Genomic DNA, 72,089 nt, shown 5'->3' with positions numbered 1-72,089 from the left:
TCTGGCTTCTCAGCTAGCTCCCAGGCCAATACCACTTTTTGTACCGTCTTGAGGGTTAGACCCGGTCTGGCCAGCACCTTTTGTCTCAATTTTCGATCTCTGAGCCCACAAATGATTCGGTCCCGCAATCTCCTCTCTAAATCATTGAAGTTGTATAGGCGAGCCGCCTGCCTGCCTGCAGCCATGAATGCAGACCCTGACTCCCCTGGCTGCTGGTTCCTTTTTTTGAATTCAAATGTCCATGCCACTTCTGACAAGTGTGGGTTAAAATACTGATTTAATTTCTCCATAAGGTCATCATACTTCACCGCCCTGATGGCTGTGGGCATGCACAGGCCCACGGCTAATTGATAAATGTCCTTCCCACATGTACTGAGCAGGGTGGCTGCCTTGATCCTGTCCTCAGTAATATTATTGGTGATGAAGTAAAATTCTAGCTGCCCCACAAATGCCTCCCACTCTTTGGGGTGAGCGCTATTAAAAGTGGGGGCTACACTGACCGGCACCATGGGGGCTTGACTGACCTGGACCATGGGAGCTGGACCCACCTGAGCCATTTGATCCTGACCGTCCTGGGAAATATCGTGCGTTCCTTCCATTCTGTTCCGAAGCAAGAGGTGATTTTCCAGTCAGATGGGATTCCTACCACCCTTCAGAACAAAATCCCATCCTCATCGCCATTTTTTGTGTTGGGTTCCAGAATCAGAGGTGACACAGTTTCAGGAGCTAAGTTGTTTTATTGAGGAACATGGCCGAACTGGGGAAGGAAGGATTTCAGCCCTCACTTATACCTGGTCAGGTAACTGCCTGGCCAATGGGTTAAAATCCAAGCATCCTGCCGGCTGGTCAGCCAATCCCTTTAAATCCTGCTCTCCAGCCAAATGCTGTCCCCTTGTTCTGGCTTCCTGCTGAACGCTGTTCCTGCTTGCTGTTCCTGCGTGGAGCTGTCCAGCTCCACACCTCCTTAATTCACTGACCCACACATGTATGCAAAACCTGCATACACTACAGGTAGAAATAAAAAAGTGGTGAACTGACTGTAGCCTAATTTCTTTGATAAACATTTATCTACATCATTCAAAAATAGGAAAAGTGAGTCTCTGGAAACTTGTAGTTTCTCAGGTAAAAGGAAAAAAATCCTTTCTGTCATCTTACATAATTTAGACGGAATGGAATGAGTCCCTGGTTTCAGATTCAGATGAAAAATATTGCAGTGATGGTTAACCATCCATGTTCTGGTTGGATAAAAGCTTTTCAATTCTTGATGTACTTCAAAAACATTAATTTTCAGTATACTGCATAAAGTCTCAATTTAAATGTCATGTCACTGATGTTCGAAGTGACCGTTACTTTTTGTTAGAGCAGTAACCTATTTCTCCTTCCCTCTAGCTTAATTCATTTTTGAGACAAGTCCACTTTAACAATAACGTTGGAGATGAAATATTTCTCGATGAAGATAGGGACTTAGCGATAGGCTATGACCTCATCAATTTGGTGACATTTCCCAATGAATCTTTCCAGAGAGTCCACGTTGGAAGAATCGATCCCAGTTTACAACTTGATAAACAATTCATCATTAATGCAAGTGCCATTATGTGGAATCCCACATTTCATCAGGTTGGAACTATTATATTTTCTTAATATCAGTATCATTTGAGTGATATTTAAGACACACAATCTGGAGAATGACAAGGAAATTTGTTGAGAGAGCTGAATTCAGAAAATATATTGGGGGGGGGAATGCAGAAAGAGTTACCAACATCAGACAGTTGTGATATTAGGAATCTTTCTAAGATATTAATAACTTGTTTCATAATTTCTAAAATCTATCTGTTCCAAACGTATGTAATTCAGAATTACATATAGAGGAGGAGAAAACTATTTCTTGTTCTACAGACTCTTTCTTTCTGGACAATATTAACAGATGGTGCCAAAATCTACTTGTGTTGAAAGCTGCCATCCTGGACAGAGCAAACTAATTCAGCAGGGGAAACAAATCTGTTGTTATGATTGCATTCAGTGTCCTTCAGGGAGGATCTCAACACAAATGGGTAAACATCTATCTTGGAAAACATCCAGAAATTTTCTATTTTGTGCTTGTGGAATATCTGTTTCTCCCTTCCATACATCTAATGACTTTATTATGATTTATGTTTTTCAGTAGTGTATTCAAAGGCTTTTTTTTACATTTATTTGTGTTTTTAAATCAGGGGCCCCAACCCCCAAGTTGTGGCCCATTCAGAACTGGGCCATGCAAGTAGGATGCAAGCATGTGTTTGAACATGTGAAGCTCCATTTGTGTGAGCTTCGTGCACTTGCTTCATGCAAATGGAGCTGTGTGCGCTCACACATTGCTTGTGCAAAACTATTCCCCCTCCCCCCACTGCTGGTGCTGTTACCAGTCCAGAAAGCTGAAAAGATTTGGAATGAACATTTTAAAAGACTTTTGTAGAGCTCAGTACTAACTTTTTTACATCAGATAATATATAAAGATCAGGAAGTATGAAAAATATTAGTTCAAAGTTCAAATACTGAATTTATGCTTGTGATCTTCAGATGCAGATGAATGTGAGTCTTGCCAAGAAGAACAGTATCCTAATACAAGTCAGCAAGAATGCATTCCCAAAGTAATGACTTACCTGTCCTATAAAGATGGCCTGGGAACAGCTCTGACATCTTTGGCACTTTTTCTTTCTCTGACCACACTTATTGTGATGGCGATCTTCAGGTTACACTCGAACACTCCCATTGTGAAAGCCAACAATTGGAGCATCACATGTATCCTGCTTATCTTTCTGCTTCTATGTTTTCTCTGCTCCCTCTTCTTCATAGGAAGACCTAGCAAGGGAACCTGCCTTTTAAGGCAGGCTGTGTTTGGTATCACCTTCTCTGTTGCTGTTTCCTGTGTACTGGCCAAAACGATCACTGTGGTTCTGGCTTTTGTGGCTACAAAACCAGGGAACAAGATAAGGAAATGGATGGGAAAGAGGCTAGCAATCTTGGTCATTGTGCCTTGTTCTTTAATTCAGATTGCCATCTGTGCTGTTTGGTTGGTCAACAAGCCCCCTTTTCCAGAATTAGAGAAGCATTCCCAAATGGGTGAGATCTTAGTGAAGTGCAATGAAGGCTCAGAGATGATGTTTTACATTGTGTTGGGCTACATGGGTCTTCTGGCCATTGTGAGCTTCACAGTGGCTTTCCTTGCCAGGAAACTGCCTGACAGTTTCAATGAAGCCAAGTTCATCACTTTCAGCATGTTGGTGTTTTGCAGTGTTTGGATTTCCTTCATCCCCACTTACATGAGCACCAAGGGCAAATTTATGGTAGCTGTGGAGATTTTCTCTATATTAGCCTCTGCTTTTGGTTTATTGAGTTGTATTTTCCTTCCCAAATGCTATATTATTATTATACATCCTGAATTAAATAAAAAGGAGCAAATGATAAGGAAAAGGAGTGATTGACACTGCATAAGAAGAAGCTAAGGTTTGTAGCTTCATAATAAAGGCACAATGCGAGGGTAGACATAATGCAGACCATCTCTGAAATATTCTATGGTGAGATTGGTTCATTTGTTAGCTGAAAAATTGAGAGTGGTTGAAGGCTTATTGTGTGCTTTTTGCTAAATAAAGGTATATTCTTCATTTTGTTTAATATAAAGGTAAAGGTAAAGGTTCCCCCGCACATGCATGCTAGTCGTTTCCGACTCTAGGGGCCGGTGCTCATCTCCGTTTCAAAGCCGAAGAGCCAGCGCTTGTCCGAGGACGTCTCCGTGGTCATGTGGCCGGCATGACTAGATGCCAAAGGCGCACGGAATGCTGTTACCTTCCCACTGCAGTGGTCCCTATTTTTCTACTTGCATTTTTACGTGCTTTCGAACTGCTAGGTTGGCAGAAGCTGGGACGAGTAACAGGCGCTCACTCTGCTACACGGCACTCAGGATTCGACCCGCCAAACTGCCGAACTTCAGATCGACAAGCTCAGCGTCCTAACCCACTGAGCCACCGCGTCCATTGTTTAATATATATATTATTAAAAGCCTTAAACTAACATAAAAACTAACATTAAGGGAAAAAAAAGAAAATACAATACTGCAGAAATAAAGAATAATTTTTTTAAAAAAGAAGCTTCAAGTTTTTTTTTGTTTCAATGATTAAATGAAAATTATTGATCAAATTAAGAATAATGGAAATAGGCCAAGATTCTTTGCGAAGCAGATAGTTGGTGGCTCTATTAAAAAAAATTAAGTTCAGTCTTGTGTCCAAGAAATTTATTGATATTTGCGTTCTGTTGACACTAGGAGGTGTTTGCTATTAAATCTAATCCCACAAAAGTAAAAGAAAATCCAGAAAGATAAGCGGCTGTTGCTTATATGGTTCAGGTCTTCTTTTTTGAGAAAAAGTCGGGTGGGACAGGAGAGTTTTGCATAAAATTTTCTAGTGTGCCATTTATACTTATTGCTGCTTTGCGATCCAATGTTTATTATCAGTTAGTCTATTGCAATGGGTTTACTTGGAACTGCCCTTCAAAAGCATTTGGAAGCTGTTTCTGGTTTGCAGCGCAATTGTGTTTGTCCTTTTTTACTATGAGTACACTGGCCCACATTAAAACTGAAATTCTGTTGCCTGCTCTCAAAAGAAAGTATAGATCTATCCATACACGTGTATAACACACATATACATATGATATATATAGTGGAAAGAGGAAGCTTGAGAGTCACAAGGTTGATACTGTATGGAAAAAACTGACTGAATCTGGATGTTATGTTTCGGATACTACAAAGCCTCCTCCCAGAAGATAACAAGGAAAACAGGTTGTGAAGAGGATGTGTAGTGTTTCAGACAATATTGCGGACCCTGCTCAAGCAACACTTATATGCTATGTCCTGGACTGAAGGGAGGGAACTATCAATAATCTTTTCTGCCATCCTCATCACTCTGCACTGCCTTTCTGTCTGCAGCAGTAATGCTTCCAAACTAGACTGTTATACAATATGACAGGATGCTCTTGATCAAATGTTGGTTGTCATTTTTAAACTGCTACATGATACAGAGTAATGTGCGGGGCTGCCTGTTTTTAGTGGTGTCACAGTTCTGGCAGGTTGGGAGATTCTGGATCCATTTTGTGAAAGAATGATACCAAGTGGGATCCTGGACATATGCCTTCTGTACTGTGAAGCTTCTTTCTAAAATTTAGGTGGTCCCAACCATGTGGACTTTCTAGAAGATCTTGAAGACTGGGTTCCTTCTTCAGTCTTTGGGGCTAGAATATTGGTGGAGTCCTTTAATGGAGGTGGAAGTTGCTTAATTCTTACACATCTTGTAAGAGACTCAATTGATTTTTAAATGATGTTTCCACTGGTGTTTATATTTTGCTTTTATCTATACTTTATTAGCTGCTCAGATATATTTGTGTATGGATGGGAAGCTATATAAGTTTAAGTTGAGTGGCCTTATAAATCTAATAAACAAATACATCAAGAAAGAAAATATGCTGCTAGGATCCAGATGAATACAGATTTAAATACTAACAGGATTAGACACCTTGTTCTATTCATGTGACAAAGCATTAAGAATTATATTGAGACTTTGGTTACTACTTTTCAAGGGAAGACTCCTAAGGTTGGGCAAAGATTCTTTAGAGCAGGATGGGACAACCTGGAGAACGATGGATATTTTGGTACAAAGTTCAAGATCCCTGTTTGCATGCAGTGCTGACAGCATCCTAGAATGCTCCTTGAAAGTGTTCTCCTCCCATCTCTGCACCTGCATACCTTTCCCCCAGTATGGAGGAGGACACAAGTAAATCCATGCTGTCTAAACAATGGACAGGCATGGTACTACTGGGATTATACAAGCCAGGTCTTTCTGTCCTGCATTGTCATATGCACCTTCCTTCTCACAAGTCCTCTGCTGGTGGAACTGCTTTTGAATATAGGCTTAACACATTTCTTGAATTGGAGATTGACTCAGAGGCCTGGGGTTTGAAAGAATCATTTAGTCAAGTAGCCAAGAAGTGCCAGGCAGCTTCCATTCCTCTGGAGTCACCTGATAGGATGAGTGATGAAGCATGTCAGTTTTTTCCTTTAATAAAACTGCCAGTGTCCTCTGAAGAACTTTGGAGTGCATTTTTGTTTTCCTTAAGACTTTCTCTTTCCTTGGTCACAAATGAAATAGTATTTAGTATTAGTATTTATTATATTTGTATACCGCCCTTCTCCCGAAGGACTCAGGGCGGTGAACAGGGCACATATAAAAATACAGAATACAAAAATTAAAAAAGAACTAAATAGGAGCCCGAGCTAAAACAATAGATGGTAATAAAAAATCCACAATAAAAACCCCAACACATCAGGCCAGGCCGGCTTGTTCAAATAGATAGGTCTTCAGACCGCGTCAGAAGGAGCGAAGGTCCTTCCAGAGCTCAACCGGCAGCTGATTCCATAAAGCTGGGGCACCCACAGAGAAGGCCCTCCCCCTGGGGGCCACCAGCCGACATTCTCTGACTGGTGGCACCCTGAGGAGGCCCTCTCTGTGGGAACGCACAGGGCGGAGGGAAGTTGACGCCGGCAGCAGGTGATCCCCGAGGTACTCCGGACCCATGCCATGTAGGGCTTTGAAAACCATTACCAAAATAGGTAGGTAGAAAACTATTTTAGTCTTCATGATCTGTTCATTCCTTCATCAACAATTGTGCTTTGAAGAGCCAACTTGTACTTTTTTCCACATCTGATATCCATGCTCTGATAGCTAGCTCATGAGACCATGTAAAAGATGTCTCAGGGATCATTATGCTGGGATGAGGTGTCTAATTGGCATCATCAATGTCATGGTGGCTTTCTTGGCATGGACATTGCCTGATTGTTAAATTATGCCAATCTGTGAATGAAAAACCCTGCCCTCTTCCATTATATAGTTAACAATAGATTTATATATCCTTTTCTTTTCACTGAGGTTAGCACATAATCAATTGTGTACATTTCAGAACCTCATTTATTTTGGGCATCTGAAATCTACCTTTGTAACTTTCTGTGCTATGTAGGGTTATTAGAGAGAAATCACAGTTGGCCTTATCCCTCATTCACGCGCCTCAAGACGAGATGTGCAGATGGTGTATTTTTGTTTTAATTATCACTTTTTTCCTCATCAAGCATATTGCACTTTTGATTCTCAATATCTATTTTTATATTGAATTGAAAGAAAGCCACATCCTCTGTGAGGATCCTATCAGCAACTTTTATTTGTTGACGTATTTGTTTATTAGATTTATAAGGACACCCAACTCAAACAATGTAACATCAGGAGGAATATAATAAAAAAAGAATAAGCAATAAACATAACTCCTTCATGACATGGGGCCAGGCGATTTTATGGACCAACTCTCCCTGATTACATCAGGTGATGTCATTAGATAAGGACATGCAATTAGTGGTTCCTATGAAATGTAACTTCTGTGCTGTGTTATCTGGCTTATGGAACATTCTTTGTCCCTAAAATTAGATGAGCACTATTCTGTTTAATTCCTGAAAGCCCTCAATAGTTGATTATGTCATCAGACCTGGGGAGACATGTGTAGATGGCTCTATTGCTGAGATTGCTAGTTTACTCTCCCTTCACCAAGGATTTGCATATCTGTTTTTATATTTATTGTTCATATGATTTGTGTATATATTTATACCTGTGGTTTTTATCTGTGGTTTTTACCTCTTTGTTGTGTATCACTGAGATTTCCCTTCGATGTGTGGTGGGTAGCTTTATAAATTCAATAAAAATAAAATAACGTAAGGGACAAGGTGGCAAAGAAAGTGTGTTGACAGTAAAATAAAATTGCATAAATATTTTAAGTTGAAGTAACATTGCTAATAACAAATCACTATTTTGTTGAAATATCCAGGCAGAAAATGTTTCCACAAGTAGAGAAATAATTTGGATAGTCTGACCCATCATCTTTTATAGCAGAGTGTAACATTCTGAGGCATTTGCATTTTCCAAAATTTTGAATCTGATCCCCATCCCCTGAAATTTAAAATATATTAAAACAAAAATATGTTGGAAAGAGGACACCAATAAATACATCACTACAAATCATATTAGCATTTTATTGTAATTCAATATAAAGAAGACAAAATCTTATTTAATAAATAAGATTAGTTGTGGACATTCTAGCCACTATATTTCTGAATGTAGTTTCCAGTTTATTGATCAAAGACAAAGACGTCTTCATCCAGAAAAAGTAGTGCACCTATTTTTCCTTGTTATCATGTGTATGTGAAGTTTCTTACATTAAGAGCCCTGGTGGCATAGTGTTAGAAGACAGTACTGCATACAAAGTCTGCCTACAGCCTTGAGTTCAATCCTGACGAGGCTCAAGGTTCGCTCAGCCTTCCAGCCATCTGAGGTTGGTAAATGAGACCCAGATTGTTGGGTGCAATATGCAAGTAATGCTTACATGGTAAACTGTGCAGAGAGTGAGGAAATTGCTATGGAGCTGTATACAAGTCTAAATGTTATTGCTTTAAAAAAAATATAAGAAGACATCTATTCCTGAATAAAATTCTTTGGCCAATCACGTGTTATGTTGTCTACAGCCAAATTAGGAATTAGGGTAGCATTTACACTGCACTTGAAATCACACTAGTCTTTTTCCTAACTAGCTGCTCTCTGGTATTCAGCTCTGGCCTCAGCATGATAATGTAGCACTTGGGCAGAAAAATGCAACCTAATAAGCCACCACTTGAGGTCAAGATAGAGAAGACCTCCACAGCCACCATGGATTTCCCTTTTGTGTTCAAGTAGGTGGGCACAAAGGAGACCCAAACACTGCAAAAGACCAGCATGCTGAAGGTGATGAGTTTGGCTTCATTGAAACTGTCAGGCAACTTCCGGGCAAAGAAGGCCACCATGAAGCTGATGAGGGCCAAAAGCCACATGTAGCCCAGCACAACATAAAACATGGCCTCTGAGCCTTCGTTGCATTGCACTAAGATCTCATCCAACTGGGAATGCAAGTCCAACTCTGGGAAAGGAGGAGAAATGGTCAACCAAACAACACAGATGCTTGTTTGAATAAGGGAGCAAAAAACAATGACTGAGACGGACAGCCTTTTGCCTACCCACCACCTCATGCGGTTCCCTGGCTTTGTGGCCATGAAGGCCAGAACCACAGTGATGGTTTTGGCTAAGACACAAGACACTGCAATGGAGAACACAATTCCAAAAACTGCTTGCCGGAGTAGACATGTGACTGTCCCTGGGCATCCGAGGAAGAGAAAGGAGGACAGAAAACATAGCAGAAGTGAGAAAAGCAAAGTGCAGGTGATATCCCAATTGTTGGCTTTGACGATGGGAGTGTTCTGGTGATGGATAAATGTCCCCATCACCACAATTGTGATTACAGCAAAAGAAACAGCAAAGGTACTCAGGACTTCTCCCAGGGATTCTTTGTAGGATAAGTAGGTGATAATTTTGGGAAGACATTGATGGTGCTTCTCATTTGGATATTGTTCTTCTGGGCACCTCTCACATTGATTGGAATCTAAAAACCATAAAAATTCTACACATTGATTTGATATTAAGTTTTAACAATTATTCCTTGTTGAAACATTTTGGAATCTTCTCACATAAAATATATATTTGTATTCTAAGCAGGTTTCCATGCCACCTCTTGAATCTGATAAGTAGAATTGGCTTCATATAAATGGAATAAATCTCTTTTAAAAATTGTGCTTTAGGAAAATCTTTTTTAAAATTTATTTTTTTATTCAGTAACCATGTTTCCTGAAGAAGAGATTACACACCTAAATAAAAAAAGTTTCTACTTAAAAAAGAAGAAAGAGAACAAGACAGGTGAGAGATCCAAATCAATCTATTATTTTCTTTAAAACTATACTCAGGAACTGAACTTGATTAGAAAATAATATATTTTTAAAGAAATATACTATAGATCTCTTTTTCTTACCAACCATGGTGGAAATGCTTCCTTCTGAACATTGGACACAGTCATAGCAGCAAATCTGTTTCCCCTCCTTAATTAATTTCCGGTACCCAGGATGGCAACTTTCTACACAGGTGGCAGAAGGTGGTGTCTAATAGGAATGGCAAAAGTAAATAATTAAAATGGATTATAATCTACCTTTTACTCAATCAGTCAGCAGTCATTCTCTGTAAATAAAACCTGAGCAATCATATTCTTGTAATTTCTATTAATGCAAAATTTTGAATTCCTAGAACTGATTGCTAGATTCAGTCAGAGAACAGGTGAACATCTTCTAAGTGTTGTTGAAAATTTGGATAGAACTCCCTTCACAACTCCTACATGATACATAAAGGAATTTGAAATGTCCTGAAGAGGGTCATAAAAGAATCTCTCACAAATTTGCAGATGACACCAAGCTGGCAGGAATAGCCAATAATCCATAGATTAGGATTCATAGCTGGCTGACAGGCCGTACTCAGCGTGTGGTCGTCAATGGAACTGCATCTACATGGAAGGAAGTGTGTAGTGGGGTGCCCCAGGGCTCTGTTCTGGGCCCAGTGCTCTTCAACATCTTCATCAACGATTTGGATGAGGGGATAGATGGGGAACTCATCAAATTTGCAGATGAAACCAAGCTGGCAGGAATAGCAATACTCCAGAAGATAGGCTTAAGATACAGGAGGATCTGGACAGACTCGAACACTGGGCACTATCTAACAAAATGAAATTGTGAAAAAAGTAAGGTTCTGCATTTAGACAGGAAAAATCGAATGCACAGGTATAGTATAGGTGGTACCTTGCTCGATAGTAGTAACTGTGAGAGGGATCTCGGAGTCCTAGTGGACAATCACTTAAATATGAGCCAGCAGTGTGCTGCAGCTGCCAAAAAAGCCAACACAGTGCTAGGCTGCATTAACAGAGGAATAGAATCAAAATTACGTGAAGTACTAATACCACTTTACAATGCCTTGGTAAGGCCACACCTGGAATACTGCATCCACTTTTGGTCACCACAATGTAAAAAAAATGTCGAGACTCTAGAAAGAGTACAGAGAAGAGCAACAAAGATGATTGGCGGACTGGAGGCTAAAACATATAGGGAATGGTTGCTGGAATTGGGTATGTGTAGTTTAATGAAGAGAAGGGTGAGGGGTGACATGATAGCAGTGTTCCAATATCTCAGGGGCCACCACAAAGAAGAGGGAGCCAAGCTATTCTCCAAAGCACCTGAAAGCAGGACAAGAAGCAATGGATGGAAACTAGTCAAGGAGATAAGCAACCTAGAACTAAGGAGAAACTTCCTGACAGTTAGAACAACTAACCAGTGGAACAACCTGCCTCCAGAAGTGGTGAATGCTCCAACACTGGAAGTTTTTAAGAAGAGACTGGACAGCCATTTGTCTGAAATGGTATAGGGTTTCCTGCCTTAGCAGGTGGTTGAACTAGATGACCTCCAAGGTCCCTTCCAACTTATTATTATTATTATTTAGTGAGCCATTTTAATTTGAATAATAATAAGAAATAAAGTTATATGGGAAATGTTGAATTTCTGAGAATTTTGGTTGGTAATGACATCCTTATTTAGTCTTCCTCCCTTCCTTGAGCTGATGGCAAATATATTCCTGGCTAGCATTTGCTAACGCTTTTCAATTATCTGTGTTGCATTTCCATTCAAGAGTGATGTCCTGATTCCCCATGTATAGTAAATTTACTCATGAATGAAGGCCAATATATGTGCCCCAGAATCATGTTGCTGGATCCAATCTTGGTTGGTCACTGGGACCTGAGGTTTTATATTCTGAGATTTCAGACTTATGCTGGAGCCCATCTACAGGGATCTTCTCTCTAGCATAGTATGTGCTGTTCTGTATGTGGCAATTATAGTGCCTGTGGTAAGTGGCTTTTTAGATGTTGATGGCTGACTTTTAAGACATTAGCTGTCATTTGCTTGTGCTGCCCAGCCCTCACCTTCTAACTACCAGGCTAGATGTAAATCACCACTCCTACTGACTGACCAGGGGCCTGTTTCCCAGGTTTCAATCACTTCCCTGGCTGTGAGGCTACCAATGAGTTCTGGTCTTCTTGTCTGATCAATATCAGGAGTCTGTCAGCACTGCGACTGACCAAGGTTGCAGCCATTTTCTTGTTCATAGTGGGTTGCCACATAGAATGAAGGGAGGAGGGGGTTGCCCAGGTGCTTCTCTAGTCATAATAATCTTTTGTCCTGTGGAAACCAAGGTTGTCAGTTATTTCTGAGCCTGCAGGCTGGGCGTTGTGGAAAAAGCCTGCCAAATAGCTGCATTGGAGAATGTAGTTGCTTGCATAGCTTTATGGGTGGGATTTCTAACTTTTTATTGGGGAATTGGATTCACCCTTGACCATTTATTATAACTAATGAACATGTTCTTTGAGGGTGTTTCAAGCCTCAGAGTTCTGCTTTATTCGTCTCTGTCTGTCAGAACCATGATAGAGTCATTCCAGAAACAGTCCTGCGTGAACTAGAACACCATTCATTTCAGAACCACACACCTAAATTCTGGTGCTGCTATGTGGATGAGATGTTTGTCATCATTAAGAGAAATGCACTTACAGATTTTCATACCATACTAAACTCCATCTTCCCCAACATACAGTTCACAATGGAGGAAGAAACAGCTAGGTATTTACCATTTTTAGATGTACTTGTAAACACACAAGATGGAAACCTAGAAACCACAGTTAAATGTCTATAAAGACTCTCAGTTATCCAGGTCAAGATGCTTTTTTACAAGGCAACTGGACTTTGTTATTTTTCTTTGAAGATGTTTCACTTCTCATCCAAGAAGCTTCTTCAACTCTTGGATGAGAAGCAAAATGTCTTTAAAGAGAAACAAGGAAATCCAGTTGCTGCATGAAAAAGCATTTTTGGGATACATAGAAACCACAGTTTATCACAAGGCCACCAACACTCCACAGATTCTGAATTTTAACAGCAACCATCCACTGTCACACAAAAAGTGTTGGATCAGAACACTGTATGGCAAGGTGAAAAGCCACTGTAGTACCCAGGAAGACAAACAGCTGGAGAGCAGGTACCTACATGAACAATTCAAGCAGAATGGGTGCCCACAATCACTTGTCACAAGATGTCTGTGCAACACGGTGGGGAGAGAAAGGAAGAAACAAGGTATAAGACCAACCACATGGCACAGCCTGACATATATCAAAAGAATTTCACAAGCAGTACAATAAAGCTTCTGAGATCTGCAAGTGGGCATTCTCACGGCAGAGGCTACCATAGTAGGATAAATTATGCCAATCAGGAAAGTAATGCAGGTGTGGTGAGCGCAAGACTTGGGGTGATGATCAGCTTTGGTAGATGTCAAATTAATCTCTCCTATTCTGTGATGAGCAATAAAATGGGATAGCACATTAGTTCAATCCTGCCTGTATTTCAAAACCAGTGGCTGCTGAAAAGCTATTCACTTCTCTAAAACAGTCAATTTACTATACTTTTTCAAACCACATCACTTGAAAAAACCACTATATCAAAATGGCCAGCAGCAGTCCCCAGATTTTTGAATTGGCTATGGGAAGCAAAAACTCTGAGTGGCAAGAGAAACATGCCCTGCAAAACTCCAGGGAAATGGGATGTGTATGTTAGACTAAAGTGGTAAATAGATGTGTTACATGTTTTGTGCCAGCCCATGGCAGTTCCCCAAATAAGTCATCAGATGGAGCAAAGAGGCTTCTTTGCTCCCCTGCAGCAGCCCCATTGGCGAGAGAGTTTTATGGCTAGGGAGGGGCCGAGACCCCCCATAAATACCTCTGCCCAGGGGCTGCTTCTTTGTTCTGCTTCTCTTTTCTATCTTCTCACTTGCATGCATTCTCTATCATACAAGCATGGATGCTTCCATGCCATATAGCTCTTTTTATATAACCTGTCGATGAATAAAGCTTCATAATGACTGCATTTCTGCATTCTGCCTATTTTACTTGGAAGCACCTTAACGTCCCATCGATCTCTTGTGAAAGCTGCTTCACAAGTTGGTAGCAGAGAGGATGGTTTAAGGCAAAGCTTCCAAGCTTGAAGATAGCAGTAAGATCCTTAGATTTGAAACTGAAATGGATGGCCGGAGATCCCAGATTGTGACCAGAAGTCTTCAATCAAGATCCACAGCTCTAGCCCCTGAAGCAAACTCAGCTCCAGGAGAGAGCACAGATGGCTTCCTTCTGCACGCCACAGAGGGAAGCTTGGAAGTTTTACAGTCCGCCCAAGACTGTCAAGATGCAGCAGAAGTGCTCCGGGCCCAACGCAAGCAACGCGTGGATCAAATGTCTACACCGGAATGCAAGGAACTGCTTCTAAAACTCCTTGAAGTACAGGAGACCCCACAAGCCTCTCCACGAAGGACATCAGTGCAGAAGGACTGTGGATGCCGGGTAAGCCCCCCCTCAGCGACCATGAGGCCCCTCAATATGGCGCCTGCCACCCTGAGTAACCCCGGGACCCCAGGGCTTTTGGCGCAAAATCCCCTGCCTAACTGTGACCTACAGCTTCCTGGGGCAACAGAAAACAAGATGGCTGTGCCCAGGGAGACCGCATGGCCCGGCACAGGAAGCAAGATGGCAGCCCCCTGTGCGCCCACATTTTCTAACAAAGAAAGGCCTCAATTAAATCTGGAGGCCCAGCAACCCCTGAACTCCTGGGCTCTCTCCAGCAGAAACCCTCATGACCTATGATGGCAATAAGACTGCTCATTACCCTCCAAGGCCCCCGACCCTCTCTCCGGGGCCCCCAGTCTTCCTTTCGCCCCTGCCCAGGCGCTCTCCTTACTTGGCCTTCGGGGGGGGTTGGCCCCCTCCTCCAGCATCGGCTTTAGCCATCCCCAAGGTTTTCAGGACCAGCGATGGGCTTCTCAAGGCAATCCAGGGCCGGGGAGGCTCCAGGAAGGTTTTCCAGAGCTTTTTCAAAACCAAGTGCCGGCTGGCAATCTTGGGCAACGCCCACCCCCTGATCACATGTTTTCCGGACATGCCCAGTACGGGCTTTTTAACCCTGAAGGGGGGCCATCTGAAAATCAGAGAAAAATACCACCAACGCCCACTAGAGGGGTACCTTTACCTTTTTTTTCAATGCAAACCTCTCAAATGCTCCAGGAACTGGACAAAACGTTTCTTCCTGCGTCCACGTTGCCACTCAACTTTGAAAAACTGAAAATTGGGGGGGAAAACTACCACAGTTGGAATAGAAATTTGCAGGTATGTCTATTAAAGGATGGGACTCTTGAAATGGTCCTGAACCCACCACCTTTCCCGTGGAGCTCACGAGAAGAGTGGCTCCATAGACAGGCTTTTTCTACTCTGATGGGTTCTATGGATGATAATTTGTTCCCAAGCATTCCAGATGGACTCACAGCTTGCGCAGTTTGGCGGTTATTATACAATTTATTCAACAGCAAGAGCATGGGTTCCCTCACCAGACTCACAACTGAGTTTTACAACACAAGACTCAGGTTTGGGGCCAGCATGGCAGAACATCTCGGAAAATTAAAATCCCTCAGGGCGCAACTGATGTCCAAAAATTACCGAATACCTGAAGAGAACTTGGTCGCAGTTATCGTGGCTTCCCTGGACAAAAGTTGGAACAATTTTATTATTTCCCTGGAAGGGGGCAGGGATGAACCCATGCCTCTGTCCTATCTCGAGGGCAGACTCATTGACGAAGATAGCAGACAAAGAGATACGGGAGAATACAACAGAGTCACCAGCCAGCCAGCCAGCAGACGACGCCGCAACTCAGAGCAGGTTAATGCTCTACTCAAGTGTTTCACCTGTGGCTCTGAGGGGCACCTCAAGAAGGACTGCCCCCATTTTCAACAAGGCCCCAAGCGTGGTCCCAATCAAGGTAGGGGCAAGGGACAAGGAAGGGGCCGTGGCGGGTCCAAAAGTACTAACAATTTTGTGTCTACCTGTGCCCCCACCACAAGAGCTGATAGCTCCACTGACTTATGGTTACTGGACTCTGGAGCTTCTTCTCACATTACCAATATGAGTCAAGGGTTTAAAAGGTTAAAGAAAATTAACTCATCTGTCAAAGTCGCAAATGGTGATAAAGCTTTAGTTATTGGGGAGGGCACGGTTTCTGTACCCGGGCTTGGAAAAGTTGAAGGTGTTTTACACGCTCCCTCCATTGCCAACAACCTATTAAGCATTATCAAATTATGTGACGATGACAATGTGGAAGTTCTATTTCGAAAAGGGGGAGGTCATGTCACCCGGGACCAGAGGGTCATCGGAAATATTGACATCATAAATGATTTGCCATATTTTTCCCCACAACCAACCCCAAGGCTGCTTAACCAGCGCAAGGCCGAAGCGGTTGCATCCAAGCCCCCACAGCAAGGCAGTGTGGATAAGAAATCCGAACCTCAGCTGTCACCTGAAGCACCGCTCAAGGCAACCAATGCCAAGAGGGTGTCAGTGGGGAAGTCACTTCATGATAAGTGCGCTCATCTCTTATACCGAAGATTAGCTCATGCAAGCTTCCCTGTAGTTAAAAGGATGGGAGAGTTTGCTGAGGGAGTCCAGCTCAAAGATTGTGAGGTATTCCTGGACTGTGCAATCTGTAAGAGGTCAAAGAGGAAGGCTGCGCCTATTCCAAAAACGTCACTGCGTAAGACCCAATACCCGTACCAACTAGTACATGTTGATTTGGTCGGGCCTTTCACACCATCCCTAGGGAAAAGTCAGTATTTTCTCACTGCAGTTGATGATTTTTCACGGTATGGCCACGTGTATATCCTCACAGAAAAATCTGAAGCCTTTGACGCCATAAAATCACTCTACAACTTTGTAGAGACCCAGTATAAAACCAAGATCGCACAACTGCAGAGCGACCGCGGGGCTGAGTTCATGTCCCGAAAATTCCAGGACTGGGTAAAGCGTAAGGGCATCCGCCATTTTCTTACCGCGCCTTTCACCCCAGCTCAAAATGGCGTGGCAGAGAAAAGAAATGGAGTCCTACAAACTATGATGCGTAGTCTGATTGCAGACGCAGGGGTCGCAGAATCATACTGGGCAGAAGCGGTAAAATACGCCAATTACACCTTAAACCGCACTTGGAGCAGTGTTGTGAACCAGACCCCATATTTCCTAGTTCATGGTAGGAAACCAAATCTTGGACATTTACGTGTGTTTGGGTCCTACGCATGGGTTCACATCCCCAAGCAGCTGCGGAAGAAGGGGAGATCTGTCTCCCAGAGACTGAGGTTCTTGGGCTACGCTCCTGGCTCCAAGGCCTACCGTTTCATGGGGGAAGGGGGCAGGATTGTGACTTCCCAATCTGCCTCCTTCGAAGAGGACTCCAATTGGGCCCAGATTCACTCCAATGATCTGAGCCCATATATCAACCGTCCCAGCAAGGGCACACCGACTACGACATCACCTGAGACGTCCACATACCCTGCCACCGACGAAAGTGTGGAACAAGACGAAGATGTCATCCCACCTGGTTCAGATGGGGAGGATGAGCCGTCCAGTTCCCCAGCAACGCCTCAGAAACCCGCGGAAGAAAAAGGCGGTGAGTGGCAGAAGGTAAGGAGGTCAAAGCGGTCCAACAAAGGCATCCCGCCAAAGAGAATTTACATTGGGCACATCGCGTCTGTTAACAGCGTTGTGGTCACCCCAAAAACCTTCTCTGACATCCAGGAGCTGCCCATTGAAGAACAGGAGAAATGGCAGCTCGCGATGGAGAAGGAAATGCAGAGCTTAAAACAACTCAAGGTCTTCACCCCCCAGCAACCTCCAAAGGAGAGGAAAGTCATTGGCACAAGGTGGGTTTACAGGGCAAAACCACTTGCCAATGGCCTCTACCTGTATAAGGCCCATTTGGTAGCTCAGGGATTCGCCCAACGCTATATGGAAGACTATGGGGAGACATACTCTCCAACTGTCCGGGCAGAGAGCGTCAAGACCGCCCTCGTGACTGCAGCCGCTCTGGGGGAGGAAGTCTTCCAATTCGACATCCAGACGGCTTACCTCCACGCCAACTTGGACCGGCAGATCTACGTGAAGGCCCCTCCTGGCTACCAGCAAGAAGGGGAAAATACATGGTTACTCCACAAAGGGTTATATGGTCTCAAGCAGTCAGGGAAACTATGGTATGACTGCCTTAGAAAAAGTTTAGAACGAGTTGGTTTCACTGCATCCCGAGCAGATGAATGTGTTTTCACATGCAACTCAAAGGGTACCACAGAAAGGGTGTTAGTTTATGTGGACGACCTACTATATGTAGGACCTGACAAGGAAGGGTGTGATGAATTTGCCAAGGCCCTGGAAGAAAAGTTCACTTTGAAATCTTTGGGGCGGATTGATAAGTACTTGGGTGTGCATATTTTGGCCACTAAGGGGGGGTTCGCTCTATCTCAAAAAGAAAAGATAGAGGAGTTATTGGCCAAATGCAAAATGGCAGAATCTAATCCCACGCATAGCCCAATGCAAAGCGACTTTTACAACCATACTCATAAGGACGGTCCTGAGTTCACAGATAATACGCTTTACAGATCTGTGATTGGCTCCTTGCTATATATCAGCAATTGGAGCAGGCCTGACATAGCTTTAGCTGTAAATCTATTGTCCAGGCATGTGGAACACCCAAAGGAATTCCACTGGACTGCTGTTAAGAGGGTACTTAGGTACCTCAGGGGCACGACCGATGCCCTCCTTGTGCTGGAACCAGAGAAGGGGAAGACGGGCCAGCTCTCCGCTTACTCAGACGCAGACTGGGCTGGTGACACCAAAAGTAGATGGAGCACCTCTGGTTTCCTCATATTGCTAAATGGCTGCCCAATACATTGGCATGTTTTTTTGGTTTTTTTTTTTTTCCCCGGCTCCAAAGATGGCGGACGTGCTGGGGAGAGCTCCGTAACCCCCGGTTGTAAGGCGTCCCCCCAGGAGCCCCCCAGGGATGTCAATAGACCCCTGGGGTGGGGTGAGAATTTGGGCAGCTGAGATGGGCAATGTGCCGTCCGCGGCCGCCCCGAATCAGCTGTAGGGCTGCCGGACGTCTCCGCCCCACCGCCTGGGCCGTTGGCGGCCGTTTTTTAAATGGGGCCATCATCCTCGCTCAGCCTCAGCCGCCTGATCTTCTCTGTGAGGCGGAGGCGGCGGAAGATCAGCTGTAAGGCGGAGGCGGTGAAAGTGAAAGTGAGCACAGCAACAGTCGGTGTGAGCGCTCAAAGCCCAAAGCCGGCCATCTTCCCCAGGGGGCTGGAAACAGCATCTGGGCGGCGGCGGCGGCTCCGAAGGATCAAGGGAGATGCCGCAGATCAGCTGTGAGGCGGAAGCGGCGTAGCGAAGGCGAAAGCGGTGAGAGCACCCAAGCCCAAAGCCGACCATCTACCCAGGGGGCTGAAACAGCAGAGGCGGTTGGCGGTGACATCTTCGGCACACCCCCTGAGCCGCTGCGGCTGCACAGCCATTCGCCACCCAGGGGCCTTGACAGCGGCGGTAGCGCTGACGGCGTGGCATCTCCGGCCCACCCCCTGTACCGCTGCTGCTGCTACAACCATCCTGAGCGGGGCCGGAGTTGCTGTTCTGCCTCGGCTGCCTAATCTACTCCCGGATAGCGGCGACGTCTCCGAGTGATCAAGGAGACGCCGCAGGCCAGCTTTACGACGGTAGCGGCAGCGAATGAGTGCCAACGACTCCTCTATGCCCTATACGGCGGAAGCGGCGGCAACGGAGGCGAGGACGGCGGTGACACCCTCTCCGGGCCCCGGTTGACCGTTTTTGCCCAGGGCCCTCTGACAGCGGCGGTAGCGGCGGAGGCGAGGCATCTACGGCTCACACCCTGAGCCACCTCTTCGAAGCACCTTGATCGGAGACGACAACAGCAGCGGCATGACACCAGGGACTCCCATACCTCTGGGAGGCCACGCTCTGGACGGTCCCCAACCAATAGGGGCCTATGGAGCTGTGGCCAGGAACAACGCCCAGAGGATCAGGGAGAGAACTGTTTGGGCGGCTGAACCACCAGAGCTGACGCCGATTAATGGATCCCTCCATCTTGCCTTCTACCCACTCTCAACCACCCTTGCCCACTCTCTCCCCACAGGACATAACGGGCCTGGGTGCAAGCCACGGTGGCAGAGTGGCTTGGCCTTACACCTGCAACCCCATAGAGGTGAGAGCTCTATGGGGTATGCTTCACCCAGAGTACGTTCTGGACCACCCCCAGAAGCAGAGTCACAACCCATTGTGAGAGGATGGGGAATGGCCTGCTTCTGGGGGTTCGCCCGGCCAAGTGGCAGTGGCAGGGCGACGAACCAGGAACGCACCTACCCGACTCGACCCTCCTACAATTCACCATCCAGGGGACTGCCTTCCCGGAACCCCTTGTGACTATGCTCGTTCAATACTCCAGCACAGTACTACACGCCCTCAGGGGTTCCCCACTCTCCTGGGTGCGACCCGCCTGCATCACATCCAATCTCGATGACGGGCCCAACCACTGGGCCTCTGAGAGATGGCCGAGCAGGGCCAGGGGCCTCCAGCATAAGCCCAACAAGAGGCCCCTGATTAAGTTCTTAGCTAAGTTTTTTGTGGGGTTAGGGAGGGGGGAGGGAGAAGACTATGGTTGCGCGGGAAAGGCACGCCTTCCAGCCACCATAACGCATGCCAGGCCCACGACCGTTCGCGACGGCGTACAACGAGGACCAGTCGCCGATAACACCCAGTGGCGTACTGACAAACATCCCATCCCTAGGATGGTGGGGAATGGCAGAAGGTGCACAGACAGAGGGCCATATCGTCACCGGGAGTGTCATCTCCGCTCTGTAAAAGCGGTGAGACGCTCCGACCCTCTGTTCTCCCCCGGAGGACCCGGGAGCAAAGGTGCGCCCCCTCCCATGCTAAGGCTGGTCTACCTGAATGCAAGGTCCGTAGCTAACAAAGCTCACCTCATTCGTGACCTAGTGGAGAGCGAGCATGCGGACCTGGCTTGCATCACGGAAACCTGGCTGGGCCCAGAGGGTGGTGTTCCTCTGGTTGACCTCTGCCCGCCAGGTTTCCAGGTGCTGCACCAGCCTCGGGCTCATGGGAGGGGTGGGGGAGTGGCAGTTATCATCAGGGAATCCCTTAGCCCGCGAGAGACCACCGTCCCTCAGATGGTCGGGTGTGAGTCTCTCCTACTGAGATACGGCCCAGGGGCGCAGTTGGGCCTGCTGCTGGCTTACCTACCACCTAATCGTGCAGCGGCGGCCCTGCCCGAGCTACTCGATGCCCTCTCAGGGTTGGTGGTTGAATTCCCAAGACTCATGGTCTTGGGCGACTTTAATCTACCGTCCCTGGGAGGATCGTCCGAACTGGCTCGGGAGTTCATGGCTTCCATGGCGGCCATGGACCTGTCGCAAATAATTTCTGGACCAACTCATGAGAGAGGCCACACCCCAGACTTGGTGTTCTTGTCTGGACGGTGGCGTGATGATATCGGTGGGGGTACCACAACTGTTACGCCCCTGTCATGGACCGATCACCACCTCCTGCGGCTAGACTTCCCCCTTGCCACCCCCCACCGTGGGTGCACGGTGCCAGTCAGATGGTACCGCCCTAGGCGCCTAATGGACCCTGATAAGTTCCAGGCAGCGCTTAGGGACACGCATGCACTCCCTGCTCACAGCTCGGCGGATGCCTTAGTGGAAGCCTGGGAAAAGGCAGCCACGGAGGCTCTGGACCGAGTTGTACCCTTGCGGCCTCTGACCCGGCGCAGATCCCAGCGAGCCCCATGGTTCACCGAGGAGCTCCGGGAGATGAAGCGTCGGAGACGGGGCCTAGAGAGCCGTTGGAGATCCAGCCGATCCGAATCCGACCGATTGCGACTAAGAATCCTCACCAGGTCTTATCTCGCTGCGATAAGGGTGGCAAAATCCAACTATTTTTCCACCCTCATCGCGTCCGCAGATAATCGCCCGGCTGCCTTGTTCAGGGTGACTCGCTCCCTATTAAACCAAGAGGTGAGGGAGGAACCCTTGCAGGGTCGAGCCGAGGAATTCGGTCAATATCTGCTGGATAAAATTGCTCGGATTCGAACTGGCCTGGACTCCAACTGGGCTGAGATGGAAGAACAAGACATGGACAGTCTTGTCGACGTCATCTGGGAAGAATTTGATCCTGTAACTCCTAAGGAAGTGGACAGGATTATGAGAAGGTTGAGCTCCTCCACATGCTTACTGGACCCGTGCCCTTCCTGGCTGGCCTATGCAGCTCGAGAGGGGACACGTGGCTGGTTCCTAGCGGTCATCTCTGCTTCTCTGAGTGAGGGTCACTTCCCCACTGCCTTGAAGGAGGCGGTGGTGAGACCTCTCCTCAAGAAGCCCACCTTGGACCCATCCTCTTTGAATAACTTTCGTCCAGTCTCCAATCTTCGCTTCCTCGCGAAGGTTGTTGAGAACGTGGTGGCGCACCAACTTCCTCAGATCCTGGATGAAGCGGTTTATCTAGACCCGTACCAATCGGGTTTCAGGCCGGGCTACAGCACGGAGACGGCATTGGTCGCTCTGATGAATGATCTCTGGAGAGCCCGGGACAGGGGCCATTCCTCTGTCCTAGTCTTATTAGACCTCTCGGTGGCTTTCGATACCATCGACCATGGTATCTTGCTGCGACGCCTCAGGGGACTGGGAGTGGGAGGCACGGTTCTGCGTTGGTTCTCCTCCTTTCTCCAGGGTCGCTCGCAGTCGGTGCTGACAGGGGGACAGAGGTCGACCCCGAGGCCTCTCGCTTGCGGAGTCCCTCAGGGGTCGGTCCTCTCGCCTCTCCTGTTCAACATCTACATGAAACCGCTGGGTGAGATCATTCGCAGTTTTGGAGTAGGGTACCATCAGTATGCTGATGACACCCAGCTTTTCATCTCAACTCCAAACAATATCAGTGATGCCCTAGACGTGATGTCCCGCTGCCTGAAAGCGGTCCGGGAATGGATGGGGAGGAACAGGCTTCAACTGAACCCAGACAAGACTGAATGGCTGTACGTTCCGGCAAACCAGGATATTCAGAATGTCCCATCGCTTAACATCGGGGACATGTTACTACCCCCTGTTGATAGGGCCCGCAACCTGGGTGTCCTCCTAGACTCGCAGCTCTCCCTAGAAGACCACATAGGAGCTGTGACCAAGGGGGCCTTCTCCCGGGTACGACTAGTTCGCCAACTACGGCCTTATCTGGACCTGGATTCCTTACGTACAGTCACCCATGCCCTTGTGACCTCTCGCCTAGACTATTGCAACGCTCTCTACATGGGGCTGCCCTTGAGATCCACTCGGAAGCTTCAGCTGGTGCAAAGTGCAGCGGCACGGACACTCTTGGGAGCCTCCCGATACTCCCATATCACACCTCTCCTCCGTGCGCTGCACTGGCTTCCGGTTGCCTTCCGTGTGAAGTTCAAGGTGCTAACAATGACATACAAAGCCCTACATGGCATGGGTCCGGACTACCTACGGGAGCAACTTCTGCCGATGTCAGCACCCCACCGTCCTGTGCGCTCCCACAGAGAGGGCCTCCTCAGGGTGCCACCGCTCAAGGAATGTCGGCTGGTGGCCCCCAGGGGGAGGGCATTCTCAGTGGGTGCACCAGCCCTCTGGAACAGCTTACCAACCGAAATCCGGATGGCCCCCGACCTCCGTACCTTCCGACGCGACTTAAAAACTTTCCTGTTCCAGCAGTCCGGCCTGGCATGATAGCGTTAATTGGGGTCCCAGTTTGTTTTCAATATTGTTTTTATTACTTTTTATTGTTCATCTGTAGACCTTCCTTCCTCTGTACACCGCCCCGAGTCCCTCGGGAGAAGGGCGGTTTATAAAAACTAATAAATAAATAAAATAAATAAATAAATGTTAGGCAGCAAAAATTTGTTTCTTGCTCCACGGCCGAGGCTGAATATGCCAGCCTGTAAGACACGGCCAATGATTTGACTTGGTTCAATGATCTGATAACGAGCATCTGGGCAGCTCCTCCTCTGCCCATCCAAATTCTAGAGGACAACACAGCCGCCATTGCAATCTCGGAGGCTTATGCAGTAGGCTCTAGATCTCGCCACATAGACATACGCTATAAAAATGTCAGACAGCTTGCCAAAGAGGGTTTTATACATGTTGAGCACTGTAATACAGCTGACCAGATAGCTGATCTGTTCACCAAACCTGTCCCCATTGACCGGCACAACCTTCTGTGTAAGCGTTTGTGTTTGGTCTTCTGAACGTTTTTATACATGTCTATGACACCTGCTCGCCCCCTCACACACATTCACTGGTCCCTGTCATTGGCTGGCAAGAAGGGGAATTGTTACATGTTTTGTGCCAGCCTATGGCAGTTCCCCAAATAAGTCATCAGATGGAGCAAAGAGGCTTCTTTGCTCCCCTGCAGCAGCCCCATTGGCGAGAGAGTTTTATGGCTAGGGAGGGGCCGAGACCCCCCATAAATACCTCTGCCCAGGGGCTGCTTCTTTGTTCTGCTTCTCTTTTCTATCTTCTCACTTGCATGCATTCTCTATCATACAAGCATGGATGCTTCCATGCCATATAGCTCTTTTTATATAACCTGTCGATGAATAAAGCTTCATAATGACTGCATTTCTGCATTCTGCCTATTTTACTTGGAAGCACCTTAACGTCCCATCGATCTCTTGTGAAAGCTGCTTCACAAGATGTGCTGACCTTTTTCATGGTTTGGTTCTCAAACTGATTCAACCATTGACTATACAGTCAGATAAACCCATTACTGGGAGAGTCCTCTAGACCCAGATGGTCCATAACCCCAGCCAGCAAAGCTCTCTTTCTCCACAATCGGAAAGTATAATGTAGAATTGAGAATTGCTTCATTTTTCCAGGATGCAAAATTGTTCTAACATCATTAGGAAGATATCAAATGACCTTGGAACCACTCTGAGTTTACTTGTTTAAAATTCCAGAAATTGAATTTTCATTCCAGTTGGTTTTTTAAAATTTACCTGCTTAAATTTGGGATTCCATACAATGGCAGTTGTATTAATGGTGAGGTCTTCCTTTTGAGAACTCTGAGGTTCAATATGTCCAACTTGGACCTTCTGAAAGGATCGATTGGGGAAAGTAATCAGGTTGATGATATCGTATGCTGCTGCCATGTTTCCATTCTCATTGAAAGCTATTTCTTCCCCAGCACTATTGTTGAAATGGAGGCTTTTCAGAAACAAACGGAGCTGAAAGATAAGAGAGATAAGTGAGAAATTGGTGCTAATAGTAGGCCATAGGATTTAAAGTTCCATTCTGTGATTTACCAAATGGTGCTGAGGTTGATTTTTTAATGAACTTGCAAACATTTGAGTTAATTTTTTTATGTTCAAAGACATAATTCTGCTCTGCAGGAATATGTTCATATTTGTTAAGTTTAAGTAATTAATAGACATTTTGTCAGATAGATTCCTCTTGCAAATTTTGCATTTCACGAGAGATAAAAATTATTGCTAAGAAATATAACAGAAAAACAGAATATTAGAATAACAGAATTGGAAAGGACCTTGAAGGTCTTCTATTCCAAACCCCTGATTAAGGAAGAGACCCTAGATCATTTCAGACAATCTCTTAAAAACCTCCAGTGTTGGAGCACCCACAACCTCTGAAGGAAAGCCGTTCCATTGATAAATTGTTCTAACTGTCAGGTTGGTTTTCTCCTTGATTAATTTCCAACCATTGCTTCTTGTTCTGCTTTCATGTGGTTTGGAAAATCGATTGACTCTTTTTGGCTGCCCATTATATCTAATGGATATCACAACAAAACATATTTATTGTAATCCTGTCCCAGAAAACATGATTAAGAAGTTCCATTATGGCCTTTGCAGATTAAATCTGCTTACACCAAACACATCTTAGAGAAAGGCAAGTATTCTCATTCTATCATAACCCTGCCTCCAACTTCATTCCATTATTATTATTTTGCAGAAATTCTTTCTTCTCTCTACTGTAGTGATTTTTTTTCTCTACTCTGCTACAAAATGCTGCAAAAAGGTAGTCTTTTACTGGATTTGAGATTTTTTTGGATTGAAAAAGCAAAAGGCCTCTGAGGAAAAAAATTACTTCCATATAGCTAAAATAATATCTGTAAAAAAAAAATCAAAATTGCAACAAGGAACAAGCACTTTCGGAGGTTACCACAAGTGTCTAGACAACTAAAAAAGTGCAATTTAAAATATATATTAGATACAAAATTCTTCTACTCTGATGGAATAGCTAAAGCGATCAGGAACCAGAACAGTACTACAGGTTTTTTTTCATGCTATCTATCCACAAAACTGAACTATTAATGGCCAAGGAGAATTAGTGCCAGAAAAGAGTGAATGGATTGTAAAGAGGGCTGGACTTAGGTCTCTTATAGGGGTAGAGAGATGCCAGACTCATGATGCATTTGACCCACCCTCGGGCTCAGCATGGTAATGCTAAACGAAATCATGTTTTGCTCCCCAGATATTTTCACGTAAATGCAGATGGGATTGGAGTAAAAATATATTGTTAGTGAATTTTGTAAAAATTGAAATTAATATGTTATTATGGCTACATTCCCATTAAAGTAGAAGGCACCTTAACTCACTTGCCAAGGTTGGACTTTCAGAAAGTCCCACTTCTCTCCATTGCCCGTTCTCTTCTGCCTGGCTCTGGATGAATACATAGCATGGAGACCATATGCTACAGCATACACAGCATTGTAAATATTGTAACTCTGGCCAGACATCTCCATTTCAAAGACAGTTCCAGGGAGACTTCCCAGATCCTCTTTCCCAGTGCAGTTTCCTTTGCCTGGTGCATATATATTGTACGTTGGAAATGAACAGATAAATGCAGCAGCCCAGAACTGAGATAGGAAATACATTTTAGAGTGAAATGGATTTAGTTTCTCAAGGAACTCTTGAAAACCTGGTACCATATTTGTGTGTAGGGCAAAAGACAAGCTGCCATTGAAGGACAATGCTGTGAATTTCTGGGGCTCAAAGACGGAAGTCACATCCCAGAGAGCACTTATGATCCAAACCCTCTTTATGGGGAGCCTGTTATTAATTTCATAGCATTCAAGAATTACTCGTAAACCTTCTATTGATTGCATGTCTCCATAAACAACTATTACATTGGTTTTACTATACCATAGTAAATGTGCTATGTTATTTATATTGTTCTTCCGGAAGGTACTGGACTCATAATTTGTCAGTCTTGGAATAAACTGAATTAAAGAAATGCAAATATATGTCTGGATTAATTTTGGCCTCAGAATTCTGAAAAATCTCTCTCCAGTGGTGTCTTCTGGGATGAGAAGGCCAATCCAATTCCATCCAAAATATTTCAAGAGCTGAATAATCCCAACATAGTGAAGGTTTTCATTAGGAGTCATCCAGAAGAAAGAAGGAAATTGCATTTTATCACTCAATGCAAGATCAAAAGAGCCATAACTGAGCTGTAGAGAGGGAATAATAATGATGTACTTTTAGATTAAGTATTGCTTCTGCAGACTCATAAAAAAATAAAAGTAAGTTAATTTCTTTTGGACACTGTTTTTTCATAAAAAATCTTGATGGGCAAGACAAATACTAAACTTGGGGCTCAACAAATCTTTCCTGATAGTAACCAGACCATCATTAGCATTCCATTCAACACTTTTTAGACAAAAATCATCTCAGTGTTTGATTGTGCTAACCAGAAATAGAGAGGAGAGAGGAATGAGTAACAAGAGAGAAGCCTTATTCATTAAGGACCTGACAGTATTTGACAGTATTCATCTGGCATTTTAGAAGACTAACATAACTAGTGCTTTACTGATATTGTACAGCATCAATTAACAATGGTTGAGCCCACCAGAAGAGCAAGAACCAGAACTTTGTATCTCCCTCAACACCCAAAGTGATAGAGGAGGAGGAGGAGAAAAGACAGAAACAATGACACCTACACCATTTCTTACAAACTAAATATGATGTTTATACTTATTAAGAATTACTGCAGTTGTAATAGTAATTGATACATTACATTTCTCTGGAAAAATTAATAAATAAAAACTGACCGCAAATCAGTTCCCCAAATATTGCAGCAGTTTTTGTGGGGTTCTCTCTATTTTTAACAACCACTCTTTCCTTTCTTGTGCATTTATGTGAGCCCAGATACCTACCTGTGGAATTTTGTAGGTGTTTAAGATGTTGGCCATCTGTATGGTGTTCTGGGAAGGGAGATCACCAATGACAGCCATGATGTTTTGCTCCTTTCCCCTCCTGTAATTGAGGGGACAACGGCCTTCAACAAAGAAAAGAGTCAAAAGGTTCTCAGAGGCTTTCAGTGCTTGAAAGCCATTGTCATAGACTTTGGAGACCAAGGTGATGTTGGGTAACAAGTTCTCATTCATGTTGATCTCCTGAATGGCAAAATTGAAGGCTAGGATATGCTGGAGGTTTTTAGGCAACGGCCTGCAAGAAGAGTTTCAGTTATTTCTACAATCTTAGAATGGGACAAGGATTGGATTTAGATAGACTTCTTTGACAATGTTTTTCTCTTTGCCTAAAATGATGTATTTGTCTGCTTTAATGAGTGTTAGAGAAGTGAAGAATGCACCCATATTCTGAAGCATTTTTTTGAAAAAGAATAAAACCTTCATTCTTAAAATTCATTAGTTAAGATATTCCAGAGGTGAGGAAAGCATGGAATGAGGAGCCAAGGTGGAGTGTCTGAATGTCACTTGAGGATCATGTGGTCATCTATGCATCATACTTTGAGAGGTTTAAAACAGGGTTATAATGCAATTGTTAAGACAATCCAAATACTAAAAAAACCCACATTTTATCACACTCATATATTTAAAAATGACCCACTTGTATGCCTTAAAGTACCAAGGAGACGTACTGCATGATAAATAGAAATCTCAAACAACCATAATCTATTTAAAATAAAACTCTTGGTAAATAGAAGTGCAAATAAGGAATAAATGATAAAATCCTAATGATGTCCTTATATATTATGAGAATCATAGATATAGATATATATAAATTGTAATAAAATATACTAAATATTTTTGACAAGGATTCTTTTTCTTTTTGCATACAAAATAAAAAAAATAGAGGAACAATATTATTGAAATTAAACTTAGGAGTTTTTCTTAGGATCAGATTAATTCTTGTGTAACAACAGCCACATGAAAAACCAGGAATCTACAAAACTACATTCAACAGCTATATTCCAGCACCTGACTAAGAAAGATTTATAAATAAGAATCATGCCTAAACCAGTTTTGATTCTCATCTACAGTGGAACAAATTTAACCAGAATCTCTTGAATTCAATCACATTAAAAAAACTTGAAAGGTTTATTTCAGTTTCTTTCAAAAGAGTACTTACCTTCCATGCAAGGATCCTGCTGGGTGTTTCATGAAGTGGAGTAAGGGCAGTTCAGGATATATAGTAGACACAAATTCTCCAATAACTACATCATTGGAGAGGGCAGGGAAATTAAGCTGAAAACGTTGTTTGTTATCACACACTGAGTTAAAGGTCTTGCTGAAAGAAGCCTGGAGGATAAGGAAAGAGAGAAGAAACACATGGCAAAGTATGTGAGTCTTTTTGAATGCCAAAGGAATTTGGCTCCAATCACAGCTGTGCAGGAACATCTTCAACACAGCACTTTGCCTGGAACAATGAAAGAGTGTCTGTTGGTTTTATGCATAACTAAAGTTGTAGATTACAATAATTATCATCTGAGGGATTCATAATCACTACTGAGGCTCATGAAGTTGTTGTTAATAGTAAAAATAAACTGTTAAGTCTTTAAGTGTTCTGTGCTTTCCCCCAAAACAAGTTTAATTAATTAATTAATTAATTCTGGTAATTATGAGGTAGGCAAATCCCTTTCCCAAAGCTATTCAACTATTTTTCCAGTTGAAGAAATTGTATGGTCCAAACCCATTTCTTCGCTACTCCTCATCAAGCAAGAAAGAAATGATCTTGGGATCATAACAGATTTGGGGAACTGAGTCTTCCTTTCCCAATCCAAAAAAAGCAATGCTGGTTAAAAGGAGGAAGAGCTAGAATAGTAGCCAGATAAATTCTCCCTTCTCATCTCACAACCTCCTAATTCAAAAAATACTTATTTCTTTTGCCCATAGTTTTTCTGTAATGGTCATATTGTAAAAAGAAACTCTGTAGTTTTATTAGAACTCTGTTCTAATAAAAGGGCAATTGGATGAGGTGTAGAGAATGGAGACCACTTTGTAGGCACCAGCTACTTAACTCATTAAAATTGGGTGTGGCTGTTCCCTGCCCCTGGACTCCTGGGCAACTTCCTGTCCCTATTTTTTTTCTGTTCATTGCTGAAAGAGACAGATACAGCTGCTGACTACTGCTCTATCATGGTGGCTGAATAGTTGTCTGGAAGGCTTTGATCCTGATGCAGTTTTAAAGAGGTGGTGAGTTTTGAGAGAGGGATCTCATGCATCATTGCCTGAAGCAGTGGAAAAGAAGAGGCTTGGTCATCTATGAAAACTCACCATCCTCTGTGAAGGATGAAGAATGGCATTTCTTTTTTCAGCTTGAAATTAGGTTCACTATAACTAAACCATATTTCAATAGTCCATCATCTTGGTCTTGTCTTATTGTCATTGCTTTTCTAAAAAAAACTTCTTGAGATGGCAACCAAATAGGTATATTAGTTAGGCACCTTGCTTTATATTATTCCAAACTCTTACATTGCTTTAATTGAAAAAGAAACCCAGAAATTTCAGTGGCTTTAAAAAATGGCATATACACAGTAAATCATGCTTTAAATACAATACAAAATAATAACATTAAAAGCTTAGTGACCATGCAGAAATATTTGTATAATTTTGTGGGTAGCTAGTTTGACCACTCCTCTTATGAATTAGTTTCCATGAATGAATGAATGAATGAAGTAAAGTATATAATGGTACCTTGGTACGCAACTGCTTTCAAACTCATCAAATTTGGTAGTCAATACATTTTGACATGAAAAGTTTGTGCTGGTATTCATTGTTTGTTTGATGCACAAGTTTGAACTTCTCAGCATTGGCTGCCATTATTCCCTATGAGAAAAAATTGTTTGGTACTCATCATTTTTGGTCCTCATCATGCTTCCCTGAGCCTTGGTGGAGCAGTGGGCTAATGCCTCCTTAAGTAACACCAGCTGCCTGCAATTAGTGCAGGTTCACATCCCACCAGGCTCAAGGTTGACTCAGCCTTCCATCCTTCCGAGGTAGGTAAAATGAGGACCCAGATTGTTGGGGGCAATTAAGCTGACTTTGTAATAATGCCGCTTGGGCTGTGTGTGAAAGCCCTAATAAGCAGGCATATACATAGAATGAAGGCTACTGCTAAGCTTGTAAGCCGCCCTGAGTCTTCGGAGAAGGGCGGGATATAAATGGAATTAAAATAAAAAATAAAATAAAATAAAAACAATTAACAGTGAGTACTAGGGTATCACTGTATTTGTTAGTTGTTTGATCTTTTTTGAAGAAGTATAAATATCTCTTCTTTTGTTCTTTTCATTTTTAGAGATGCAGCTGTACTGACACTTATTTGAATTTTGTCACTTAAACACTCATTTTGTCTTTAACATGTTAGAATGGAAGATTTCAGCATCTTACCAAAAGATAAAGTAGCAGCACAGAAGAGATGTAAAGATGTTCTACAAGTTGGCCACAGCTAAATAGCTAATGTCATTGACGGGTGCAGTGACTTAGAGGTAGAGCTCTCTCCTCATACTCAGGAGGCTGTTAGTTTGATCCTATGTGTAGTGGGAGATATTTGTCTCTCTGGGCACAATGAATAATTGTCTGCTGCGAACTCTGCATAGACACCAGGAAGGGCATCTGGCCAGTTAACACTTGAGCTCTATTCAGTTGCCCCGACTCCACCATGATGCAAGGGATTACAGGGTTGTTAAAAGAAAACAATAGCTAATGTCATTATATAGAGCAGGGATATCAAACTGCCAGCCCACGGGCTGGATTCATCATAGCAAGACTGCACCCACCCCATTGCCAGCAATGGAAAAATAATTACGATATGTTGTGACACATCACGTGACGTAGAGAGTTTGACACATCTGATATAGAGGAAAAATATATTAACTGATTTTAAGATGTTTGTTCTCCAGCTTCATGTTTATATTTGTACTGAAACTCAAGGAGTCACAAATTAGTGGGAAGAGGTATGTAGCTATCAAGCTATAAAGTCAGGCCATCCAAATTACTTCTGTAATTCAGGAAATTTTCTATCTGTGTATTTCAACAAAATAGAGATTTTCCCCCCTAATTTTGTTTATTTGTGTATCAAGCAAACATTAAGTCAATAGCGGTTTACATCACATTACGAGGAGGAAATAAGGTTGTCCTGTTACATATAAGAAAGCAACCACAAAGAAAGGAAAAATCATTGCATATAACAAGTAATAAAATTCAATTAATAGCTCTTTTTGACATCCAATTGTACACATGACTCCAAGTCAAATAGTAATCTGTGTCCCTTCATCCCCTTAACATCATAGTAAGCCGATCTGATTCCGCACAGTTCAATATTTTCTGAATTACTATTTGGTTGGGTGGGCTAACATCCATCTTCCAATATTGGGCCCATGACAATCTTGCAGCAGTGGTTATATGTAACAACAAGTACCACGCAGTTCTGTTTATATTTTGTGGTCTTATCCCCAATAGAAATACCTTAGGACACAAATGTATATGGTATCCCAACATCTCATTTAGCCATTTCTGAATATTCTTTCAGAAATTCATAGCCTCTTGACAGGTCCACCATTGGTGGAAATATGTGCCTTCATTGACACCACATTTCCAACAGATTGGGGATGTTCCCGGAAACATTTTGGAGAGCCTAGCTGGTGATCAATGCCAATGATATGCCATTTTATATATATTTTCTTTATATGCTATTGACCGTGTTAACTTAATATTCTTAACCCAAATTTCGCTCCACCTCTCAATATCTATTGAGCTGGTTTCTCTTCAGATCGTATAAATCTTTCACCTTTTACAAAATAGAGATTTGTTATTAGCAATGTTATTGATAAAAGCTGTATACCTTTATATCTTTATGGCTCTTTTTAAAGCAGAGTGTAGCATTCTGAGGCATTTGCAGTTCCCAAAATTTTGAATCTGATCCCCATCCCCTGAAATTTAAAATAAATAATAATAATAATAATAATAATAATAATAATAATAATAATAATAATAATAATAATAATAAAAGTTGGAAGGGACCTTGGAGGTCATCTAGTCCAACCCCCTGCTCAGGCAGGAAACCCTACACCATTTCAGGCAAATATTAAAACGAAAATATGTTGGAAAGTGGACACCAATAAATACATCACTACAAATCATATTAGCATTTTATTGTAATTCAATATAAAGAAGACAAAACCTTATTTAATAAATAAAATTAGTTGTGGACATTCTAGCCACTATATTTCTGAATGTAGTTTCCAATATATTGATCAAAGACAAAGACGTCTTCATCCAGAAAAAGTAGTGCACCAATTTTTCCTTGTTATTGTGTGTATGTAAAGTTTCTTACATTAAGAGCCCTGGTGGCATAGTGTTAGAAGACAGTATTGCATAAAAAGTCTACCTACAGCCTGGAGTTCCATCATGACTAGGCTCAAAGTATGCTCAGCCTTCCAACCTTCCGAGGTTGGTAAATGAGACCCAGATTGTTGGGTGCAATATGCAAGTAATACTTACATGGTAAACTGTGCAGAGAGTGATGAAATTGCTATGGAGCTGTATACAAGTTTAAATGTTATTGCTTTAAAAAATATAAAAAGACACCTATTCCTGAATAAAATTCTTTGGCCAATCATGTGTTATGTTGTCTACAGCCAAATTAGGAATTAGGGTAGCATTTACACTGCACTTGAAATCACACTAGTCTTTTTCCTAACTAGCTGCTCTCTGGTATTCAGCTCTGGCCTCAGCATGATAATGAAGCACTTGGGCAGAAAAATGCAACCTAATAAGCCACCACTTGAGGCCAAGATAGAGAAGACCTCCACAGCCACCATGGATTTCCCTTTGGTGCTCAAGTAGGTGGGCACAAAGGAAACCCAAACACTGCAAAAGACCAGCATGCTGAAGGTGATGAGTTTGGCTTCATTGAAACTGTCGGGCAACTTCCGAGCAAAGAAGGCCACCATGAAGCTGATGAGGGCCAAAAGCCACATGTAGCCCAGCACAACATAAAACATGGCCTCTGAGCCTTCGTTGCATTGCACTAAGATCTCATCCAACTGGGAATGCAAGTCCAACTCTGGGAAAGGAGGAGAAATGGTCAACCAAACAACACAGATGCTTGTTTGAATAAGGGAGCAAAAAACAATGACTGAGACGGACAGCCTTTTGCCTACCCACCACCTCATGCGGTTCCCTGGCTTTGTGGCCATGAAGGCCAGAACCACAGTGATGGTTTTGGCTAAGACACAAGATACTGCAATGGAGAAGACAATTCCAAAAACTGCTTGCCGGAGGAGACATGTGACTATCCCTGGGCATCCAAGGAAGAAGAAGGAGCAGAGAAAACATAGCAGGAGTGAGAAAAGCAAAGTGCAGGTGATGTCCCAATTGTTGGCTTTGACGATGGGAGTGTTTTGGTGGTGGATAAATGTCCCCATCACCACAATTGTGATTACAGCAAAAGAAACAGCAAAGCTACTCAGGACTTCTCCCAGGGATTCTTTGTAGGATAAGTAGGTGATAATTTTGGGAAGACATTGATGGTGCTTCTCATTTGGATATTGTTCTTCTGGGCACCTCTCACATTGATTGGAATCTAAAAACCATAAATAAGATCTTTAAAAATTCTACGCATTGAATTGAAATTAAGTTTTAACAATTATTCCTTGCTGAAACTGTTTTTGTTTCTTCAGACATAAAAATATGGTTGTATTCTGAGCAAGTTTCCCTACTACAACTTGAATCTGATAAGTAGAATTTGCTTCATATAAAGAAAATAAACCTCTTTCAAAAACTGTGTTTTAGGAAAGTCTTTTAAAAAGTTTATTTAATACACCATGTTTCCTGAAGAAGAGATCACACACCTAAATAAAAAAAGTTTCTACTTAAAAAAAGAAGAAAGAGAATAAGGGAGGTGAGAGATCCCAATCAATGTATTCTTGTGTTTAAAATTATATTCAAAAAACCCAAATTTGATTAGAGAATAATGTGTTTTTAAAGAAATATACCGTAGATCTCTTTTTCTTACCAACCATGGCGGAAATGCTTCCCTCTGAACATTGGACACAGTCATAGCAGCAAACCTGTTTCCCCTCCTTAATTAATTTCCGGTACCCAGGACGGCAACTTTCTACACAGGTGGCAGAAGGTGGTGTCTAATGGTAATGGTAAAAATAAATAAATAAAATGGATTATAATCTGGCTTTTACTCAATCAGTCAGCAATCATTCTCTGTAAATAAATCTTACAGCAATCATTTTCTTGTAAGTTCTTTAATGCAAAATTTTGAATTCCTAGAACTGATTGCTAGATTCAGTCAGAGAGAGGTGAACATCTTCTAACTGTTATTGAAAATTTGGATAGAAATCCCTTCACAACTCCTACATGATACATAAGAGAATTTGAAATATCCTGGTCATGAAAGAATCTCTCACAAACTTAATGAGCTGTCTTAATTTGATTAATAATAAGAAATAAACTTATATGGGAAATGTTGAATTTCTAAGAATTTTGGTTGGTAATGACATCCATATTTAGTCTTCTTCACTTCCTTGAGCTGATGGCAAAAATATTTCTACCTAGCATTTTCTACCCTTTTTCAATTATCTATGTGTTGCATTGCCATTGAAGAGTGGTGTCCCGATTCTCCATGTATAATAAATTTATTCACAAATGAAGGCCAATATATGTGTCCCAGGATAATGTTGCAGCATCCAGGTTGGGTCAGTCTCTGGGACCTGAGGTTTTGTATTCCAAGCTTTCAGACTTGTGCTGGAGCCCATCTTCTAGGAACTTCTCTCTAACATAGTATGTGCTCTTCTGTGTGTGGCATTTATAGCGCATGTGGTAAGTGGCTTTTTAGATGCTGATGGCTAGCTTTTAAGTCATTAGCTTGTGCTGCCCAGCCCTCTCCTTTTCAGTACTAGGCTAGATGTAAATCATCATTCCTACTGACTGACCAGGGGCCTTTTTTCCAGGCTTCAATCACTTCCCTGGCTGTTTTTGTGGCTGCTCGTCCAACAATCTTAATAGCTGAAAACTGAATGTGTGTCCTTGTTCATTGCAGTGTGAGGCTACCTATGGGCTCGGGTCTCTTCATCTGATGAATGTCAAGCATTCATGCAGGAGAAACAGTCCTGCATGAACTAGAACACCATGCATTTCATTACTACATACCTAAATTTTGGTGCCGCTATGTGGATGAGATGTTTGTCATCATTAAGAGAAATGCACTTACAGATTTTCATGCCATACTGAACTCCATCTTCCCCAACATACAGTTCAGAATGGAGGAAGAAACAGCTAGGCAATTACCATTTGTAAATACAGAAGATGGAAGCCTAGAAATTACAGCTAAATGTCTATGGAGATTCTCAATCGTCCAGGTCACAGTTATTCCAAAGATGCTTTCTTATGAGACAACAGGACTTGGTTGTTTTTCTTTGAATAAGTTTTGCTTCTTATCCAAGAAATTTCTTCAGCTCTTGGATGAGAAGCAAAATGTCTTCAAAGAAAAACAAGAAAGTCCAGTTCCTGCATGAAAAAGCAGAAACCACAGTTTATCACACGGCCACCAACACTCTACAGATTCTGAATTTCAACAGCAACCATCCACTGTCACACAAAAAGAATTGCATCAGAACACTGTATGGCAAGGTGAAAAGCCACTGTCGTACCCAGCAAGACAAACAGCTGGAGATCAGGTACCTACATGAACAATTCAAGCAGAATGGGTGCCCACAATCAGTTGTCACAAGATATCTGTGCAACACAGTGGGGAGAGAAAGGAGGAAACAAGGTATAAGACCAACCACTTTTTCAAACCACATCACTTGAAAAAACCACTATATTAAAATGGCCAGCAGCTGTCCCCAGATTTTTGAATTGGCTACAGGAAGCAAAAACTTTGACTGGCAAGAGAAACATGCCCTGCAAAACTCCAGGGAAATGGGATATGTATGTTATACTGCAGTGGTAAATAGATGGGCTGACCTTTTTCATGCTTTGGTTCTCAATCTGATTCAATCATGGACTAAACAGTCAGATAAACCCATTAGTGGGAAAGTCCTCTAGACCCAGATGGTCCATAGCCCTAGCCAGCAAAGCTCTCTTTCTCCACAATCTGAAAGTATAATGTAGAATTGAGAATTGCTTCATTTTCCCAGGATGCAAAATTGTTTTAACATCATTAGGAAGATATCAAATGACCTTGGAACCACTCTGAGTTTACTTGTTTAAAATTCCAGAAATTGAATTTTAATTCCAGTTGTTTTTTTAAAATTCACCTGTTTAAATTTGGGATTCCATACAATGGCAGTTGTATTAATGGTGAGGTCTTCCTTTTGAGAACTCTGAGGTTCAATATGTCCAACTTGGACCTTCTGAAAGGATCGATTGGGGAAAGTAATCAGGTTGATGATATCGTATGCTGCTGCCATGTTTCCATTCTCATTGAAAGCTATTTCTTCCCCAGCACTGTTGTTGAAATGGAGGCTTTTCAGAAACAAACGGAGCTGAAAGATAAGAGAGATAAGTGAGAAATTGGTGCTAATAGTAGGCCATAGGATTAAAGTTCCATTCTGTGATTTACCAAATGGTGCTGAGCTTGATTTTTAATGAACTTGCAAACATTTGAGTTAACAATTTTTTTTTATGTTCAAAGGCATAATTCTGCTTTGCAGGAATATGTTCATATTTGTTAAGTTTAAGTAATTAATAGACATTTTGTCAGATAGATTCCTCTTGCAAATTTTGCATTTCACGAGAGATAAAAATTATTGCTAAGAAATATAACAGAAAAAAGAATATTAAGATAACAGAATTGTAAAGGACCTTGGAGGTCTTCTACTCCAACCCCCTGCTCAAGCAGGAAGCCCTATACCACAGCTCCCCAACCTTTCTTTTTTTTTATTAAAGAGTTTTACAAAAACAAAATTTTACAATATATCCCCAAATCCCTCCCACCCCAAACCCACCCACTTCCCCCCCACTTCCCAGAGCTAAATACAGGATTATAGTTACAATAATCATATTCTAAATAAAAATTATGCATAATATACAATTAACCAAATTCATAATGCGCTTTAACTCTCTTTTAAAATAACTACAAACAATGTACCAATAACAATATCCCACTAAAATCTACTCATAAGCCAAATGATACTTTTTAGTCCCATATTTGTTTTGAATATAATTTATCCATCTCCTCCAAACTGAAATATATCTTTCCTGTGAATGATCCTTCAGATAAGCAGAAATCTTAGACATTTCTGCAAGATTCGAAACTTTAAACACCCATTCTTCTACAGTGGGCAAACTATCCTTCTTCCAATATTGTCCCACCAGTAACCGTGCTGCCGTTATCATGTTCAACATCAAGTTAGTTTCTTTAACATCACAATCTACAACAATGCCCAATAAAAACAATTGCGGGGAAAACTTTATCTTTCTCTTAAAAATCTTTTGAATGTTCCACCAAATTTTAATCCAAAAAGCTTTTATATTTCTACAAGTCCACCACATGTGAAAATAGGTAGCTTCTAAACTACCACACCTCCAACATTTAGACTGTAGATTAGGATACATGTTGGACAGCTTCTTGGGATCCAGATGCCATCTATAAAACATTTTATAAAAATTTTCTCTTAAATTTTGAGCCTGGGTAAATTTAACATTTCTGACCCAAATTATCTCCCAGGTGTCCAATGAAATTGGTTCCTGAATATTTTGTGCCCACTTTATCATGCAGTCTTTAACCAGTTCCGTTTCCGAATCCAATTCAATTAAAGCATTATATATCCTCTTTATATGTGCACAATTTGAATCTCTAATTTGCTTTACTAAATTTTGATCTGTAATTGTGATGCCAACCTTTTGATCTGACTTGCACCTAGCTTTCAATTGGGTATATTGAAACCAAGAGTAACTTATGTTTTCTCCTCTACTGGTTTAAGTTGCCAATCATTCCCTTGCAATCTAAGTAGTTCCTTATAAGAAACCATATCCATACTCACTCCCATAGATACACCCTCTATTGCGTGTCCAGGAATTCCCCAAATTGGTATTTTATAATTTAACTTATAATAATACTTTTTCCAGACACGCAATAAAGCACTTCTAAGAATATGGGATTTAAAAGCCCTGTCTACCTTCTTATCATAAAGCAAGTATGCATGCCATCCATATACCAAATCCCATCCCTCAAGATGAAGTATTCTCTTGTTAGTTAGATTAAGCCAATCACTAACCCAGGTCAAGGCAACCGCATCATAGTACAATTTCAAATTCGGTGCCTTGAGTCCCCCTCTTTCCCTGGCATCTTGTAAAATCTTGAATTTAACTCTTGGTTTTTCCCCCGCCCAAATAAATTTGTTAATACCCTTCTGCCATTGATCAAGATTGGCATCCTTTTTCAATATAGGTATCATCTGAAACAGAAAGCGAAACTTTGGTAGAACATTCATTTTAACAACTGCAATTCTTCCCAGTAATGATAATTGTAATTTTTTCCAATTATTTAAGTCCCTTTGTACCTTCAACCATAGTGTTTCATAATTATTCTTATACAATTTTACATTTGAGGCTGCAATATATACTCCTAGATATTTAACCTTCTTCACTATTTCAAAACCTGTTAATTTAGATAACATATCCCTTTCACTCATAGATAAATTCTTGGATAATATCTTAGTCTTATTACTATTCACCTTAAACCCAGAAACCTTACCATACTGAGTTATAATTTCCATCAAGTCTATAACCGACTGTAACGGTTGGGATACTGTCACAACCAAGTCATCAGCAAAAGCTCTCAATCTATAATCATTCTGTTTTATTTTAATTCCCCTTATCAAAGAGGACTCTCGAATTTTAATTAGTAAAATCTCTAATGTTAAAACAAACAATTATGGTGATAGGGGGCAACCCTGTCTTGTACCTTTTTCAATTTTAAAAGTCTCTGTTAATCCCCCATTAACTATAATTTGTGCAGTTTGTTGTTGATATATAGCTTTAATAGCATGTAGAAAACCTTCTCCAAAATTCATCTCCTCAACAACTCTTAATAAAAATTGCCAATTCAATTGGTCAAAGGCTTTCTCTGCATCCAAAAATATCAATGCTGCGGAGACTTGGTTGTTCTTATCCAAATATTCAAGCAAGTTAACAATTTGTCTTACATTATATTTCATATACCTCCCAGATATAAATCCCGATTGATCACTATGAATCATTTGTTTCAAAACTTGCATTAATCTATTAGCCAATACTTTAGAAAAAATCTTATAATCTGTATTTAAAAGCGATATAGGTCTATAATTTTTAGGTTGAGTAAGATCTTAATCCTCCTTTGGGATCAACGATACAAAAGCTGTCCTCCATGATGGAGGAACTGCGCCTCCAGTCTGAATTTCATTAAACAAAATCTTTAAGGGTTCAATCATTTCAGGCAGCAACTTTTTATAATAAATTGCTGTTAATCCATCTGTTCCCGGAGCTTTGCCCAATTTCAACTGTTTAATAGCTAAAGAAATTTCTTCTGATGTAATTGGGCAATTCATCTCAAGTTGTTGTTCTTGTGAAAGTCTTGGAAAATGAGCTCCCTGTAAATACTTGTCTACATCTAAAGCTTGTATATTCTCTTTAGAATATAATTTCGAGTAAAAATCTAGAAAACTCCTCTTAATCAAATTTTGTTGGTAGACTTCTTTTCCTTTATATTCTATTTTGTCTATAGTACGTAATTTCTGTTTCTTCCTTAATTGATAAGCCAACCATCTACCAGGCTTATTGGCGTTACAAAAAGTATTGTGTTTGGCATAACGCAAATTAGTTGCTACTTGATCAGCCAATAGCATATTAAATTGTTCTTTCAATAAATGTATTGAGATCTTTAAATTATTATCCAATGGATTCAAAATGAACTTTTTCTCCTTAGTTTTAATCTCTTCCTCAATATCTAAACGTTTTTGCACTTGCTTACGCCTATAAGCATTATACATATAAATCAAAACCCCTCTCATATAGGCTTTACTAGCATCCCAAACCATTTCCATCGAGGTACCTTTATGCATATTCATGACAAAAAATTCTTTCATATGTTCTCTACATTTCTGCAAGAACAAGTCATTTGTAAATAAATTCTCATTCAGCCTCCAGGATCTCCTACTAGTGTCTTCAGCAAAGTTAATTAAAGAAAAGAAATTAAAAGACGCTTGCTCCTCGAGAGGCAAGCCATGGGAAATCTAGACAGCACACTAAAAAGCAGAGACATCACCCTGTCAACAAAAGTCCGTATAGTCAAGGCTATGGTCTTCCCAGTTGGAGTAAAAATATACTATTAGTGAATTTTGTAAAAATTGAAATTAATATGTTATTATGGCTACATTCCCATTAAAGCAGAAGGCACCATAACTCACTTGCCAAGGTTGGACTTTCAGAAAGTCCCACTTCTCTCCATTGCCCGTTCTCTTCTGCCTGGCTCTGGATGAATACATAGCATGGAGACCATATGCTACAGCATACACAGCATTGTAAATATTGTAACTCTGGCCAGACATCTCCATTTCAAAGACAGTTCCAGGGAGACTTCCCAGATCCTCTTTCCCAGTGCAGCTTCCTTTCCCTGGTGCATACATATTGTACATTGGAAATGAACAGATAAATGCAGCACCCCAGAACTGAGGTAGGAAATATGTTTTAGAGTGAAATGGATTTAGTTTCTCAAGGAACTCTTGAAAACCTGGTACCATATTTGTGTGTAGGGCAAAAGACAAGCTGCCATTGAAGGACAATGCTGTGAATTTCTGGGGCTCAAAGACAGAAGTCACATCCCAGAGAGCACTTATGATCCAAACCCTCGCTATGGGGAGCCTGTTATTAATTTCATAGCATTCAAGAATTACTCGTAAACCTTCTATTGATTGCATGTCTCCATAAACAACTATTACATTGGTTTTACTATACCATAGTAAATGTGCTATGTTATTTATATTGTTCTTCCGGAAGGTACTGGACTCATAATTTGTCAGTCTTGGAATAAACTGAATTAAAGAAATGCAAATATATGTCTGGATTAATTTTGGCCTCAGAATTCTGAAAAATCTCTCTCCAGTAGTGTCTTCTGGGATGAGAAGGCCAATCCAATTCCATCCAAAATATTTCAAGAGCTGAATAATCCCTGAATTGTCTTTACAAAGACACAAGCGAGACCATCGGCAAGGTTTCAGAAGTTTATTCGGTTCAGCTCCTGGCAGCTGATTGTCAAACAATCCAGGCTTATATAGAGAACTGTTAAACATCATAACCAATCAGGTAACAGTATTTTTCCCGCCGCTCGGAGAACAGCCAATCGACGAGCGGCATTTTTGACAGCTCGACGGCTGCCGGGGAATTCCTCTCAGCTGAGCGCTTAGCTCAGTTCGAGGACCAGATTGTGGACTGCGGATTTGACAGTTCCGGGAACTGTCAAATCCGGCGCGTGCGTGTTTGGTCCCGGCAGCTCTTTTGACAGCTGTCATCGGGAATGGCGGCCGGCGGGGCGGCGCGCATGCGTAGATGCTTCTGGCAGCCATTTGACAGCTGTCAACTGTCAAAGGTCTGCCGGGCTGTAATTTGGAATCCTTTAGTTTCCCGATATGATTCACCCCCTTTCCCCCCCCCAGAACTGGTACGTTATTTGTAACAACATTTAAACTTTTTAAACAAGTATTATTAACGGGGTCTTTTGCTGTTGGCGGGTTTCCTTTCCACTCAAAGTCCGCGAGGTATGCGGGGGGTCTTCTGGCTCGGCTAGACCGTCGGAGGCAGGGGGTGCTTTCTACGGGTTGCGGAGCCGGTGGAGTTGTTTCCAAAGGGAATTCCGCAGGCGGTTGCGGGTCCTGGAGAGGGAAAGGTTCGTTGGGCTCGTGAATGTCGGATGGCGCAGGCTCGCCTAGATTTGATTGCGGAAGGGGGTTGGGGGGTGACCTGGGTCGGAGCTGGTCTGCGTGTCTGCGTTGCGCAAGTCCTGTCCCAGTGTCCACTGTATATGACAACGGTCCTGTTTGGTCCAGGATAACCCCCTGAACCCACTTATCCCTTCCCCCATAATCTCGAGACCAAACATTTTGACCCCTGGAGAATGTTTTTGGCTGAGTTTTGGGTGATAATTCGGCTGCAGGTCTGTCGGGGTGGAGTCTGTCGAGCCTTGTTACCAGGCGGCGACCCCATCGGAGTTCGGCCGGACTTTTGCCGGTGGAGGAGCAGGGCGTTGCGTGGTGGGCTAAAAGGAATTGTGCCAAGCGACGGTGCCAGTTTCCTGTGATGATTCTTTTGAGAGCGTCTTTGGTGGTCCTCACCATAACCTCTGCAAGGCCATTGGACGATGGGTGGAAGGGAGCCGATGTTGAGTGCCTAATACAATTGCTCCTCGTGAAGATCTGAAAGTCATGAGAAGTAAATTGAGGGCCATTGTCAGATATAATAACGTCGGGGAGACCGTGTGTTGCGAAGATTCCCCTGAGGGCTTGGATGGTTGCGGCGGACGTTGTGCTGTGAACCGGGAGAACCTCCAGCCACTTGGAATAACTGTCCACAACTATGAGGAAGACCTGCCCTTGGAAAGGTCCGGCATAATCGATGTGGATGCGAGACCAGGGGTTTTTTGTGAGTTCCCACTTGTGGATTGGAGCTCTGGGTTGGAGTGGGCGGGATTCCTGGCACAAATAACAGCCAGCAATGTGTTTTTCTATGTCCTGGTCTATTCCCGGCCACCAAACGTAGCTGCGGGCCAAGGCTTTTGTTTTTACGATGCCAGGGTGGCCCTCGTGTAATGTGTGCAGTACCTTGGGTCTGTGTTTGGGCGGCACGATTACCCTGCACCCCCAGAGTAAACATCCCAAGTGCGAAGTTAATTCGTTTTGCTTTGAGAAGTATGGTTGAAATTCTGTGCCAGGACAGGAGGATTGCCAGCCAGTGTGTACCCACGCTAACACTCTGCTAAGTGTTTTGTCTTGGGATGTTGCGGCAGCGATATCGTCCGCTGTCAGTGGGCATTCCAGGAGTTCTTGGATAGCTAAGATGTTGCTAGCTGGGGCAGGGTCTGGTTCCGAGTGGGGCAGAGGCAATCTGCTGAGAGCGTCAGCGTGACACATTTGGTTCCCCGGCTTGTATACCAGTTGGTAGGAATATGCTGCGAGGAATGTTGTCCAGCGCAACATCCTAGGTGACAAAATTTGGGGGGTTTGGCGGTCCCAGGTGAACAGTCCTAACAGTGGCTTGTGATCAGTGTAGATCACGAAAGGGCGGCCGTAAAGGTAGTCGTGAAACTTTTTTATTCCCGCCACTATTGCAAGGGCTTCCTTATCAATCTGGGCATAATTTCTTTCCGTTTTGGAAAGAGTTCTTGAATAATAAGCCACCGGGGCTTGAGTGCCATCGCTGTCTAAATGGCTTAAAACTGCTCCGATCCCGTATGGGGAAGCGTCGCAGGCTATGCAGAGAGGTTTGTCTTCTTTGTAGTGGGAAATGGTGGCGTTGCTGGAAAGCATTTGTTTGAGTGATTTGAAACTGTTTTCGTGGGCTGATGTCCACTGCCAGGCTGCCCCTTTGTCGAGTAACCTGTGGAGAGGCTCTGCGATGGTTGCCTTCCCTGGCAGGAAGGCATGATAAAAGTTTAAAAGCCCAAGGAAAGCCTGGAGCTCAGTTTTATTTTTAGGGGTTGGGGCAGCTTTGATAGCGAGGATTTTTGAGTTGGTGGGGTGAATTCCTTGCGAATCAATTTTGTAGCCTAAGAAATCTGCGGATGGGACGCCTATGGAACATTTTTCGCGTTTGAGTTTTAGCCCCGCTTTCCTAAATCTTGATAGTACTTCTTGTAGCCTGTCCGCTAAGTTGTTTTCCGATTCCCCTGCGATGAGTATATCATCGAAATAGGGGCAGACACCTGGTATTCCCTTTAAGGTTTTTTCCATAACCTCCTGGAAGATACCAGGAGCCACTGAGATGCCGAATTGTAGGCGGTTTACCTTAAAAGCGCCGCGGTGTGTAACAATGGTTTGGGCTTCAGCTGTTTCTCGGGTGACAGGTAGCTGAAGGAAGGCATGCGCCAGGTCGAGTTTGGCGAATATTGAGCCGGACTCTATTTCTGATAGCACGTCTCTGACTGCAGGTACTGGATATGCATGGGGATTCAATGCGCGGTTTAGAGTTGCTTTATAGTCCGCGCATATTCTCACATCACCATTGGGTTTAACTGGTGTCACAATGGGAGTTTCCCAGGTTCCCCCATCTGTTGGTTCTAGGACCCCTAAGCTGACTAGACGGTCTAATTCGGTCTCAATTCTTTCTTTCAGCGCGAAGGGGACCCTTCTTGCCTTAATGCGGATGGGACCAACCTCAGGTTTTAGTTTGAGGTCTATAGGGGTGCCAGTATATTTGCCAAGCGTTCCGTCGAAAACATCCGCGAACGCTTGGCAGACCTGTTCTAGTGTTTGGGATTGTATGCGGTTGGTGCCTTCCAGGTGGATGCCCAGAGCCTCGAACCAGTCTAACCCGATGAGGGTGGTCCTGGGTGCCTCTGTAATTTGGACCGTTAAGTGCCCCAGGAATCTTTTGTATTCTACTTTAACTTGTGCTTGTCCCTTTAACTGAATGGCGGCCCCCTGGAAGTCTGCGAGGAGTATTTTAGAGGGCTGTATAGAAATACGGTGTCTGCTTTTAAACCCGATTTTTTTGAGAGTATCCCAAGACATTATTGAAACAGAGGACCCGGAGTCGACTTCCATTTCGCAGGGCACCCCTTGAATCTTAACCCAAATCTTAATTTTAGGTTGTAAATGGTGGACGGTGCAGTTTTTTTGTTTGGCCCTAATTGACAATACTGAGGACTGGGGAGTTTTAGTGGGAGGGGAAAGGACTTTTTTCCTACCTGCCGGAATTTCCTCAAGTTCGTGGAGGGTTTCCCGGTTCAGGCTGCGGCACGCAGAGCGAATGTGCCCGGTCTTTCCACATCCGTGGCATTTTGCATTTCTGAAACGGCATGTGGCTCTGGCGTGAGCCCCGCCGCAGCTGGCACACTTCGGCTTTGGGCCGGTGGAGGTGGGTCTTTGGCCTGGACCGGCTGGTTTGAATGGCTTGCGGTTTCTCCCGTAGACGGCGCTCATTTTGTTGAAACGGGACATGATGTCGTCGACGCCGTTATAGGCCTCTGGCTGCTCGATGTCCGGCTCCCAGGTGTGGTGGACTGACCCGGCCGGGCTGCTTCTGAGCACTGGGGAGCCCTCACGGTGGCTATCTTCGTAGGCCATGATTTCTAGTATGAGTTGAGCGAGGTCCATCGTGGCCTTGGCTACCAATTTCCGCTGGAGCCGCTCATTGGAGAGACCGGCGATAACCTGGTCTCTGATGCGGTCTTCCAGGTCTGGAAATTGGCACCTACGGGCGGCGTGACGAACCCCCGCGACGAAGGCTGTGGACGTTTCGCCAGGTTGCTGGCGGCGGCGGGCGAAGTGGAGGCGCCAATACAGCTCAGACCGACGGGGCATGAAATGCTTGCTAAGGCGGTCGGTCAGCACAGCGTAGGGGACGGTCGCGACGGGGTCTGGGCTGCAGAGCCCAACAGCGATGTCGTAAACGGCGGGCCCGCTGAGGCAGAGTAGAGCTGCGGCTTTGTGGCGGTCCTCCGTTATCTTGTTGACAACGAGGTAGCCTTCAATTTGCCCCCAGTGCGACTCCCATCCCTCGGGGTGACGGACGTCGAATTCTCTGACGTGACCTAAATTTGCCATGGTCTGGGTCCACAGTACTGTTCAAGCTGCCGAAGGGTTCCTTTACCCTCGAAAGTGGCTTCAGCAGTGACTTGTCAGCGAGAGGGATCGGAACTCCTTCGCGGTGTGACTTAGCTCAGCGGCAGCTCTCTAGTACCGGGATCCCATCCTCGTCGCCAGGTGAATTGTCTTTACAAAGACACAAGCGAGACCATCGGCAAGGTTTCAGAAGTTTATTCGGTTCAGCTCCTGGCAGCTGATTGTCAAACAATCCAGGCTTATATAGAGAACTGTTAAACATCATAACCAATCAGGTAACAGTATTTTTCCCGCCGCTCGGAGAACAGCCAATCGACGAGCGGCATTTTTGACAGCTCGACGGCTGCCGGGGAATTCCTCTCAGCTGAGCGCTTAGCTCAGTTCGAGGACCAGATTGTGGACTGCGGATTTGACAGTTCCGGGAACTGTCAAATCCGGCGCGTGCGTGTTTGGTCCCGGCAGCTCTTTTGACAGCTGTCATCGGGAATGGCGGCCGGCGGGGCGGCGCGCATGCGTAGATGCTTCTGGCAGCCATTTGACAGCTGTCAACTGTCAAAGGTCTGCCGGGCTGTAATTTGGAATCCTTTAGTTTCCCGATATGATTCAATCCCAACATAGTGAAGGTTTTCATTAGGAGTCATCCAGAAGAAAGAAGGAAATTGCATTTTATCACTCAATGCAAGGTCAAAAGAGCCATAACTGAGCTGCAGAGAGGGAATAATAATGATGTACATTTGGACTAATTATTGCTTCTGCAGACACATCAAAAAATGGAAAAAAAGTATATTTCTTTTGGACAATTTTTCCATAAAAAAACTTGATGGGCAAGACAAATACTAAACCTGGGGCTCAACAAATCTTTCCTCATAGCTTTTGCAACCAGACCATCATTAGCATTCCATTCAACACTTTTTAGACAAAAATCATCTCAGTGTTTGATTGTGCTAACCAGAAATAGAGAGGAGAGAGGAATGAGTAACAAGAGAGGAGCCTTATTCATTAAGGACCTGACAGTATTTGACAGTATTCATCTGTCATTTTATAAGATTAAGATAACTAGTGCTTTACTGATATTGTTGTGTTATAGACAAAAAGATGAGAAAGTCAAAGAACATGAAGCACACCCAGAAGATGGAGAGACAAGATCAGACACACTACTACAGCATCAATTAACAATGGTTGAGCCCACCAGAAGAGCAAGAACCAGAACTTTGTATCTCCCTCAACACCCAAAGTGATAGTAGAAGAGGAGGAGGAGGAGGAGGAGGAAGGGGAGGAGGAGGAGGAGAAGGTGAAAAGACAGAAACAATGGCACCTACATCATTTCTTACAAACTAAATATGATGTTTATGCTTATTAAGAATTACCGCAGTTGTAATAGTAATTGATACATTACATTTCTCTGGAAAAATTAATAAATAAAAACTGACCCCAAATCAGTTCCCCAATATCGCAGCTGTTTTTGAGGGGTTCTCTCCACTTTTAACCACCGCTCTTTCCTTTCTTGTGCATTTATGTGAGCCCAGATACCTACCTGTGGAATTTTGTAGGTGTTTAAGATGTTGGCCATCTGTATGGTGTTCTGGGAAGGGAGATCACCAATGACAGCCATGATGTTTTGCTCCTTTCCCCTCCTGTAATTGAGGGGACAACGGCCTTCAACAAAGAAAAGAGTCAAAAGGTTCTCAGAGGCTTTCAGTGCTTGAAAGCCATTGTCATAGACTTTGGAGACCAAGGTGATGTTGGGTAACAAGTTCTCATTCATGTTGATCTCCTGAATGGCAAAATTGAAGGCTAGGATATGCTGGAGGTTTTTAGGCAACGGCCTGCAAGAAGAGTTTCAGTTATTTCTACAATCTTAGAATGTGACAAGGATTGGATTTAGATAGACTTCTTTGACAATGTTTTTCTCTTTGCCTAAAATGATGTATTTGTCTGCTTTAATGAGTGTTAGAGAAGTGAAGAATGCACCCATATTCTGAAGCATTTTTTTGAAAAAGAATAAAACCTTCATTCTTAAAAGTCATTAGTTAAGATATTCCAGAGGTGAGGAAAGCATGGAATGAGGAGCCAAGGTGGAGTGTCTGAATGTCACTTGAGGATCATGTGGTCATCTATGCATCATACTTTGAGAGGTTTAAAACAGGGTTATAATGCAATTGTTAAGACAATCCAAATACTAAAAAAACCCACAACATTTTATCACACTCATATATTTAAAAATGACCCACTTGTATGCCTTAAAGTACCAAGGAGACGTACTACATGATAAATAGAAATCTCAAACAACCATAATCTATTTAAAATAAAACTCTTGGTAAATAGAAGTGCAAATAAGGAATAAATGATAAAATCCTAATGATGTCCTTATATATTATGAGAATCATAGATATATATTTATAAATTGTAATAAAATATACTAAATATTTTTGACAAGGATTCTTTTTCTTTTTGCATACAAAATAAAAAAATAGAGGAACAATATTATTGAAATTAAACTTAGGAGTTTTTCTTAGGATCAGATTAATTCTTGTGTAACAACAGCCACATGAAAAACCAGGAATCTACAAAACTACATTCAACAGCTATATTCCAGCACCTGACTAAGAAAGATTTATAAATAAGAATCATGCCTAAACCAGTTTTGATTCTCATCTACAGTGGAACAAATTTAACCAGAATCTCTTGAATTCAATCACATTAAAAAAAACTTGAAAGGTTTATTTCAGTTTCTTTCAAAAGAGTACTTGCCTTCCATGCAAGGATCCTGCTGGGTGTTTCATGAAGTGGAGTAAGGGCAGTTCAGGATATATAGTAGACACAAATTCTCCAATAACTACATCATTGGAGAGGGCAGGGAAATTAAGCTGAAAACGTTGTTTGTTATCACACAGTGAGTTAAAGGTCTTGCTGAAAGAAGCCTGGAGGATAAGGAAAGAGAGAAGAAACACATGGCAAAGTATGTGAGTCTTTTTGAATGCCAAAGGAATTTGGCTCCAATCACAGCTGTGCAGGAACATCTTCAACACAGCACTTTGCCTGGAACAATGAAAGAGTGTCTGTTGGTTTTATGCATAACTAAAGTTGTAGATTACAATAATTATCATCTGAGGGATTCATAATCACTACTGAGGCTCATGAAGTTCTTGTTAATAGTAAAATTAAACTGTTAAGTCTTTAAGTGTTCTGTACTTTCCCCAAAAACAAGTTTAATTAATTAATTAATTCTGGTAATTATGAGGTAGGCAAACCCCTTTCCCAAAGCTATTCAACTATTTTTCCAGTTGAAGAAATTGTATGGTCCAAACCCATTTCTTCGCTACTCCTCATCAAGCAAGAAAGAAATGATCTTGGGATCATAACAGATTTGGGGAACTGAGTCTTCCTTTCCCAATCCAAAAAAAGCAATGCTGGTTAAAAGGAGGAAGAGCTAGAATAGTAGCCAGATAAATTCTCCCTTCTCATCTCACAACCTCCTTCAGAAATATACTTATCTCTTCTGCCTGTTGCTTTGCTGAAATGGTCATATTGGAACAGTGGCGTAGCGTGGGTTGTCAGCACCCGGGGCAAGGCAAGTAATTTGCGCCCCCTAACCCATGGATTTTAGCACTCGAGTCTCTTCCACTAGATTAGTTAAAGAAACCCTTACCCCCTAAGCACATGTATTGTTTGTTATGAAAATACTGATGTAATTAAAGTAAAATGCATCTAATGCGCCCCCCCCAGATGTTGCGCCCGGTGCGGCCGGCCCCCCCTGCACCCCCCACGCTACGCCACTGTATTGGAAAAAGAAATTCTGTAGGCGCGTTTGTGAATTTTTGAGAACAGTGTCCACTGGACATTCTTGAGCAATGAAGGGGAAAGACTGTGCTTCAAATCCACATTATAATGATACAAGTGTACCCTGGCCACATATGACTACCAGTTCATGAGTAGAACTGTCTTAGGTCATTTGTAGCTATTCATATTCCCCTTCATGGATTACTGCCTTGTCGTGGCGAAGGGGTTTGCGTAATTCAATGAAGCTATGAGCTATGCCGTGCAGGGCCACCCAAGACGGAAAGGTCATAGCAGAGAGTTCTGACAAAACGTGATCCACTGGAGAAGGAAATGGCAAACCACTCCAGTATCTTTGCCATGAAAACCCTATGGACAGTACCAAAAGGCAAAACGATATGACGCTGGAAGATGAGCCCCTCAGGTCGGAAGGCGTCCAATATGCTACTGGGGAAGAGCAGAGGGCTAGTACTAGTAGCGCCAGAAAGAATGAAGCGACTGGGCCAAAGCCGAAAGGACGCTCAGCTGTGGATATGTCTGGTGGTGAAAGGAAAGTCCGATGCTGTAAAGATTCTTTCTCCATAGGAACCTGGAATGTAAGATCCATGAATCAAGGCAAGCTGGATGTGGTCAAACAAGAGATGACAAGACTAAACATCGACATCTTAGGTATCAGCGAACTAAAATGGACAGGAATGGGTGAATTTAATTCAGATGACCATCAGGTATACTACTGCGGGCAAGAATCCCTCAGAAGAAATGGAGTAGCCTTCATAGTCAATAAAAAAGTAGGAAAAGCAATACTGGGATACAACCCTCAAAATGACAGAATGATCTCAGTTCGAATCCAAGGCAAACCATTCAATATCACAGTAGTCCAAGTCTATGCCCCAACCACCAGTGCTGAAGAGGATGAAATTGACCGGTTCTATGAAGCCCTACAGCACCTTATAGAACTAACACCCAAAAATGATGTCCTTATCATCATGGGAGATTGGAATGCTAAAGTAGGAAGCCAAAAGATAACTGGAATAACAGGCAAGTTTGGCCTTGGAGTACAAAATGAAGCAGGGCACAGGCTAATAGAATTTTGTCAAGAGAATACGATGGTCATAGCAAACACTCTTTTCCAACAACCCAAGAGACGGCTTTACACATGGACATCACCAGACGGTCAACACAGAAATCAGATTGACTATATGCTCTGCAGCCAAAGATGGAGAAGCTCTATACAGTCAGTAAAAACAAGACCAGGAGCTGACTGTGGCTCAGACCATGAGCTTCTTGTTGCAAAGTTTAGGCTTAAATTAAAGAAAGTAGGGAAAAGTGCTAGGCCAGTCCGGTATGAATTAAATCATATCCCTGTTCAATATACAGTAGAGGTGACAAATAGATTTAAGGAATTAGATCTGATAGACAGAGTGCCTGAAGAACTATGGACAGAGGTTCGCAACATTGTACAACAGGTAGCAACCAAAACCATCCCAAAGAAAAAGAAATGCAAGAAAGCAAAATGGCTGTCTGAGGAAGCTTTGCAAATAGCTGAGGAAAGGAGGGAAGCGAAAGGCAAGGGAGAAAAAGAAAGATATGCCCAATTAAATGCAGAATTCCAAAGAATAGCTAGAAGAGATAAGAATGCCTTCTTAAATGAACAATGCAAAGAAATAGAAAAAAACAATAGAATAGGGAGGACCAGAGATCTTTTCAAGAAAATTGGAGAGATGAAGGGAACGTTTCATGCAAAAATGGGCATGATAAAGGACCAAAATGGCAGGGACCTAACAGAGGCAGAAGAGATTAAGGAGAGGTGGCAAAATTACACAGAAGAACTATACAAGAATGAGCTTAATGTCCCTGATAATCACAATGAGGTGGTCACTGAGCTCGAGCCAGACATCCTAGAATGTGAAGTGAAGTGGGCCTTAGAAAAGCTGAGCAACAACAAAGCTAGTGGAGGTGACAGTATTCCAGCTGAGCTATTCAAAATCTTAAAAGACGATGCAGTAAAAGTGCTACACTCAATTTGCCAGCAAATTTGGAAAACTCAACAGTGGCCACAGGATTGGAAAAGATCAGTTTACATTCCAATTCCAAAGAAAGGCAGTGCCAAAGAATGTTCAAACTATCGCACCATTGCACTCATTTCTCATGCTAGTAAAGTTATGCTTAAAATTCTACAAGCTAGACTCCAGCAATATGTGGATCGAGAACTACCAGAAGTACAGGCAGGATTTCGAAGAGGCAGAGGAACTAGAGATCAAATTGCTAACATACGCTGGATCATGGAGAAAGCTAGAGAGTTCCAGAAAAACATCTACTTCTGCTTCATTGACTATGCTAAAGCCTTTGATTGTGTGGATCATAACAAACTCTGGCAAGTCCTTAAAGAGATGGGCATACCAGACCATCTTATTTGTCTCTTGAGAAACCTATATGCAGGCCAAGAAGCAACAGTGAGAACTGGACACGGAACCACTGATTGGTTCAAAATTGGGAAAGGAGTCCTGCAAGGCTGTATACTGTCACCTTGCCTATTTAACTTATATGCAGAGCACATCATGAGAAAGGCAGGGCTAGATGAATCAAAAGTTGGAATTAAGATTGCTGGAAGAAACATCAACAACCTAAGATATGCAGATGATACCACTCTAATGGCAGAAAGTGAAGAAGAACTAAAGAGCCTCTTGTTGCGGGTGAAGAAGGAGAGTGCAAAACTTGGGTTGAAACTAAACATTAAGAAAACCAAGATCATGGCATCTGGCCCTCTCAATTCCTGGCAAATAGATGGGGAAGAAATGGAGGTAGTGACAGATTTTATTTTCCTGGGCTCCAAGATCACTGCAGATGGGGACTGTAGCCAAGAAATTAAAAGACGCTTGCTCCTGGGGAGGAAAGCCATGACAAATCTAGACAGCACACTAAAAAGCAGAGACATCACCCTGTCAACAAAAGTGCGTATAGTCAAGGCTATGGTCTTCCCAGTTGCAATGTATGGCAGTGAAAGCTGGACCATAAGAAAGGCTGAGCACCAAAGAATTGAAGCCTTTGAACTATGGTGCTGGAGAAGACTCCTGCGAGTCCCTTGGACTGCAAGGCGATCAAACCGGTCAGTCCTAGAGGAGATCAACCCTGACTGCTCTTTAGAAGGCCAGATCCTGAAGCTAAAACTCAAATACTTTGGCCATCTAATGAGAAGGAAGGACTCACTGGAGAAGAGCTTAATGCTGGGAAAGATTGAGGGCAATAGAAGAAGGGGACGACAGAGAATGAGGTGGCTGGATGGAGTCACTGAAGCAGTAGGCGTGAGCTTAAATGGACTCCAGAAGATGGTAGAGGACAGGAAGGCCTGGAGGAACATTGTCCATAGGGTCGCGATGGGTCGGACACGACTTCGCAACTAACAACAACAAAGCTATTCATATTAAAGAAGCATTTTCATTCTTTATGTTGGCAACAAATCATGGCAATACCAAAATTGGTAAAATCTGATGCATGTAACCCACTGTTACACGGGCAATTGGATGAGCTGTGAAGAATGGAGAGCACCTTGTAGGCCCCATTAGCTATGTTTTTTTAAAGACTATCTGACTTTTCAATTAAGTCAGATTTGCCAGTTTTCTACATCTGAATACAAATAGGCAAGGTAGAAATAAAAGAAAGGGGGATTTTGCAGGCATGCAGCACCCATTACGGAATTGTCTCCCCTGAAAGATCTTGAGAACACAGATAAGACATCTCTATCTGACCTCTGGAAATAGTTTCTGCTTTTTTTTTTTTTTTTTGCTTTAGCTCATCTTCTACTTCTTCTTGGGAATGTGTTTTTGCAGTTGTAAAACTTGTAATTAATATTGTAACACTAGTTGTTGTATTCCTAGCTAAGACACCACACTAGAAAGTGGAAGACAGCAAGTTTAAGTCCTACTTTTGTCATGAAAGCCTGCAGGGTGACTGTCTCTCAGCTCAACCCATCTCACAGGATGGTTGTTCTGAGGAAAATAGCATGAGGAAGCTTCCACCCAGCCCGATATGAAATGTTTCCATGAGTTTCTTCTCAGGATGTGATTTTGTTGGCTTTCTTACCATAGTATGTGCTTGTTTAGTCTGTTGTTGTAGACATTCTAGTCCATTTCCCAGGCAATTGGTGATGAAATACGAAGAGAAAATCACTATCCCCCTTTATTCTCTGTTTCCTCAACAAACTCCCCTTTGGGAAAGATGGTTGGATACCTCTCATTTCCTCATAGAGACTGACCCTCTTTCTCTTATTATTGTACAACAAAGAGAAGGCTCAAATATCACACTTTATGTCATCCATAACTTTACTGAGGTCATCAGCCTCAATGTAAGTTGCCAATTCAATGAAGCCAAATGGATCACTTTTGATTACATGTAAGAGTTTGATCTTCTGCAAGGTTTCAGCATCCTGTAATCCTATCTACTCAAGTACCAAAGGGAGAGGCTGTGATGGCTATGAAGACCTTCACCAATTTGATCTCTAATGCTGGCTTATTGGGTTGCAATACTGACATCTTTTGTTAAATTCCTTTTTGATCTTTTCTTGGCTTTTGCTTCTTAGTTCTTAGAAATTTATACTTTTAATTTATGCATAAAATAAACTTCTTTGCTAAGGATTAAAAAAACATGATTCAGCTTCACTGAGCTGCACAAGGCTCTTCACCATAACAAGGCAGGGATCCATGAAAGGGGAAGATGTCCAGAAGATCGCCATTCTATATGCAGAAAAAGACCAGTGCCTTCATAAAAATTTCAGCTGTTCATTGTCCTTCAGTTAACTCTTGGAAATCCTTTTGACTTTGACACTAACTATAACTATAACTATAACTAATAACTTTTTTTCTTAATGTTAAGTTTCAACCCAACTTTTGTGCTCTCCTTCTTTACTCACAACAAGAGGCTCTTTAGTTCCTCTTCACTTTCTGCCATTAGAGTGGTATCATATGCATATCTTAGGTTGTTGATATTTCTCCCGGCAACCTTAATTCCAACTTTTGATTCATCTAGCCTTGTCTTTCTCATGATGTGCTCTGCATATAAGTTAAACAGGCAGGGCGACAGTATACAGCCTTGCCAGACTCCTTTCCCAATTTTGAACCAATCAGTGGTTCTGTGTCCAGTTCTCACTGTTGCTTCTTGACCCGTATATAGGTTTCTCAAGAAACAAATAAAATGGTCTGGTACTCCCATATCTTTAAGAACTTGCCACAATTTGTTGTGATCCACACAATCAAAGGCTTTAGCATAGTCAGTGAAGCAGAAGTAGATGTTTTTCTGGAACTCCCTAGCTTTCTCCATGATACAGCATATGCTGGCAATTTGATCTCTAGTTCCTCTGCTTCTTCGAAACCCTTCCTGTACTTCTGGTAGTTCTCAGTCCACATACTGCTGGAGTCTAGCTTGTAGGATTTTAAGCATAACTTTACTAGCATGTGAAATGAGTGCAATGGTGTGCAATGGTTTGAACATTCTTTGGCACTGCCTTTCTTTGGAATTGGAATGTAAACTGATCTTTTCCAATCCTGTGGCCACTGTTGAGTTTTCCAAATTTGCTGGCAAATTGAGTGTAGCACTTTTACTGCATCGTCTTTTAAGATTTTGAATAGCTCAGCTGGAATACTGTCACCTCCACTCGCTTTGTTGTTGCTCAGCTTTCCTAAGGCCCACTTCACTTCACATTCTAGGATGTATGGCTCAAGGTCAGTGACCACCTCATCGTGGTTATCAGGGATGTTAAGCTCATTCTTGTATAGTTCTTCTGTGTAATTTTGTCACCTCTTCTTAATCTCTTCTGCCTCTGTTACTTCCCTGCCATTTTGGTCCTTTATCATGCCCATTTTTGCATGAAACATTTCCTTCATCTCTCCAATTTTCTTGAAGAGATCTCTGCTCCTCCCTATTCTATTGTTTTCCTCTATTTCTTTGCACTGTTCACTTAAGAAGGCATTCTTATCTCTTCTAGCTATTCTCTGGAAATCTGCATTCAGTTGGGTGTATCTTTCTTTTTCTCCCTTGCCTTTTTTCTTTCATAAGGACGCTTTCGCTTTCTGGACATAAGGACATGGAAAGTGTAGGCAGCGTAACAAGGCAAGGGAAAAGAAGTTACACTTACTATGTTATACTAACTATAACTCTTACAATAGCCATATTTCACAGAAACAACATTTTTCTACATCACCAGGGATTTCAGGACTTGGAGGAAGGTTATTATTTGTCCTCTAATTAGCAAGCTGAATATTTCCACTTCTGTTTGTTTGGCAGTATCACAGAAGCACAAGGACTGGTGGGAGGAAAAAGGGTCAAAGTGCTGCAATTTGAAAAGAGCCTTTAATCACCCATTGTTTTTCCTTTTAAAAAGCATTTTCCTCATTTTCAGTGGACATTTCTCTTTAGTTCTAGTTAAGGCATACATTTCTTGCAGAGGTGACAGCTACATTTTGTTGGTCATGTACTTGAACAGATGGGATAGTGGCTCAAGGCTGCTGGTATTGAAAATTAGTCTGCTGTTCTTCTTCCTTCCTGACAGCATAAATGGGAGTTTGAAATCCATCTGCATGCAGCCTTCCAGGTTTCCAGGGAGATTTAGCACCTCTAGTTCTAAAATGATACTTGGGGGATTTGTTTCCTTTATGCAAATTGTTGAACGTATACAGAATTTCAAAGAAAAGCCATTCATTGTTAAAGCTGGAGAGTAAGTGCCTCTTTCCTCTTTGAGTAAAGTGCAAAATAACTTCAGAGAAAAGTTATAAAACATGAGCAAAAGGTAGAGTATTCTCTTTCAAATGAGGCACTGCTCTCTTGGCGGCCACATTTAGTGATGTTAGACATATTGTTTCTTGTCTACTGAGAGATGGTCCTTAGAAAAACTTAATATTGGGATCTGCTCATGCTTTAATAGACCATCTTAGACATTTAGTGTTCTGAAGATGCATTTTAAATTCTCAGAAAATTGAATTTTTTTAAAAAAACCACTCCAAAACTGTTCCTTCATTCATCTTAAGAACTGAAGTACCACAGCATTCATTAAAGTTGGGTTGGGGTAATATAACTCTTTATCTTTCTCAATACTTTTTATGTGAAAGACGTTAGAAATCAATAACTAAAATTCAGGCAAGTATAATTCTTTCTACTCAACTTTTAGCTACATAATTTTGCAGTGGTTATAATTCCAAGAGCTTCTATTCAGAGAAATTGCCATTCAGTTCATGCTCAAAACTTTGTTTATTAGCAGATGCCACTTGGTGAAAGAATAATTTGAAAATGTTACAGGATTTAAAAGAACAGGGTGAAGATTTATTTCCATATTAAGTCATGACATATGTTGATTGATACATGTGCACATCCATTTTTACAGCAGTTCTAGAAAGTACTAGATAGCCAATACATTTCTTGGGAAGACCTTTTGACAAGAATGAAAGAAGAAAGCTGCAAAATGTTAGGAAAATGTGAACTAAAAATGTACTTTATGTGCCTGATCATACTACATAATATATTGTCCAAGCTGATATTGTTAAAGTTGATATGCTTGTGTTCCTAAACTTTCAAAGATGCCTTCAACACCTTTGTCATGATGATGTTATGATTTTATGAAGCAGCACTATATTTTGTCTGGAAAATAATTTCCTACCAGCCTCTCCAAAACTCTTGCCTGGAAATCTAAGCCTTGATGAAATTCTCCTCCTAAAAGATTTGAATAGTTGCTACATTATTAATAGGAGTAACACTAATTAAATGGTTAAGAGAAATTCCATTCCTTTCATTGCATCTGTTTCAAAAAAGAGTACATCTGATTCAATCTTGCATTCCAGAGTAAAAAAGCAACCCTTTTTCAAAAAGGCAACAGAGAACTTTGTGATAGGTAGAGTTCAATTACAGTCTTCTAAATGTCTCTTTCACTGATATCCAAAATTAATACATCTGTACAAATTATCTACCTGGTTTATGAATAAATTTGGTTCTTCTGGTGATAAAACTATGTGTACATATGCATTTTTATTTCAGCCTGTTACCAAGAAATTTCCAGCATGTCCTTTCTTTGCATTTTGCTGTTCACGAGATCAACAAGAACATCAATCAGTTTTCCAACATCACAATAGAATTGGAGGTTCATAAAACCTGTTTCATTGTCAATGAGGCCACTAAGAAGGTTTTAGACCTTCTGTTTTTGAATCGAGGGAATCCTATCAACTTCAACTGTGTCAGAAGGAGCAAGACAAAATTTTTGCCTCTCATTGGTGACCTCACCTCCCCAAATTCCATTCAGATCGCCCATATTTTGAACAGCTATAAGTTTCCACAGGTATGAACATTTTTCACAGATCAGATTCTTTAGCAAAAGTGATAAAAGAACACCTTCGCTTTTTGGTAAACCTTAGCTTCCGTCAGTTTTAGCCAGGTTACCTGTGATGAGAAAAGATAGGGAATAGAATCAATGACATTCCAATTTTTAGTTCTCAGAGTCTCCTACTGTGGAGCTTATCATTTCCTTATTTCATGTAAATCTTGATGGCTACTTTTGGATTCTTGTAACTTTCTTTATCATAATATTAGAGCAGCATACAATTTTCTGGGGAAAATTGAAAATCGTTGTGATCTTCAGGATCATAAAAAGATTGTTAATTTTCTATGCGTCTTTATTCAAAACAGCTCAGTTATGGCTCCTTTGACCCAGTCCTGAATGACAAAAGGCAGTTCCCTTCTTTCTTCAGCATGGTTCCCAAAGAAAATGTACAGTATGCAGGATTTGTTCATTTACTGAACCATTTTGGATGGAACTGGATTGGTCTCTTAGTACCAGAGAATGAGAATGGGGAAGCTTTTGTTCAAAATCTCCAAGCAAAGCTTTTCCAGAATGATATTTGTGTTGCTTGGGTTCTGTTGATCCCACTTGTGACACATCAGTACTTAGAAGATTGGGCCAATTCTGCACGTGGAAAACACATGGAGAACACTATTTCAGAGTCAAAAATTAGTGTGTTCCTTGCTGCTGGGACTGTCCAATCTATGTTGGCTTTACAATGGCAACTACAAACCACTGAAAGATCAAGTATAAAGGCAATATATAGCAGAGTTTGGATCATAACCTCTCACTGGGATTTCACTTTTAATGTATACAAACGTTGGCGTTTTCCAGCACAGACTTTCAATGGTTCCTTATACTTCTCACTGCACACAAACCAGGTTCCAGGATTTCAAGAGTTTTTTGAAAACAAAAGCACTTCTTTGTGGTCCTATTTTTACATGAAGGTGTTCTGGGAGGTCATTTTTCGGTGTTCATTTCGCCCATTTAGCACACGAATAAAACTCTGTACTGGGAAGGAAGACTTTGGGAGAGTACCTAGCTCTGTGTTTGAAATGACCATGTCTGGAGAGAGCTACAATATCTATAATGCAGTTTATTCTGCAGCACATGCTCTGCAAGCAATGCATTCAAGAAGAGCAAACTCGGCTTTTCTGAGGAATCGGAATGGAGCAAATCTTTGGCATTTTCAGCCATGGCAGGTATGACTTTGCTTTTCCCAGATGCATTCATGCATACATACACACACACACACACACACACACACACACACACACACACATATATATATATATATATATATGTATGTAATGTACATATATGTATGTATGTACTATATGATATAGTACATATGTATGCATATATATTCATGCATGTATGTACACACACACACACACACATATATATATGTATGTAATGTACATATATGTATGTATGTACTATATGATATAGTACATATGTATGCATATATATTCATGCATGTATGTACACACACACACACACACACACACACACACACACACACACACATATATATATATATATATATATATATATATATATATATATATATATGTTTTCTGAGGTTTTCGCGGGTGTTTGTATGTGGATCTTTGGTCATTCGGGTTTTTCCCCGCGTAGAACTAAAGGTGTAGGAGCAACATATATATATATGTATGTATATATATTCTTCTAATTGGGACCTTGACAATTATATATTGGGGCTTGTGTGGATAAATAAAATCATGGGCTATATCAGGGGTAGGCAACCTTATGACTTGTGGACTTCAACTCCCATAATTCCTGAGCCAGCTACGAGTCATGAAAGAGCCAGGTTTGCCTACCCCTGGGCTATGTGATCGGGCATATTATATGTCCAGAAGGGTCATGAAGGGTCTACCATCAAGTAAGGGATGGTAGTGACCTTCCTTGCATGACTGCCCTCTTCAGGTCATTCCACAACGTTTCTGTAGGATTAAGATCAAGACTTTGAATTCTCCATTGCAAAACATTAACATTCTTCAGTTTTAACCATTCCTTGGTGGTACATCTTTTTTTTTAATAAGATTTTATTGATTTTTTTCTTACATACATATAATACTTTTTCAACCAATGTGCTGTCTGGGTTTGAAAATGCCAATACATATTTAATTCCTAAGCCTTCATTCTTTCCTTTAGGCATTGATAGAATAAGTCCCAAGTTTGGTAATTTTCTGTTTCTTCCTTTTTTCCAATCTCATAGTCATTCTGTCCATCTCTGTGCATTTCAGTATTTTTTTGATCATTTCTTCCTTCTGGTGGTGTTCCTTCATTTTTCCAATATTGCGCAGATATTACTCTTGCTGCTATTGTGATGTCTAAAATCAAACATAGGCTTTGTTTGCTAATCTTTTCTGGTGTTAAACCTAGTAGGAAAAATTCAGGTTTAACCCTGCAATGAATACTATTGTCACTCATTGTTCTCTCACAGATTATTACACACCTTTCTCTTGGTGTGAACTTGGCTGGTTGGCAACTCCAGGGAAGAGGAATAATGAGGTTGAGTTACTTCCACTTGTAAACAATCAGCTAAAACTGGACTGGAAAGTTCTGTCTCTTTGGAAATAGTTTTGTAAAATTTACAGCTTATTGAGCATCAACATCTATTCCTTGGAAGTCTTTAGAAACCTCCTCTGTTCAAATAATGACAGAGTGTGTGAATCAATCTTTCTAATAAACACCCAAAATTCTTTTCTTTTTATTAGGCATGACAACCCACACTCACTACTGATTCTCATCCCATTGACTAAAGCACCTGAATCTAATTCAAATGAATGGATAATTCTGGGGGTTCAAATATTTATGCCACCCACACAAATATTAGATTTGGATCATTTTCCTCTGAAAATAGAAGAAAAAGTGTAATATTTTTGATACATTTGTTTAATTGGGTTCAGTTTGTCTAGTTTTAGGACTTATATAGGGATATTTTAGGTATACTTTTGCAGAAATATTGAAAATTCAAATAGTTTAAAATTATTGAAGTAGCACACTGTATATTAGACTTCAGTATCTGCTTTGCTAGGTATGAAAGGTGTCATGGGAGTCTATCATGACTGATTATTGAAGAATATTTCAGATAAGGGTAAGGTAATTATGCAAAAATTACTGAAATTACTAAACTATTTGAAATTGGAAATAAGTGTATTATATAGATTGAAGATATGAATGAATTCCATAAATTTAAATGGTCCTCACTTGCCAACTCTGGTAACCTTCACTAGAGAAATTCTGTTGGGATTCTGAACATAGGTAAATTTGGGGGAAGATTAGGATAATTCTTGTCTGAAATTATTTTTCTTCTCCCTTGAATCCAGCTTCACTACTTTCTGAGAAACATTCATTTTAATAATAGTGTGGGAGATGAAATATTTTTTGATGAGAATGGGTACTTTGACCCTGGATACGACATCTTCAACTTGATCTCCTTCCACAATGAATCTTTCCAGAGAGTCCAGATTGGAAGGATAGACTCCAAAGCTCCTGAAGGGAAAAGATTCACCCTCAATGGAAGAGCCATTGTGTGGAACCCCACATTTGAGCAGGTGGGACATTTTGGGATATTCTAATTAAGTAGACTATTATTTTGTGAAGAAGATATTTTTCCTGATGCCCTGAAAAACTGCAACTGAGCACTGTGATGATATTCTGTAGCCTTGTAGTTCTCCTGTATATTTGAATTGGTCTTTATGAAAATATCTACATGGAAGATTTTCTTTACTATACTGAGTTTTGGAATACAGATGAGTAAGAATAGTTTTGTTTCTCTGTGTGTTTTATTTTGCTCAACATGCTACTAATTTTTCTGATTCTTTCTTTTATTGCTTTAATGGCAGAAAAATGGGGGGGGGGACCAGAGTATAAGAATATATGCATTATCAAAGAAAATGGGTATAATTTGTAGGAATTTTTTTAAAAAAAGAAGGAATAAAATATAGAAAGAAAAAGGATATATAATTTCAGCTGCAAATAATTATAATTCTAGGCACAGTGATTTATTATAATTATTGTTCAAATGGAAATAAATTTCTAAGACATCTATATAATTATGCTTTTAATTTGCTGTATTTTTATGAAGTAGTCCCATATTTCATTCCAGCTGTCCATACAAAGTATATCTATGTCTATAAGCAAATTTTTCAGTGGCAAATGCAATCAAGTCCTCAATCCATTGGCTTAAGGGGCTATAGAATTATTTTTTCAGTCCAGCAATGCCAATTATATGATCTGATATGGCCATCAATAATCCATTTATGTTGTCCATTTGCCAAATTCCTAGTTCCAGGTATGTAGCTCAAACAAACATTTTTTTTCAGGAAATTTTACCTCTTGTTACACAATTACTTTAATATAATGCAATATTCTTTATGAGCAGGATTTTTTTTCTCAATTTATATGAAACAAACAATTTTTTGTAAAAACCAAGAATATGTGCTGACACTGGACAAAACAATATGTTAATTATTTCAATGGAACTTTTCCCTGTTGTCCACAATGTAAAAAATGGTAACTTTCTCTCTCATTTTAAAAATTTACAATACAGTAGTATTTCCATTTATAGTGTCCCCTATTTAAACTTCACTTTAGACATGATTCTGGATGTGAAATTATGAATAGAGAAAAAAGAGAGCAAAGTAGAGATAATTTATTAGAGATACTTTATTAAGGTTTGTTACCGGTGGATATGCTGCCATGGAGTCATTTTTAGAGAAATATTTATATATCTAAGATGCAAGCAAACCATGTGTATCTTCCCTATTAACATAAAAAACATATCTTTGTTCATTTCTGCCCTAGACATCAGGCCTCAAATGACCATAGGTTCCTCTGTTTTTCTGATAGAATTTAAACTTTTTATTTCCCCCTTTTTAAAATACTTTATTTTTCTGTAGATTGGGTGCTAGATCTCACTCAGCAGAGCATTATTTACATTTGTGGATGTACAGTGGCAAAGAAGGTTGGGTGTGGCCTGGGTGGGTGTGGCCTACTGGGTGGGCATGGCTAGAGTGCATATGGCCTACTGGGTGGGCGTGGCCAGCTCTACATCGTTCGCATCAAGGGTGCCTATGGGGGCCTGGGCAGGAGTGGGACAGATCTGGGGGTCTCCGGCAGAAGGAGGGTCTCTGGGCCAGGGCCAAGGCAGTGGGGGCCGTTCCCTCATTGTTTCCAGGATGGCTTTGTGGGCTGCATGAAACCACTTCGCGGGTCGGATCTGGCCCCCGGGCCTTGTGTTTGACATGTCTGATTTAAAGAAAACTCAGAACATGGGGATGATTTCTCAGAAGATGGGGTGTTTTCCTGGAAACATGGAACACTTCCCACAACCTACAGGCATCTTGATCACCGTGAACTAAGAAAATTTTGCATTCCCATTAACTTTATAATCAGTCCTCTTCATAATTTCCCTATTTTCAAATAAAGTGGGGTGTCCTTGGTTAATTGCCCTCATAAATATTCCTTTCACTTATTTCTAGGTGCCTCCCCATGCCAGATGTGTGGAGAGCTGCCAACATGGATACAGCAGGATTGCACAGGAGGGAAAACATGCTTGTTTCTACAATTGCAGAAAATGCCCAGAAGGAAGAATTTCTATCCAAATTGGCAAGTAAAAATAGAATTAAACAGGCAGAAATTAAAAAGTTTTCATGTTTATACTTTTCTAATGTTTCTAAATCTTTGATAGTGAATAGATTAGTTTCAACATACACTGTAATAAGGCTAAGGGTAAACCAGGGTAGCCTTTTTTTAATTTTCAGAGGTGAGAATTTAGATACTTGCATGCATCACTCATGTTATACTGTCCTTCATTTTCCTGTGACATACAGTGATTTTCAGAAAGGAGAAAATAGAAAACAGTCTTCAAATTTTATAGAAATTAAATTTCTTACTTTGGATAAGGAAAAACGAAAACAAATCTATAGCATAAATAAAGAATTATCATATACAGCTAGTCCCTGACAATCATATGTTTAGCAACTATTTAAAGTTAAAACGGCTCATGATTGGTTCTCACACTTAAGAATATAACAGCTTTCCATGGTCATGTTATCCAAATCTGGTAGCTTAGACGCTGTCATGTATTGTAAACCAAACTGTAAACAAATCAAATGACATGTACCATACCAGATCTAAAAAAAGAATAAATTTTAAAAATTGCAAAGAAAGGAAGGAAGGAAGGAAGGAAGGAAGGAAGGAAGGAAGGAAGGAAGGAAGGAAGGAAGGAAGGAAAGAAGGAAGGAAGGAAGAAAGAAATAAATGTAGATACTGGCATGTATTTATTATGGTTGCAGCATTTTGATCACCATTTGTGACTTTCCCAGCCAGATTCTGACAAGCAAAATTAGTAGAGAAAGCCAGATTTGCTTAACGAACATGTAATTCACTTAACAAGTGAAGTGATTCATTTAACAACCAGGGCAAAAGAGGTCATAAGACTGGGCATGACAGAATAAATTGCCTTGCTTAGTGAAGGAAATTCTGTCCCAGTTGTGGTCTTAAGTCATGGAATACCTATAAGTGCTACATGAATGTGCGCACCATGCACAATTTCTTTAGGCTAGCTCTTTATATTGTTATGATTGGTCTATGTCACACTAGGTTTTCTACTTTAGCTCTATATTTTCCTTATGTTTGGAAATGACAAAGCTTTTTTCATGTATTTCAGATGCAGATCAATGTAAGAGATGCCCAGAAAATCAATATGCCAATGCAGAGAGAGACCGGTGTCTTCCCAAAACTTTCAGCTATTTATCTTTCAGTGAACCCTTAGGAGTCGTCCTGACTTCCTTGATTCTTTTCTTTGCAGCAACCCTCATTTTGGTGGCCTTGACTTTCTTTCTGCATTGGGACACCCCTATTGTTAAAGCCAACAACAGAAACATCACGTGCATCCTTCTCTCTGCTCTCCTCCTTTGCTTTCTCTGCTGCTTTTTGTTCATTGGTTGGCCTGGGGAAGTGACCTGTGTACTCAGGCAAACAATCTTTAGTACAATTTTCTCTATCTCAGTTTCTTGTATCTTGGCCAAAACCGTCACAGTAGTTCTAGCCTTTCTGGCCACCAAGCCAGGAAACACAATGAAGAAGTGGTTAGGGAAAAGACTGGCAGGATCAGCCATTGTCTTTGGCTCCTTCATTCAAGTTGTCATCTGTATGGTATGGTTACTCACATCTCCTCCCTTCCCAGATTTGGACATGCATTCAAAGATTGATGAGATTATTGTACAATGTAATGAAGGTTCAGATATCATGTTCTATATTGTCCTGGGTTACCTGGGATTGCTGGCCACCATCAGTTTCCTTGTGGCTTTCTTTGCAAGGAACTTACCAGATACGTTCAATGAAGCCAAGCTGATCACCTTCAGCATGCTTGTGTTTTGCAGTATTTGGGTGTCCTTCATCCCAGCCTATCTGAGCACCAAGGGGAAATACATGGTGGCTGTGGAGATAGTCTCCATCTTGGCTTCTGCTGCGGGTCTTTTGAGTTGCATCTTTCTCCCCAAGTGCTACATCATAATATTAAAGTCACACCTTAATACAAAACAATATCTGAATAGAAGGTGATTTAATGGTTGATTCCAATTTAAATACCTTTCTCTTTTTCATCATTGTCCTGGTGACTCACAGTGTCCATGTGGTCAATCTGAATATTCAAGATATTCAGCAATAACCCTGCAGTCAAATCCTTTCCCCTTTTCTGATTTTTGTCTGTGTGTGTTAGGACCAGGGCTTTGTGTTCTTTGGGATCACAAAAATATTCTCCATTTAATTTTCTATGCATCTTTCTTCCAAACAGCTTGGTTATGGCCACTTTAACCCAGTTCTGAGTGATAAAAGGCAGTTCCCTTCCTTCCTCAGCATGGCTCCCAATGAAAATGCACTATATGTGGGGATTGTTCATTTACTGAAACATTTTGGATGGAACTGGATTGGCCTCATAGCATCAGAGGATGAGAGTGGGGAAGCCTTTTTTCAAAATATCCAACTGAAGCTCTTCCAGAATGATGTTTGCATTGCTTGGAAGCAGTTTATCCCAGTTTTTAAAGGTGGAGATTTAGCTGAGGGAACCTTTTTATCACTTATGTCCAACATACATGACACTATGTTAGTGAAGAAAATCAGTGTGTTCCTTGCCTCTGGGAATATCCAATCTATGGAAGCTTTACAATATATTCTACATGTTTCTGAAAGGTTGAAGAAAAAGAAAATATATCACAGAGTGTGGATTATGACTGCTCAATGGGATTTCACTGTTATGATATTTAAACCAGGGAGATTCCCAACCCAAACCTTCAATGGGTCCTTATATTTTGCATTTTACACAAAAATGGTACCAGGGTTTCATGAGTTTCTTGAAAGGATAAAGCAGTTTTCAAATTCCATTTCTCTTATGAATAGGTTCTGGTGGACTATATTTGACTGTTCATTTCGTGCATACCCCAAAGCAGCAAATCGTTGCACTGGGCAGGAAGACCTGAGCAGGGTCCCTGGCTCTGTGTTTGAAATGACCATGTCTGGAGAGAGCTACAATATCTACAATGCGGTTTATTCTGTAGCACATGGTCTGCAAGCAATGCATTCAAGAAGAAATAAACCAGCTTCTCTGAGAAACCAGGATGGAGCAAATCTTTGGCATTTTCAGCCATGGCAGGTATAACATTGCTCTTGTGAATCAGTAATATAAAAGCTCTGGATTAGTTCCTCTACAGACACCAAATTAACTGTTAGCAATCACCTGTGTGTAATTCAGTTACTCATGCATTTCAGTCATGTCAAAGATTTGTCTCCCAGTTCAAACCAGGAGGAGTTCTTTTAGGGAGATGTTTCTCACTGAGTGCTGTGCCATACTGTGAAGTTCATCAATTTTATTAGTTCCTATGCAAACACACTGATTCTCTCCTAAAATTTGAATGCTCAAAACTAAAATCATTGTAGTTTGTTAGCATACACTTCAATCTTTCTCATGAGTTCAACTCCTGGATAGACATCCAGACACTATCTGGTTGAATTTCCTGGTACAATTCAGAATTCCTAGTTCCACCAATGATCAAACTTACATTGTCTGGAAACAACAAAACAAACCCAAACCACGATATGGCCACAATTTTCTTTCACAGATGGTATAAGGTTCTTATGCAGGGATCCAGTGTTTGTCTTTCACCGAAAATCATGCTTTTCAATGAAGCTAAAAAGTTCTACAGAACTACCATCTACAGATGTTTTATCCATATGATCTTTTGCAATCTGTAATTTTATGCCAATGTTCTATCTATAGAGTAGTAGCTTTCTCCTTGCAACTTTAACTGTTGTTCAGTTTTCTTCTCAGACTATTACATGCTTTGCTCTTCATGTTATCTTGGCTGTTTAGGGAGGGCAACCAGGGTGTTGAATTGCCTCCACTTGCCACCAGATCTGCCTGATAGTGAACAGATACAGTTCAATATCTTTGTAAATAGTTTTGTAAACTTTTCCCATCTGGTGAACATCAACAACTATCTTTTTGAGGTTTTTTTCATATCTAGTTTGTTCTAGCAATCACTTACTTCCATATAGTTCTCTTGTGAAGATATTAGTCAGGACTTCCCACACTCACAAATGATTATTATCCCATTGACTGAAACACCTGACTCTAAATTCTCCTTCAAATAAATTCTAGAGGCTCAGACACTTTTTCTACATGCACAAATATTACATTTGGATAACTTTTCTCAATAAATTAAGTGAAACAATATAATGGGTTTTTTTTTACTCATTTCTCTTTATCTAGCTTAAAGCTTGCATAGAGTTCTTGTTTTACATCATATCTTTGCAGAAATATTGAAAACTCAGATGTGTTTACAAACACTGAAGCATCACAGTGTAAAATATTATATTTCAACATCTGCACTAGTAGTTATGAAAAGGGACGTGATGGCTCAGTGGGTTAGGACGCTGAGCTTGTCATTCAGAAGGTCAGCAGTTTGGTGGGTCAAATCCCGAGTGCCACGTAACAGAGTGAGCGCCTGTTACTCGTCCCAACTTTTGTCAACCTAGCAGTTTGAAAGCATGTAAAAATGCAAGTAGAAAAATAGGGACCACTACAGTGGGAAGGTAACAGTGTTCCGTGCGCCTTTGGTGTCTAGTCATGCTGGCCACATGACCACGGAGACGTCCTTGGACAAGCGCTGGCTCTTCGGCTTTGAAACAGAGATGAGCACTGGCCCCTAGAGTTGGAAACGACTAGCACGCATGTGCGGGGGAAACTTTACCTTTTTACCTAGTAGTTATGAAAAGGATCATGGAAGACTGCAGTGATTAATTGATAGAGGAGACATACAATTTGAATGTGATTTTACCTTTCCTCCCTTTCTAAGAGTGAAAATTTTCCTATTGTAAGTTTTATATTCCTAGCAAAGTAACCATCTATTAGGCCTTTCTGGACTCAAAAAACTTGATGATGGTGATCTTATCTATTAAGTCATGTCCGACTCTTGGCAATTCTATGGGCCAGGTCTCTCCACATTTTCCAATCTTGCACTATTTCTTTGAGTTTTTCTATGCTCTGGCTATAGGGACGTGGTGGCTCAGTGGGTTAGGACACTGAGCTTGTCAATCAGAAGGTCGGCAGTTTGGCGGGTTGAATCCCGAGTGCCGCGTAACAGAGTGAGCGCCTGTTACTCGTCCCAGGTTCTGCCAACCTAGCAGTTCAAAAGCACGTCAAAATGCAAGTAGAAAAATAGGGACCGCTACGGTGGGAAGGTAACAGCGTTCCGTGCGCCTTTGGCGTCTAGTCATGCCGGCCACATGACCACGGAGACGTCCTCGGACAAGCGCTGGCTCTTCGGCTTTGAAACAGAGATGAGCACCGGCCCCTAGAGTCGGAAACGACTAGCACGCATGTGCGGGGGAACCTTTACCTTTACCTTTATGCTCTGGCTAGTGTCAGCTTCAATGGTGTTCAACCACTGAGTTCTTTGACAGCCTGGTTTCCTTTTACCACTAACTGTTCTAAATGTGATTACTGTCTTCAGTGAATTCCTCATGTGACAATGTAATATGTGACAAAATAAGTGAGATGAATTTTGTGATTTTGCCTTCTAGTGACATGTCTGATGTTATGCACTACAGTGCTTGCTTGTTGGTAAACTTTGCTGTCCAAAGAATATGTAGAGTAGGACCCTTCTCCAGAACCACAGAACAAATGAGTCAACGTACATTTGATTGCTAGGCTGATTTCTTTGTTTTTCCAAATTTGGCTCATGTTCATCATTGCTGTGTGACCCAGTGAAACCGACATTTTATTTCTGTGCTGCATTCACCACTTTGAACTATCTGCTTGTTTTCTTGCAGACATTTCATTACCCAAACTAGGTAACATCATCTGCAAGAAAACAACCAAGATCAGAGAGCACCAAGAACTCCTCATTTCAGCCCTGAGCTACAAATATACTTCTTTATTAGGAAAAAAATGATTGGAGTTAATATAGCAATTTTGTATACTTGTAGCCTTTGAGTTACGATTCATTAGTAACTGTTCAAAGATAAAATGACACTGATAAAAGTGGCTTTTCAAACTCACATTCCCAGGGTTAAATGATCAAAATCTGGGCATTTGGAAACCAGCACAAAGTTATGACAGTTGCAGCTTCCCAGATTATTTGATTGCCATTTGTGACCTCCCAGACCAGCTTCCAACAAGCAAAATCAATGGGGAAGCCAGATTCGCTTAACTATTACATAATTCATTTAGCAACTGCAGTGATTTGCTTAAGAACCTTGGTAAAAAGGTCATAATACCAGGAACAATAGATTTAAATATTTCCTTGGTTAGTAATAGAAATGCTGGTTCCAATTGTGGTTGTACGTCTACTTGTAATTTGAAAGGGTTATGTGGATGGTCATACCAAATGTGCTTTATCTATGTTAGCTCTTTATGTTACTGTGATTTCTCTTTTACACTACATTTTAATAGAATAGAATAGAATAGAATAGAATAGAATAGAATAGAATAGAATAGAATAGAATAGAATAGAATAGAATAGAATAGAATAGAATAGAATAGAATAGAATAGAATAGAATAGAATAGAATAGAATCTGGAAGGGACCTTAAAGGTCTTCTAGTCCAGTTCCCTGCTCAAGCAGGAGAACCTATTCAGATGTGACTGTCCAGTCTCTTCTTCAAAACTTCCAGTGATGGAGTGCCCATGACTTCTGAAGGCAAGCAGTTTCATTGGTTAATTGTCCTCACTGTTAGGAGGTTTCTCCTTAATTCCAGGTTGCTTCTCTCTTTGGTCAGTTTCCAACCATTTCAATGTTAGTTCTATATTTTCTTTTTATTCCAAAATCTTTTGCTGACCTGAAGAAGAAGCTGACCAGGCATTTCCAGCCAAAAATGTTGGAGATGGCCTGGTGGTTTAAATTTGACCAACGAGTGCAGCTTCCCAGTGAGACAGCATCTGAGTTTATCGCGGGCCTAAGACAGGCTGCACATCTCTGCAAATTTTCAAATTTGGAGAAGTGTTTGAGAGACCGACTCGTCTGCGGACTATGAGACAGAACTTTGCAGCAGAAACTATTTGCCAGACCAAACCTCACATTCGCTGAAGCACAAGACGAGATCATGGCTGACGAAGCTGCCGGAGGTGCAGTACAAACTGTACAGCCCACCAAAACCCCAAAGAGCTTTGGTGGAGCAGTGGGCTAATGCCTCCTTAAATAACACCAGCTGACTGCAATTAGTGCAGGTTCGCATCCCACCAGGCTCAAGGTTGACTCAGCCTTCCATCCTTCCAAGGTAGGTAAAATGAGGACCCAGATTGTTGGGGGCAATAAGCTGACTTTGTAATAATGCCGCTGGGGTGTGTGTGAAAACCCTAATAAGCAGGCATATACATAGAATGAAGGCTACTGCTAAGCTTGTAAGCCGCCCTGAGTCTTCGGAGAAGGGCGGGATATAAATGCAATTAAAATAAATAAAATAAATAAATAAAGACAGAAG

This window comes from Vipera berus (genome assembly GCF_964194415.1).
Source record: "Vipera berus genome assembly, chromosome: Z".
In the NCBI taxonomy this organism is placed as follows: Eukaryota; Metazoa; Chordata; class Lepidosauria; order Squamata; family Viperidae; genus Vipera; species Vipera berus.
The sequence above is the reverse complement of the archived record's forward strand: the minus strand, read 5'-3'. Positions refer to the sequence as shown.